Raw genomic sequence first — 62,818 nt, 5'->3', positions numbered from 1 at the left:
CCGAAGACGATGGTGATAATGAAACATATTTAACAAGATATATGTAAGAACTTCTATTAAGCATGACCACAAGTATCTGCTAAATAGCAAGACAAAGCTTAGTTTGACAAATTTCCTTACAGAAAAATCTGGGAGATCAGGACCCCTTGGTGAAGTTCAGGCCTACGGATTTACTCAGTAAGCTGCTGTCTCCAGAAAAAAAGTAAAATGCAGGAGAAAAAAACTATAAATAGAACTGAGCTGCTCGAAACTGAATTGTTCTGAATTTCTGTCCACAGAGGAATTGAAAGAGTCCTGCTACAGGACGGAGGTAGTCCTGTCACTCTTGTGTCTGCACATCTTCCGCAGTTCGAGGAAGCGGAGCCTGCAGAGGCTCGGAGCAGTTCGTGGAACTGCAAGTTCAGGCTTGAGGGAAGCTGGGCTGTAACAACGCCACATCACAGATATGCAGGATACAGGAAACTCGGCTGGTGTGAAAGCTTTAATTTATTGCCATGTGAGTTTATGTTTAAAAAAAAAATAAACTGAAAAGGCTAAAGGCTTGAATAGATAGTCATATGAAGCTAGCAATGTGGTAGCAATTTTTATGTTGACATTTCGACCAATGACGGGGAATGAATAACTGGATGCAATGTCACAAAACACAAGATTACTTGTACAAAGGATCTGGAGTACTACAGCTGCATCCCAGTTGCTCATCATTCGTAGTCTCATAATCAGTACTTGGCTTAACTATCAGCTAGACAACATAAAGATGAAGCTCCTTAGTTGCACTCTGTGTCTGAAGGAGGGCTTGGTTCCCTTATGAAAGGGAGGGGAGGTACATGCCAGCATATTCTAAAAGCACTTTTACTAAACCAGCATTGCCTACCACTGACTTCTTGAGTATGTCTATATTCTTCTCAAAACCATACTATTTTTGTCTGTGCACGCTGTATATGAATAGCATAGAAATCTTTAATTTATAAGATAACAGTCTGAAGAGTTACATTAGTCTTCTTCCTAGTTTGTGCTAACAATGTTGCTCCTATGTTCCAGAAGAAGTTGATGAAAAATGCAAAAACTTTCAGTCAATTTTATTTTTGTTTCTTCAGATTAATCTATTTTAAATTGAACACCACACAAACTAATATATCAGAAGTAGACATCAGTTAATACTGGAAACTTGGGTGTGACTCAGAACATTACTGCTTATTTATTTATTTATTTAATTGCTCAACTGAATATATGATCTATGAAGTCAAATAGCTCAAGCTACGGGTCATGTGGCTTCAGGTCATGTGAAGTTTTCTATTCAGAACAATCAGTTCATCTATTTACAAGAATTGTCTAAACTCAAATGCAAAATCACATCCTTCCCCCCCCCCCCCCCCAAAAAAAAAAAGGAAAAAAGAAGTGAGGGGAGGACTAGAGGACTAGAACTATTAGTTGAATTCAAAAAATATTACCAGGTCTCCCTAAACTACAAAATTTTGTCGTGATTTGTCCAAAAAACTCTCCTTTTGCTTCAATTTGTGGCATGCATTTAAAGCTGTTTTTTTTGCTATAATGAATAAGATACAGTCTAAAACTGTAGCAAAAAAATGTTTAAATTTTTACTCCTTCTGTTTTGCACTTTTTTTTTTCTTAAGGGGAGAGAGCAGTTGATGATTTGACCATTTCACATGGCTAAGGGAGTGTAAGGATAACTTGCCTATAAATTTAACCATTATAGCACTGAACTCTGGAGAACGGGTGTATCTAGGTACGGGATCTAATAGCGCTACTCAACACACCTATCTTGGGTATCAAACCACATGGAAGCTGAACTACAGCTGAACTATAGGTGATAGTGGTGACTGATTGTGAGGTTTGTTTTGAATTCTGTTTCTCAGAAGAAGAAAAAAAACACACCTATTTCTTTAACTTTTGAGAGTTAAAGTTGATGCTTTAATCTTTAATCCTACACTACCATCCTGTGGCCACTCTGAGGATCTTCCCAAGTAATCAAATTTAAAGCTGATTATTCCGAGCTATGAATGAAGCAATGCAGTGCATGCTTACAGGATAAAGTCCATATATGCCTTTCCAGAGGCTTTGTTTTGCTTAATTGCAATAGTCAGACACTCCACCCTTCACAAAAAAATCCTAAAACTCGTGGCTTTGTGCCACTCTAAGCATTTAACTACAATATATATATTTATTTGTACTGGTGGACAGAGATCTCCAGGTAAAATATAAGTCAATGATGGAACAGAAAATTTTATTAAATGCTCTTGTATATTCTATATTCTTAATATTCTTATAATATTCTATATTCTTAATGCATTAAGTGTAGGACTAAACAATTTCCTTATTTACAGTTTGGTTTGTACATCATAGCTCACACATAGTGAAGGTTAAAGAAGGCGTGATGGACGGGATTCATTTTTGAAGCATAGATGATTGCATAGATTGTTGTGTGACATCATGATGGCAATCATATGATGATCACTAGAAAGCTGACACATATCAGTCTGAAACTGCAGTGATTCACTGGCAAGGCAAGGACTTCCATTTCTTTCACTTATGCTCAGTATTATACTCTGACTCACAGAGAATTTTGCTCTTTCACCAGGTTCTTCAGTAATTTCTGGTTTTGGCTATGCTGAGGAGTGAAAAAATATTAAGGAAGTAAATCAGTGATGTTCTTCCTCTGCTTTTCTAGATTTCTTAGTTAATTCAGGCATATCATATCTTAATGTGTACTGTTTAGTAAAGCTTTTCATTAGAATAGAGATATTTTCAGAAGTACTTCACTGATTGATCAGATATAGGAGACTTTTTTTCTGTGGAAATTAAATTTGGGGAGCTGGTGAAATCTCTTCCAATATTTTTAATATGACACATGGTGATGGCATTGTGCTCTGCAGTACCTGGATACTTGTTTTCTGTAGGATGTAATTGGTCAGGGATTCTCTCCTATGCTTTCAACCTTGACAATTCCATCTTCAAATCACAGAATCACAGAATGCTTAGGGTTGGAAGGGACCTCTAGAGATCATCTAGTCCAAACCTCTGCTCCATCAGGGACACCTAGAGCACGGGGCACAGGGTGGCATCCAGGCGGGTTTGGAAGATCTCCAGAGAAGGAGACTCCACAACCTCTCTGAGTGCTCTGTCACCCTCACAGGAAAGAAATTCTTCCTCATATGGAGATGGAACTTCCTGTGTTTCAACTTACACCCATTGCCTCTCGTCCTGTCACTGGTCACCATGGAGAAGAGCCTGGCCCCATCCTCCCTACAATCACCCTTCAGATACCTGAACATGTTGATCAAATCTCCTCTCAGCCTTCTCCAGACTAAACAGGCCCAGCTCAGTCTTTCCTCATATGACAGATGCTCCAGTCCCTTAATCATCTTCATGGCTGGACAGTCTCTGGAAACTCAATGTCCTTCTTGTACTGAGGAGCCCAGAACTGCACACAATAGTCCAGGTGCAGTCGCACCTGAGCTGAGGAGAGGGGAAAGATCACCTCCCTCGACCTGGCAACGCTCCCCCTGATGCAGGCCAGGACCCCATTGGCCTTCTTGGCCACGAGGGCACATTGCTGACTCATGCTTAACCTGTTGTTAACCAAGACTCCCAAATCCCTCTCCACAAAGCTGGTTTCCAGCAGGTCAACCCCTAATCTGTGCTGATGCTTGGGGTTATTCCTCCCCAGGTGCAGGACCCTGCACTTCTCCTTGTAGCTTTTGTATGTAGCTTTTTTTGTAGTGATCATGCTCATTTAGCCCAATCACATTCAAAAATTACTTGAAAAATGCTTAGAGGTCTTTATCAGGCCCTGTCACCCTGGTATACTGCTTGACTTAGTCTCTATAGAAAATGCGTGTGAATGTAACACTTCTGAATAGCAAAACTGAAAAGGCCAGTAAAAGTCAAATGACAAATGGTGACAACACGTTAGGTTACAACCATACAACACTAATGTGTTTTTCATCATCTTGTCATAAAGTCTGCAGTATTACTTATATTATTACATATTCTCAGACTGCTTTTGAATAGACCAGATTTTTCTCGTTTGTACTGAAATTAGCATGAGTGAATTAAATTGAATGAGAACTCATCTATATACAAATGTTCCAAGAAAAAACTCTGTATGCAGGGATGTTTCTTACTCCTTAATTCAGATACTAAATTCATCAAAAACAATGACCCAGTTTAGAGAGGTAACTACCTAGTTCAGGAGAATCTGCAGTGTTGTACAGCTTTCATGTAATGCACCCCAAACAAGCATTAATTTAAGTATGGGGCTATCCCCAAGGCTTATCACGAGGTTGATTCTTTCTTGAAAAGTCATTCCAAATCCACAAAGGATAGATGCAACTATTCTAACGTTAACCATATAAAAATTATATCCAAGTGTGAAAGAGAGTCTCCCCCAAGTGGCCTTTTAGACCGAAGAAGCATCTCCTTTGCTCCATTAATTTGATAATTAATTTGATCTGCATTATAAACCCTAGAATAAGCATCTAGTTAATGATGTTAATGTCTCTTCATTCCCTATGAGAGGAAGCCAGGGTGACGAGCTCAGACTTAGTGATATTAGATAGATATCTAAGTAAGGGCAGAAGGATCTATTTCTCCTGATAGGAAGAGTGCACCATGCCACAAATACCTATTTAGCTGATGGAGGTACTAACAGGCATGCTTTACTCTTCAGTTACGTGAAACTGAACATGTTTCCACAAGGTAGTCTACTACAAATATTACCTAGCTCTACCATGTTTGCAGAGTTTACTTCACCTTCCTCTTAGTCCTTTCTGGCTATTGGAACACTTGTAGTGATTCTTCACAAAATGTTGTTAAGCTATGCAATCACTACATTAAAGCAAGAAAAGCATTTAGTCACACACACTTAGCAGAAAAAAAAAATGGAAGTGGATAAATTACCATGATTCAGCATAACCCAGGGAATGACTAAAAACCTTATTCATCCGGGCAACATTTTAGTCCACTTGCGTCAGGAGAGTTAGTATTTCTCATACGGTCAAGTGCACGAGGAAGGGAAGGAAAACGAAATAGTGCCTGTTACTGATAAAGGATTCAACTAATCACTAAGAGCTGGTCTGGTTGCACACAGAGAGCTGAGTAAGTTGATCTATATAAAATCACATTTGACTGTATGCAGGAGAGGATTTGGAAACATTAGGCATGCAGTAGAAGCTGAACAAGAAGAATTTGACATGTCATATTGGGACTCTGACATGCCAAATAGGGAGTTAGCTAAGCCTGGCAGTAGAAAATAGCACAGTAAATAGCTGTAGCCTTTCATCCTCCCCAGTAGAAAAAAATATGTGCCCTCCTTAGGAGACTGAAATCCTTTGAACCTGGCTAACTATCCCTTTGCAGTGATACATTTCATTTTCAATGATCCAAATCTTTGAAACTTCATTTTCACTTCAGTGCAAAGTCAAATATGTGATTTTCTCCTCTTTCTCTATTGACATGAGCATAGATGGAAGTAAAGAGCACTCAAAATGTCCCAGCACATTGATCATAGACAGTGATTGTGCTGAGACGGAAAAAAAAAAAAAAAAAAAAAACCCAGAGAACAAAAATACCCACAGCCTTCTAGGGAATTTTCGTGAAGGAAAACACCATGCCCTTTAGGCAGATGTCAGATGCATGAGTTTGCTGGAAATAACTCGCAGCCCAGTTTACATGCCCACAAAAGAAATAATTGTTAAGTACTGAATTTTGCTCATTGGGCTGACATTGTGGATAATTAGCAGGCACTCATTTTTGTGGTCAGCCAAAACAGGGGTGATGTTCTGCTCTGTGTGTTGTCTTTATAGATATATTAAATTATATAAAATGTAATTCTGGGAAAGGCTAATGGTCACCCCAAATCCATACGTAATACTTTGATAAACCTGAACTGTCAGTCTAAGAGCCTATTAAAGATTTTTTTTAAAGTTGAAATCCTATCATTCTTGCTTTTCTCAATAAGTTATCATTGTGTGAATAGTTAAAAATATCCCTAGAGGAATCTGATTCTAAAATACTTTATGTTAAAGAAGCTAAAGATGCAAAGATAGAAAAGCTCCAGAAAACATACCATGGTTTAATGGGTTTTCCCTGAAGTCAGCAATTGTAGTACTTTATTGATAACAATAAACAAACAGGAGGAGAAGTGCCACAATTACTACTGTGCAGTCACCAATTCAATATATAAATAAGACTTAAACCCAACAAAATTTTAAAGCATTTCTAAAAAAGCATAAGACACAATAGCAAAATGTTTTTATACACGTGAAAAATAAAGTACTGAGTCTGTGGTTATATCTCCTACTATTATCATGAGGATTGATATTCTAAGCCACATGCTTCTCTGTCAAGTGTGTACAGCAATATACCTCTAAATTTAGTGGAATTTCTCAAGAATCATTTACTTTCATTCATTCAGTCTGTTGCTAGAAAGAAGTTGCTTTTTTTATACATGTCCACCTTGAGCCCATTTTTGTGCACTAACTGGATTCAAGGCATTATAGGTAAAGGCTCTAATTTCAGCTTTCCGTTGTATAATTGCCTTATTTAACATTAATGATAAAAATAATACATGGATCTAAACACACTCTTTCTAGTATGATGAACTCACTTTATCTATGTAAGGCAAAGCTGGGACATAGTCATATTATTCACAGCAAAAGTAAAAACCTTGCTTAAAACTTCAGATTTGTTTGTTGTTTTTCCTCTATTAGTTCCGCGATTTTTGGTTGTCTGCTTAGATTTTTGTTTTGTGCATAGTAAAAGAGATATGATAGCCACAGTAAAACAGTAGAACAATGGCAAGTTTGGCATGATTTCTGGGGCACACACTTTAATTTCATAGTCACTGCTTTCTCTATGTGACTTGATTTCAACCGGAATCTAGCATTTTCTTAGAAAAACCATCATAATGCACAAAGGATTTGAAATCTTTCTCCTCAATATGAAAAAAAAATCCAAACACTTCTGACTACTGCATTAGTCATCATAAACTGAGATTCTTTCAAAGTATTTAAAAGTATTTAGCTAAGCACACATGTATTACCGAGTATGTTTTAGACCCACATCAGGAGGTGCCAGTGACAACAGGCTTTCCTGGGAGGTGCCTTGAGAAAAGGGAAGTCTCCTGAATCAATTTTTCACAATAGCCTTCAATCAAGACTCTCTTGAGTTTTGACCTCTCCTGCTTCTGAGGCTAAATCATACATAGCCATCCAGGATTTAACATGCATGAAAAAGTAAGGTAAGTTTCGAAAAACAAAGGTAAATAGTATTTCTATTTTAACTCCTAATTTACCCACGACTTTAAAATGTATTTGACCTACACTGCTTATTTCATCAGTCCTCAATGAATAACAACATTGTATACTATCGCATATAGGGACTTTGAAAGATTTGAATCTACACTTTTAACTGCGGCATAAGTATTAAATTAGTGATACCCTTGTGATAAAAGTGCTTTGTAAATTGACTGGAGTCATGAACAGAAGATTTAGTTGTTTTATGATCCAGTTTACATCAGGCACAATGTAATTGCCAAGAGAACTTGAAATTGTTATTTTAATCTTTACTATTGCTTATAAACAAATATTAAAAGATGTTGTTTTGTAAAATGTTATCTTTACTTCCTAAAATATTAGTCAAATAGTCAGATAACCAACCCCACAAACTTTTGAAAAACGTCTGTTTTCAGATACTGGTACAGGGAACATATCTACATTTTAAGAAACATTTAGGTCTCTTGATTTTTTTAGTTTAAACAATTCATTTCCCCATACTCACAGTAACTTTTATAAGTTTTGGAAAGATTTTTTTTTGCTACTTTCATTTTTCTTACCCTAAATTTCAACTTCCCTGATTCATCAGGTGGATTTTGTGCACAGCCTTATAATCTCTACAGCTGTTCTGCTGTAGGTCCTGGCAGATCTGTGGCAAGGACTTGTAATATATAATACCTTTATGTTTCATTTCTAACTCTCCTTGAGTAATTCTAGCAACCCACTATTGTAAAACAAACACTTTGTTAGGCTGTAATCAGTAGGCATCAGCTGTAGCAGAAATTCAGTAATGAAAGCAAGGGGATTAGTGAAAGACAGAAGATGATTGCAAAATATAAAGGAAGTACCATTTTTATTTTTAGGAATATTTTTATACTGAAATATAGTTTTTTGACATTTCACTTCTATCCCATTAAACAAACTCTTATATGTGTAATTACATATGTCTAGAGGGCTTTTCTTCAGAGACTGAAGGATTGGAGGACGTTTTTTCCCACAAACAATTGTTAGGCAATGAATTTTATTTAGGACCTCATAGACTTTCTGCACTGTATGCTAACACAAAACAAGTTTATAAACTGCTTTAGATACACACTGCTTACCTTTTATAAAAAAAATACATTCTTTGACAAGTTATGGATTATTTATGGATGTCACACTATTTCCTCTTGATTGGCTTGAGTATTCTTATGTTGCACTGTTTTTGCTTTGCTATGTTCTGTGGACCAATTAACTGTGTATAAACGTAAGAAATTCCCCACAGGGTCAAGCCAGCCATGCACTTTTAGCATTCTACCTGTTGCAGTAACAATAGGATGAGCCTACTTAGCTATAATTCACTAGTCTAGCTGCCTCCTTCAACTCATTCTCCCTGTGTTCTCCAGCATTTGCAATTGCTGAATTAAGAATGTTAGATCCACCTCTAATGCTTTATAGTCCCTGTTTATAGACCTGATGCCCTGAACTGGATAATCCCAATATCTTAATACCTTCCCAGCCTGCTGATATTATCTGTGTTTGTACCTGTGAGGGCAAGACACAAGAATTCATTACCTGCTGAGAAGAGAATTACGTTTCAGTGCTGTATGAAAGGTATTCCTGGGAAAAAGGCATGACCTACTGAACTCCCTGTCTTTGACTCAAGTTGGTGAATTTTTCTTTCGTAAATTTATGCAGACTTACTTTTTAAATCTTCCCTCTCTGCCACTGTCAGTGTAAGGACGGGTGAGAGCATCTGCTGTATTAAACTTAGCAAATCATGGACCTTTTCAGTTCGAAGGAACCCATAAGTAACGGGGAAGATGATAGACAAGACACAAACCTGACAGACAAAGGATAATGGGCAATGACAAAGACCACAAGTCCCTGGTTATCTCCATCAGGACATTAGGACACATTGCAGGCATAACTTTAGAGAAGGCTGACTTGGACTTTATAATTCAGCCTTCTCTAAGCGGTGGCCCTTATGAAATCTCTTAATGCTCATTTTCCTTTCTCTATGAATGAAGCCAGTTATATTTCCTCACAGATGATTTCTAATTTTATTTCTAGTACGAAATGCTTAGCTTGCTACTTTAGGGTTGATTTTGTTCCTTTTCTTACGTCAAGTCACTTTTGACTTGGGTTTTCCACAAATGTTTCTATGTTACTAACGGCCATGAGTATATTATATTTAACTTGCTTAGTCTTACTCTTTTATCTCATCATTTTTTTTCCTTCTTCATAATTTAAACAAAGTATCTACATATTCCCAGGACTATTCTTGATTGCTTCATTTCATTTCTACAGCCAATACATGTTGAATTACAAACCCATAAAAGACTGTTGTTTCCGTTTTATGTTTTCCCGGTTTTTTACCCAAAACTAACCGTTCCATGATCATCATTAGTGAGAAATGAGGGTATGCTTAGCTCACCCAGTCCCTCACCGGACAACCAGAACTTACTTCTTTCTCTAGCACATCAAGCAGGTGAATTTACCCACTTCTTTGTTTGCTCTCTGTGGGATGAGTCCCTCTTCCTGGTGCTTGGTGCACCGCACATACCGCAGGTGCTGCTGCTTCCACAGTCGAGCCTAGTACAAGAGTGAACCAAGCTGGGGAATCTGCCTGAAAGATTTTTGTTAGGTCTTAGCATAGCACTTTTAAAAAGCATTTACAACATGAGAGCTCTACAATTCATTATATGATTGCTGTTCACTGCATTGTTCCAAAATAGAATTACATATGTGTATGCATATACATGCATATGTATGCATATGTATATATGCATATATTTCTTTTTTTTTTTTTCAGGTAATCATAAATCATGGATGTGCTGAACCTACTTCCCACTTTATGATCTGTGCCTCTGGTTATTTAGCATACTATGAACCCATTGAGAGTCAGTGGTCCTTTTGCTGAGCCCTGGACAACATAGCTGGAATAAATGTAGGAGTTTGGTACTCAAAATATTCAGAGTCAAGATAAAGCATTTAGTTGGTGAGTAAAAGACCCAGACTATAGAGGCAAAATCATTCTGTGGAGAACAGTGTCAGAGGTTGTCTCATGTCAAGATATCTATCTCTGAATACTCAGCCATCAGAGGATCACAAATATATATGTCTTTCTAATAACCAGCTTTGGCAAATGTGCAATCTATTTGCTCAGCATGTTCCCAAGTTAGCAAATACATGAAATACTGATGCTGACATCGACTTCTGCAAATGGCAACATCCATCTGCAGTCTTCAGATATTAGCAGTTCATATCCTCCTAACGTAGATATCTAAAATGAATAAAATGGATAACACTTCTCACAACCTAGAAGTACCTGTTGATCTTACTCTCAGTGCAGATCTGATAACTCTTGCAGATACAGATACTATTTGTATGTTTGTCCAAAGTTAGATCACATATTTCCATTCAAATTGCTTTCTGTATCAGTAGTGTAATTTATGTAGTCTTACCTTGTGACCTGAGGAGTCTTATTATCCAAGATCAACTCAGCAGGGCACCTTTTAGCCCTAGCAAATAGTCTTAAACTTGATTTAAATATAAACATCCTGGGGAGAAGACACTGATCAGCAAGGCTGTATGTTATTTCGTATTTACTTATCGTATTTGATATCACTTAAGTGGCTGTGTGTCTGTCTCATATTATTTCACAGATGCAAAATGAACACATCATGTTCTAAAGGCTTTTTCAGCTAAACTTGGAAATAGAGTCTCAGTTTCTGCTGATCTGAAGCCCAAAGCACTTGCTATGGCATATATGACAATCGTTCCTGTTATGCTGATACTAAGTCTTTTCCAGTGCAAAATATTGTTTTCCGCTAGCCTGGCAAGCAGCCAACCAAATGTAGTGGGTAAGTAAAAAATTGTCAGAATTTATTGTATGCTAGCCATCTCTCATGTGTAATGAAAGCTTGTCTTTAGGACTGTAAATGTGTTTTAAAGTCAATGGAAAGACATAGAGACTTGCACTGGGAGAGGTGTCCAAGGTAGATAAAAGTGAATCATTTAACATTTGGGGAGCTGCAGATTGGTGACATGAATCTCACTGCTCATAGCAGATATTGAACAGAGGCAGATACTCAGCAGAGCTCAGCAACCACCTACTTTGTGCAATAACAAAGCTGCTGGGGAGCTCCTTGGTATGCAGGCATTACTGAGAAGCAACTCCACAACTCGATATGCAGCGTGGGGTCTGTTTTCTTCTGTGTATGTCACTATATTTGCAGATGGACTTGGGTTACACAATGATCTGCGCATTGCTAAGCATGAGTCTAAAGTCACTCTGTCCTGGAACAATAACCTCACAGAAGAAGAAATGGACATGTACAATGTGAAGTATGTTTTGAGTTATAAATTCTTCAATTCTGCTCAAGAAAGGAAAGTAAGTTTCCTTTACAATGGTTGCACATAGTTTAAAATGAAATCATATATTACTTCATTTGATAGATGTATTTGTATATTTCTCTTTTAATGCCTAGTGCTATCTACATGCAACTCTTTCTTCCTCCTTTTAGGAAAGACTGCAGGAGAAGGAAAAGATAATACATCTTGGCTTACATTCTGGTTTTAGAGCCAAAGTTAAAACACAACTTTTTAAAAAAGGAACAGGAGACCTAATTAAGGAGAGTAGCTGGACTGAATATACTTACAAGGCACCTCCAGGTCAGCTATTTTCTGCCTACTGTTAAGACATCAAGCATTCACTATAATGTTCACCATCATTTCTAAAAGCTGATCGTTCACTTATGCCATTTTTTGGTACGCATTTATTAAAAAGATGACAGATGGCATCTTAGAATATCAATACGAAAGGATGTGGAAACATTACAGAAATTTTATTAGACTTACTCAGATTCAGAAATCTCTAGCTTCACTGAGACAGCAGAATGACCCAACCACTCTCCATAGCAACTGGTGTCTCATGAACATTGTCTTCTGTGTCATAAAGGTGCAGGATGTCTTAAAAGGGGTGGAGACCTTGAGCTACTACTCCAGACTTTTTTGTTTTATTTTCTGCAAGAGGTCAGTAAGACTTTTGGTACAGAAGTACTTCTCAGTTGTCACTGTCCAAAAAGCTAAAAGGATTTCAAACACACTACTTAAGTGCTCTTCTAGAAATAATGATATCTAAAGGATTTGTACTGGCATTTATCACTTCACTATTGGAAAAATAAATGTAAAATAAACAACATTTTCCTTCCCTCTCCCATATTTTTTTGTTGCAGTTTATGTTCAGAATCTTTCATGCATCATATACAACATTTCTTTTTTCAATTGCACTTGGCATATTAAAGCAGAGGCTCCTAAAGATCTGCAAGTGTTTTTTTCGTTCAGGTAAGGATCTTGCACAAAATAAGTATGAAATCATGTTAGTTTGTATCTAAGTCTTAGATTTACAAGACTCTTATTTCTTTCCCACAGACATGTAAGAAAAGATTTTGAATGTCAGGAATATATACAAAATGCAAGGAAGAAGAATACTGGATGCCACATGAAAGAAATATATTTCCAATCATCAAGAAAAATCAGTTTAAACATATCTGTAAGAGATCTGAAAAATGATTCAAGAAGACAGTCTTATTACAAAACCTTTACACCTCAGACAATAGGTAAGTATTGCCTATTTTTGCTTATAACTTTTTTTTTGTTATTTTGAATGAGCAGATAAGTTTGTTTTTCTGTCTTTTCCATTTCATTGTCAGCACCGGTGCGCTCCAATCACAGATGATTCAACCTTCAGTTCTCCCTTCTTTTTGAGTGCCAGGTCAGACTCTCATTCTAAATTTGAAAAGTGATACAGAGATGAGAGCTGTACACTTCTGCTACAAGGCATTGGCCAAACAGTAAATTGCTTTAACTCTTTGGTTAAAGAACTCTATTTCACTATAATTCTTACACTGAGCTAAAAGATTTTTAATACTCCCGCAGACATTACATGGATTAGTAAATTGAAAAGCTGATTCATCCTACGACTCAACTGACAGGCACAGACCTGTTAGTTTTTTTTACTCCTAAGATCCATTACAAAACTTTGTTAGTGTACACATAAATCTGGGCATGCCTGCAGGGGGCATTTTTCATGCTACAAGTAGTGTAATGATCTTGGAAGCCTCTAACATTGCAAGCCAGGACTGTATTCTCCTCACCGAAATGATAACTATGGCCTCTACCTCATGCACATCAGAAAAGTTTGTTCTTATCCAGGCTCTCATCAAGGCTCTCATTCTTATCCAGGCTCTCTGGCTGGATTTTATCCATCCTGCCCCTTACGCTGTGAGTTGCCATGCCCTGAAACAATTTCATTCAGTAACAAGGAGTACTGTCTGAAAAAATAGGACTGAGATATATAGTCTGCATTATACAGAGTCCCAAAGTAACTCAAGTATTTTGGGCTAAAAAAGTCTCTGATTTTATATCTTCAGACAATAGGTGACAAAAGGGACAAAAAAAAAGCAGCTTTCTACCCTTGGCATACTCACAAAAAAACCAAGATGCTCTAGGAACAGTATATCAGAAGTTTAGGGTGAAAAATATGTCTTTGCTACTGCAGAAACTGGGCAATGAAGCTACTGCTTGCTTTCCTTATGGCCAGAGCCCTCAAAGACAGATTTTGATCCCTATCAAGCTTGGTGAGTTTCAGGGAGAGGCAGAGGAGGAGGCCAAGGAAGCACAGAGAGAAATGCTTTTGCTAAGTTTTTGGAACAGAACAAGGGATCTGTACTCAAAAGGGAGGAGACTTTTCAATGACGATCAGGAAAAGGAAAAGTGAAAAAGGAAACCTCATTGCGTCACACCTGTAGAAAGAAACAGGGTCCTATAGCAAGTGCCGATAGAAACAAAGAACAAACACAACTGCCACATGGACTAGCAATGCTGCCAGTTGTCCTCTCTCCTTTCTCTCTTTTCTCTCTGGTACCACCTTGCAATCACATAGGGCCCAAACTTAACCAGCTTTGCTCCACTGACTTGTGATGAGCTTCTGCCTCTTCTGGGAGGACTTTTTTGGAGAACTCCAACTGCATGTCTTTGCTTCACAGAAACACACTAATACCTTGAGATGCTTCAGGTTTTCTGCACACTCCTAACATCAATGTCCTAACAATAACCCTGCTAGGGAGCAATTGGAAACTTTCTTGACTATAATCAGGAGATAAAGTCAGTCTTCAACTGAAATGTCCCTTTTTTCCAATCCTGTACTCCTTTCCTCCCCACACTACTCACACTTCATGTCTGCAGGATAGTGGTGGAGACAGGACTTTTTGCTGTTCCTTACATCACTTAAGCATATCTTGTTCCAAAAGAAAATCATTCATCTGTAATGAGTGCTCATTCACTCACTTACAGAAGAAATAAAGATATTTCTTAAACATGTGTAGCAAACTTCATATACCAAAAAAGACTTGCAAGAAGCGCTATTCCTTCAGTAATTCCTCAGTGAGAACTGAGGAATTACCTTTTTTCAAGGTTACAGCACCAGGCATGGACACAGATTCAGAGTTTGGTTTATACTAACTAACTTGGATATTGAGAGCAGGGTACGTGTAGGAACAGGAAACAGGAAAACAGGAAACAGAATCCAAATATTTTATGCTGAGTGGATTCTTCAACCTGAGTTTAAGTTCATGAGGCTATTGCTGTCTTTTAATGTTATGTTAAATCTTTCTACGTTAAACTATTACATATTCTATCCTCATAACAGAATTCACTAGTTTATCTACACAAGCTGTAGTCACAGCAGTGTGCTACAGATCTACAAACATATCCAAAGATTTCAGTCAGACCTTACTGAGTGATAAGGGATATGGAAGAGGATAATACCTGACTTTTCCAGATAGTCTACTGAAAATGCAAGGGTGTTCACCAGAAATCCAACAAGTACCTAAAAGGCTGTAATCAGACTTTGGTCTGATTCAAGTGTTTAATAAGAGACTTTATTTGTGTTGTTATTTAGGATAGGCAACCTTTTCCAGAATTAACTGAGCAATGGGCATACTATTCACAGCACCATGGACCATGGGACTGTTCTGCTGCCTTTTTTTTTTTCCTTTAAGAAAAGAGAAAAGAGTTCCTGAAAATTCTGAACTTTCCAGGTCTGTCCATGTTAATGCTGTTAAATCTAGTGCAATCAGACAGTTTGTGAAGCATAGCAGAAAATGCTTTTCTTCCTGACAAATTCCAAAGCCAGATTTGGGAAAAATATTAGGAATATGACTTTGCTTGATTATCCCAGTGCAATCAGAGGCATAAACTTGCAAATCCACCCATAAGCCCTGAAGGTCAGACCAGCACTTGCAACACGCTGTGACAGTTCCGCTTTTACACCAGTGCAATTTTTTGTTCCTGCAGCCCCTTGATACTAACCACACAGTTAACCAAGGAGCTACTGCCAGGAAACTATGTAAGAGAAGGGACAGGGGAAGATTTTTTGATGTGAAGCTGCTTTCTTTGGTGAGAAGTGAGCTCTGGGTGACGAGCTGGCATGGTGGCTCAGCAGCCACTGTCTCCTATTAGTGATAAATGAGGGACAAGCCTGGGAATGGGGCTGCTGCATAGGATCATCCGCATGGTCTTGTCAGCATTGTGGCTAAAGCTAGGGAGAACTATAACTGCTCTGGATCAAGCAGAGGTTGAGGCTGCTGGGGATGTGTGTGTATGTTGGACTGCAAAGCTGCCACTGTCTAACAGCAGCACGGCCAATATGCTATATGTGTTGTCAGTAGTGTGGCAAAGTAGCTCTACACAGATCACACGCGTGCCTGCATGGATCATAATTCTACCTACACATAGCCAGCTTCAGAAATAGAGCAGGACCAGAGGTTATAAGGAGGTTTCAGAGCGCAGCCCTCCCACCCCCACATGACTAGCTAGTATGACTAGCATCGTCCAGGCACACCACAAGACACCATGGAAATAGTCCTGCTTGGAGGGCACATTTGTCCTGCCCCTGGAAATGCCCATGAGAGAAAAAAAAAATCCTCTCTTGAGGCACTCTTGAGCCACTTTGTGAGCAGCATTTTTAAAGAAAACATCGGAGTGCGCCTTTTTGAGGTATGACAAACCCCTTTTTTGTGGTATCATAAACTCCAGAGTAGTCAGCTGTGTATTTTAAGGATTGACACATTGCTTGGTTTGCATGAGCGTAAACCTGCGTAACCGCATGAGGTACAGAATCTTGTGCTCATTTTCAGAGAAACTGAATCCCCCGGTCAACGTCTCAATTTTTCTTGAAAACAGAAGTATTAAAATTCACTGGAACCCCCCGCCTACTATTGGTTCTGCAAGAAACAGGTGCTTTATGTATCAAGTGAAAATTACAGATCGCAAGGTAAACAATGCTGCTGTAACACAACTAATTTGCCTAATGTAACTTCCATAACAACTAGGCACCTCTTGAATTTAACAGGATCAAAACAGAATCAAAATTCTAAGAAAGCTAAATGTCTTTCGTGAATAATCCAATCTTTTTTTTTTTTTTTTTCTTTCTGGTAAAAAAAAAGAGATACTGAGTCACTTTATGAAGTTTATGGATTCATTTTGGCATTGAAGTGGACTGATTGTTTTGCTTTTTCTTGCTGAATTTGAATTGTACTTTAATTTCACATAGGCTATTGATATTTTGTTTGTTTATTGAAAAATACATATCTATAAAATAGCCAGTATAATAATATTATTTTTAAGACGAAAATTCTAAGGCAACTATTTGTGAAAACTGAGAAAAAGAAGAAATGATGGGAAGCTTTTATTCAGAAGGGCTATTTTCAGCCTAAAAAATATATTATGAAATATGTATTTGAAAAACGTATATTATGAAAAATGTTAACCACTACTAATTAATTTCTATTCAAGGATATGACTGCCAAATTTGATAGTCTTTAATAGAAAAAAAAGCAGCACAGCTGCAGTTACATTTTTAAAATATTACCACAGGTTTGCAGGAAGTTAGATGATATGGATCAATCAGACAGTAATACTGTTTAATCTACAGTTTATTTTCTAAGACAAAAAAAAAATAGTTCATAATTTTACTCTCCATCACTAGCTCTCTTTCTTGTATCTGAAGGATGTTAAACATTTTAATCACTATCACAGCTGTATTATTTACCTGATATTATGAAGTGTTACTCAAAATACATGACTATTCTTTGTGAATTTTCACTAACATGTTCTTAGTGAGTCAACTGAAAATTTTGGATCAAAGTCACGATTTGCTTCAAAACAAAGGACACTAGAGGTAAAGAGTGGAGAATGGTTTTACAAAATGCCTTTTTTAAAGAAGAGTGTAAATAAGATTCTATCATATACTGAGAATTTTGAATTCTGTTTCTGCCTGGATAGTACCTCTGCCTTCTTGATGTTGCCCCTGAATCTTCAGATAACGCATCAAAAGCATCTCTGCTAGAAAAATGCTCATAGATATTTTCAAGTACTTCACTTTCTAGAGAGAAACTTAAACATGTGCTTGGTGACCCCTTGATTTGAAGTCTTGCTTCATAATGATGCATTTTACAAGAAATTAATTAATCTTAAAAATATCGTATCAATTAAAAAAAATCATCCCATCAGAGTGGAATTATGCTCTCAATGTAGTACTCAAAACTCAAACATATTTGATAAATTGAGTTGCAATTATAATTTGTTCCTGAAATTTTTAATTAGGTTTCAGCCTTGTGGAGTTTTCTCTTGTATTTAATTCATGTTGTATTCAGTGAATAATTCATGTGAAATATATGCATGTATCCTTGCAGGATTATACTCATAATTTACATGTCAATGTTGTTTGTTCTAAATATTTTCAGTGAAAGAAATCAATTTTGCTGTTTGCATATCTTGTATATATTTGAAAAATATTAATACTGTAAAAGAAGTTCCACTTAGTTTTAACAGAAAAAAAAATAGTGTGTATAGAGTGTTCTAATTTGTGTTATACAGCAAAGCAGCATTCAGTTCATTTCCATTTAAATTTCCTGGCACTAACAGTTGAAAAATTTTTATTTTTCATTTGGCAGGTATATTTGTATTTCTCAACATTCAGAACAGAAAGAGAGGCACTTAGTTCAGACTATGATAGTTACGAAATTCAGATGTTCCTATGAATAGGAAATTTCAGGATGGTTGATGCTATCATTCAATGTTTCCTTTAACCTTTAATTTTTTTCTTTTTTTTTCTTTCTTTTTTCTTCTAAGAAATTAAATCTTAGCTAACACTTCATAATACTCTAACAATAAGAGACTTTTCTAAACTGACTGCAAAAGCCTAACAGGAAATTAGAGTGTGTGAAAATGTATGACTAGGTCGATAATGTACCACTCTTTCTTAGACAGATTAGGAACCAGAAATGCAATGAGATAGACACATTACTGGTCATGTCTGATAACCCCACCCATAACTGATAAACCACAAAAGAGTTTATTAATTCAGAGACAGTGCAAAATTAATACTACCAGGCAGATTCCAGAGAAGCTTTGGCTCATGCTTCCCCTGCATGTGGAAAAGGAGTTTAGGTCTCTCTGTGGATGTGCCAAGCTTCTCAGCCCTTTGGGCTTTCCCAGAAGGAAGACAGGTAGCTTTCTTCTAGGTCATGTCTTCAACTAGTTATAAACTCCTTAACTAAGTCTAATTCAAAACCCCATCCTGAGACATCTCAGAGGTTGTCTCAGTCCATTTCCCAAAGTTTCTAATCACCAGTAGCCATGAATAAAGTGGGCACTTCACTCTTCAGCCTGCAGCGTCCACGCAGCCATCACAGCCCATGTTTCCAGCTTCCTATTGCCTTCCCTTCTTCCTTGACTGAGTATCCATATGCAGGCTTGTAGATACTTGTTTAAGAACAGGTAAAAAAGGGAATGATAAAAATATGCAAGGTTAATATTTATTTATTCTGAAGGTCAGAAGAGATGCTGAACATTTACATGTATAAATAATAATACCGTGATATGAACTGATCAGATAAAAAGCGAGAAAGTAAAGCCTATACATCACAGGAAGCTAGAAAGAGTTGGCGAGTATAGTGGGAAACAATGAAAATTCAGGCTATTTGATAAGTCTGAAATTAACAAGTCAAAATTCAGTAATAAGTAAAATCCTTAAATTAGAAAGTACAGGTCAAATGTGTAAACACAAAATAAGGAATTAATATGTAGGCAGCAATGCAGAAGAAGAAGAAGAAGAACAACAACAAAAAACTGTGGATTATATTGAGCCACAAAATGAGTCAATAATTCCATGCTATTACACAAACCTCAAATGTTATTCAAAAAATGTCATTCAAAAAATGTCAAATGTTATTCAAGTGCATGCACATTTAAGACGTAAGTTGTGACTAATTTAGTTTTCCTGGTACTGAGCTCCATCTGAAGTTCCAAATTTTGCTTTTGTACCACCCCTTAGGAAATACAAACATATTGCAAGGAAGTTGAGAAAATACCAGAAAGAGTTCTCAGAATGACCAGAAATTTTGAAAATATGGTCTAAGAAAGAAAGACAGAAGAAAATAGTCTACAGAAAAATATAAATAACTTGTATTAATCCCTTCTCATGTATAAAAGAATATTGAGAAGACCATTGGTATTATATTTATCCATGTCAATTTATGAGTAGGATAAAAAGCGAGTGATTTCACAAATTGTGAAAAGTATTCTAATTCCAGGGAAAGTTTAACAAAGGAACTGGCCCCTTAGGAATCCTAGGGTGGCTATATATAAAGAATCAGAGGAGATCAAACAAGCACCCTTCAAGAATGGTCTAGGGAGATATCACTTAGGGTACACGCATATCGTTATTGCCAGAAGATGACCTATGTAATTTTTCAGTCTGTGCTTTGGTAATTTCTTATGATGACTTAAGCTAATCGTTTGTTCCTTAGTGAGAGATTTTTCTGGCACAGAGCTTAGTTAGCATTTAACCCTCTAGTTACTTGTAATGTGCTTTTCAAAGTCCTCATATCCCACCTTTTTACTTACTTTGAAAAAACTTAATATATGAACTTTTGGATCTGTTTCTGACACCAAGTCTGGAAGAAAAGTCTCAAAGGATTTGAAGGAGGAGAGACAAATAGCACAGTAAGCAAAGTCAAAACCACACTGTGGTCAAATCCAAACTAGACTGTGTGTAAGTGCTAGGGGAACAGGAGGTGGCCTCTTCTTAAATGTGTGATGTAGTAGTATCTCATCATGCTTCCCTGTCATCAAAGACGCACAGACATAAGATGCAAAAATTCTGGGCCCCTCTCTGTCATAGATGTATAAATCTACTCCCTCACAACTTCTTAAAATTATTGATAATTTTTATGAGCAGTAGTCTTCCATTCTTTTTTTTTTCTCCTTCTTAAACTCTTAGCATTATTTATTTGCAATAATCACTTCAGTTTTCCAAAGTGGCCAAAGGTGTAAAAATCCCTGATATTAACTATGACAGTCCTGGTCTGGGCTTTATTTTTTAAAATGATATGCTTTGATTTATAAGCACAATTTAAGTTATTGCAAGATAGGCATTAAATACCATTAGTAGCTAATGGTGATTAGTAGCTGAAAAAAACAACAACTTTTATTCTGACAGAAGGCCAGGTACAACACACCTTCTAAACCAAAACCCTCAAAACTTGATTTCATAATTACTGTGTTCACCATACATTCAGTGTGATATAAAATGAAAGAGGAATCAGTGCTTTCAGGTTCTTAATATTCTATTATAGCTGATACCTTCTTCCATCTTCTCAATTCTGGTCTATTCTTTATTTTCACACCATACTTTTAGAACATGTCAGGTAGAAATCAGATTGTGTCTGGACATAAACACTAATTCTGAAAATATTTTTGCTGGATTTGAGATACAAACAATGGTAAATGAAATCACTAGATTTATATGTGTCTGAATTGCAATGTAAAATCACCTAAATGTATCTTGCTAGCCTGTAAATGTATCTGAAGAGAAATATGAGTATCCATTCCATAAACCTCCATACAAATGTGCAGCACAAGTGAGGGCAAAGAAAGAAAAATGCATAACAAACAAGATTTGGAGTGAATGGAGTGAACCAGTGTTTATTGATGATGGTAAGTTATCATGTGTTTACTATTTGTAACTCTTAGAATTATATATTTTGTTTTGATTTAGTATATTTATTTCTAATCCTTTTCTTCTCCTTGCTGTGTATTTTACCATGGCAGGACCTCTGCCCGTGCCATGTACCAGACCCTAACAGCTCTAGGCTCTGTAGACAAAGGCTGTCCTTGATTTAATGAGCTGTATTTCATTTATCTACAGCAGTTTTGCACCTGGGCAGTTTTGCACAGGGCTGTGGCCCTGAGGTAAATTTCACCTGAATCCTGACAGCCTTTAGAAAACAAAATTTGTCAGCAGCTTAAAATCATGTATGAGTCACTAGTCCCTCCTGTCTGCTTTGCAATGGACAGCCAAACAGTCAATTTACAACTGCTTTGAATTGGAGTTACTAACCCTCAGAAAACACAATAACACCATATGCATCACATAATCTTTAAGGACTAAGTTAAGGACTAAGTTTTAGGCCTCATACTGTATCACCAAGACAATTTCTTATCTCACAGAGCCAGGAAGCACTTTAGCTGTCATTTTTATAAATGTGTATTTGCCCCCCACAATCTATTTTAGCACCAACTAAACAGAAGCACCATAATACTTTTTTTTTTTTTCCCCACATCCTAAAACTATTTTTTAACATTCATACTCTAACAAGGAGAGCTCCTGTGTTTTCCATGATAAGAAAACCACCTCCACATGAAACCTCATATGTCAGGTTGGGCAAAGGGGAAGTAAACTAATGGAATGAGTAACACCACATATTTATGCAGAAAAACTGGTGCATAGACCGTTTCTGTTAGTCAACACACAGAACTGTACAATACTGTTGTTAATACAACAAAACCAGGTTAATATACATTTTATGCAACAGACTATGTATTTTGGCATGTATCTTTCTGATCTGTGCAGCTTCAGTGACATTTTTATCTGCAGATACCAGAAATATGAGACAAGACATTGCTATTTTTGCAATTTATTGAGCTAAAATTCAGTTACCGGGTTTATAGGAGTCATCCACCCTCTCAGATGAATCACCACATCTCACTTTTCTGTTGGCAGTTTCCACCTACTACCTCTTTTGGTCCAGATTCATTCAACCTAACTGGAAGCATTTCATTAGGTTTGGGAGAAAGAAACCTAGGTGCTCCATCCCTGTGTTGAAGGAAAGAGAGCACATTTCAGCCCATCAAAGCTTTGAATTTACCTTTGGAGATGATTCTTTCTTCCCCCTGAAGACAGAGGGAAGCTAGTAGGGTGGCACAGCCAGCAGAAAGGTCTGCCCATTGCCTAGTGGTAGGTTGAATGCCTCTGACCACTGCATATGCAAGAGAAGGAGGGAAAAATAGTGCTTTTTATAGCAGGAGAAGGTTTACTCACTGCCTGCCAACATGTCACAAGAGAAAGAAGAAGTAAATGGAGCTGATTCGCCACCCATCCTGACTCAGGCGGCCAACCCTGCTTTTGGCAGCTGCAGCTGCCCTTCAACTGTTTTCGACGCCGCTGCCTTCCCAACTTCCTCTACAGCTGCTGTTGAGGCTTAACAATCACAGCTCGTTTCCTTCACACCACCAAAGCTTAAAACGGACTGCACCGCCATTGCCTATAAACTATAACAGCTCCATGTGTTCAGCGTAGTGCGTTGATTTACCTCTGGAGCATTCTGCACATATACCCGAGTTCATGTAATACAGGCAATTTCCTTTTTCCTTCCTGTACTTAGAGAGGATCAGTGACTTTTGTAATACAAATCTATGAACTATATTACACTGAGGGCTCACAGGCTGAGGCAATCCTGCTTAAACATCTCCTTTGATGCCCAGAGAAAGCTCCACACTCCTTTGGGCTTTGGGGGCATTTTGATTTGGGCTGCTTCTACTTATGAACATGTATAACTGGACATTACAAAGTACATTTTAATACTGCCTAGATTTTAAGAAGTTATTATCAGCAGTATCATTCATGTTAACTAATGCAAACCACATACCTATTTTCATAGACACAGTGGATTTCCTGGAGTAACCTGGATGGAAAATATCCATTTAGGATTTTTATTTTTAAATGTGTTGTTTTTTTTCTGCTGGAAATTATAAAACAGCATGAAGTGACCTGCTGTTTGTTTGCTTCTACGGGACATTCCAGTGTTTCATCTGGAAAAGATGTTGCATTTCTTTAAACATGCGTTTTTTAAGAGACATTTCACCTTCAATTTAAGAAAGCTGAAACATCAAAATGAAGTAACATAATTCAAAGCAAAACTAAAATATTTATTCCGAAGTGTTCCTTTGATTTGAAAAGAATTTGTTAATTTTCCCGTGGGAAATAGATTCATTTTCCATTGGAATTAATATATGCCCTTGAAAACATTCAAACTAAACTGAACTGATTTTTTCAGCATGGAAACTCTATTAAGAAATGTTTATAAGTTTTACTTATATATAGAAACTTGAAATAATTAATCTGATTCTTAGAGCTCCTGAGCATTCATAGAACACTTTGAAGGTAGTAGAAATTTAGAGGTGCTCTGCATTTTGGCAAGCCAAGACACTTATTTTGGTATCCAAACTTTTTTTTTGGTGGCTAAAGTGAAACATTGCATTTGAAAGAAAAAAATCATAAAATGTTCTGTTCAAAGGAATACAGGTCGCTCTTTTCCCCCTATTTTCCAAAATTCATGAGGTAAGAAAATGAGAGAACCAAATGCCCCCATGGTTTGGCTGACTGAAGGACCACCGTTTCCTCTTTTCTGGAGTGTGTACGTGACACATGGCTAGCATAACAAAGCAGAACAAACACCTCAAACACTGCCCAGAGATCATTCAGGACATATTTTTTGAACACTCATCTCAAAAGAGGACAAGGCAAATAAAATCCCCTCTCATCTCTAAACAAATAAAGAGTAGTTTTGTATTGTAGTAAAACATTAAGGTTATTCTTAGAGGTAGTTTTGCCCCGAAGTTTGTGATTTTTTTTCTGGTTTAATATGAGCTTTGTGTAAATTTATAATACCATTGGTTTAAACTACTGGTTAAAACTAGAAATTGTTATTCAACTCTTTTTTTCTTTGAATTTGATCTAGATTGATCCTAAAACCATAGTTTAACTGGCCTAACGTTGTTAACATTTTAAGAGCTGTTCCTGCCTGCTTTTCTTCAAAGTGCTTAGCTCAAAGAAATCCAAATCCTACTTTTGATTCTGAAGCTGGATATTAAACAAAAAATAAATTTGACAAGAAATAAGGTTTTGGGTCAACCAATGACTTTGTTATTTTTGATGTGGCGGAAAGAATGGAAGGCACGGAGTAGTTATATCTGTTGAAGAGTAAAAACATATATTTTTAGAATGTTTTGTTCACACATTTTTAGGACTTTGCCTAACAGGGTTAAAAAAGGTAAATATAATGAAAACCAAATGTTGCTTCTTTGGTCAAAGAGAGTATTTTGTTTGACAGAAACCTTTTATTTTCATTTTGCCTTAAATGAGTTCCAGCTGTGAAGTGGTGAGGAGGCAGTTGCAAGGGGCTCATGGTGTTGGAGATGGGATGTGGCAACAGCAGGAATCCAGAAGCAGCTGGGACAGGAGAATGGGTGTCAACAGCAGGCAGATGGAGGAGTCACATATCTAGAGGAATCAAGGGTGAATGGAAGTGTCTAGTCAAAGTACAGGCAATGCCCGGCTTGAGAGAGTAGAAATCTACTGAGTCTGAGAAGAAATGAAGTCAGAAATCCCTGTTTTTCCTAAAAAGGCCAGGGAACTGCTTCTTTAATCTGAAGTGGTTCAGGAATTATGCAATATTTATGAGTCATTAATAAGAGTTCATCCATTTATGAACTACCGTTCCCTGAAACCCTGTCCCGCATTACTAACATTGTCCTTACCTCTTCTTTTTAAGAAAAAACAGTGGATATCACATTGCTTACCCTCACCTTGATTTGCCTCCTGGTTTTCCTTGGATGTTTGCTGACATGCGCATGTCGAAGGTAATATACATTTCTAGAAGGTGGTATAAATTTCTACTGGAAGAGAGATGGGGAGGAAATAATTGCCTTTTCTGAAGGAAAACAAACCATGTAATGGATTAATAAGTAAGTCAAACACAGATTTGTTTGCAAGAAGCATCTAAATATGTGTTAATGGCTATTGTTTCAACAGAGGTGTGATTCAGAGACAAGACAAAGCTACTGCTGAGCACAGTTACTATCATCTCCCAGCTTCCCTCCCAGTTCCAGGACATCCAGGACATCCAAACTCCCTGCTCTCTCTCCCACCAGAAATGGCATTTTGTACCTCAGTGCGACTTTTTGCACACAGTGTGACTTTCCTCCATGCTTTGTAGGTTCTGTTCAGTGACATCAATGTCAATCATACTAAAGATGCGTTCTTTCAGCCATATAGCCCAATTTCTTTTCATAATTGATGGGTATCTACAATATTCTTTTCTTCTAAGTTTCACAGCATGCACAAAACAATTTAAAAAAAAAGAAAAAAAAAGAAAAAAAAAAAGAAAAAATGGGAAAAGTAATTTGTTCTGCTGTGTCATCAGAGGACTTGCACTTGCTACCATTTCATGCAAGCTACTGAGTGATCCATACCAACACCCAACACTGCTTGGCTGCATAACTTTCCCATTCAGGTTGTAGGAAAGTTTTTTTTTTTGTACTGAACAGCATTATGTTCAGGATAGCATGGTAACTTGAGGTGTCTTCATATTTGGAAGGTACAGCATGTAAATTCAAAACTTTTACTCTCTAAAGTTAATGAATTAATTAACTACAAAATTGTTTTCCCTAGGGAAACAATCACAACCATGTAATTGAAAGCTATCTGTATCTAAACACAAAACAATGTGGTCATCAAATAGTAAGAAGTGCCTCTGGTCTCAGGAGAGCAATTCAGCTGCTTTAGTTTTTTTTTTTTTTCCTGTGGAAAACCCATAATATTCAAAGACAATGTATAATCCCTTGTGATGGTACAAAATGTACAGACACCACTTGCTTTTAACTCGAATTCTACTAGATTTGAACAAACTATTTAAAAGACTTTTCTGATACTATATCTGCCTTGACTTCAGGCATGTTTTTCTTTCTTTAATTATCACACTTTATGGATGATATTTTTAATTATAAAAAGCTTCTGGAGAGCAGCTCTACAGAGAAGGACCTGGGTATCATGGTGGACGACACGTTGACCATGAGGCAGCAGTGTGTCCTTGTGGCCAAGCAGGCCAGTGGGATCCTGGGGTGCATTAAGAAGAGCATCTCCAGCAGATCCAGGGAGGTGATCCTCGTCCCCTACTCAGCCCTGGTGAGGCAGCATCTGGAGTATTGTGTCCAGTTCTGGGCTCCCAGTACAAGACGGACGTGGAACTACTGGAGAAAGTTCAGCGCAGGGCTATGAGGATGATCAGGAGCCTGGAACATCTGCCCTATGAGGAAAGGCTGAGAGAGCTGGGCCTGTTCAGCCTGGAAAAGGGAAGGGGGCCTGAGAAGAAGAGACGGGACCTGATCAGTGTATATAAATACCTTAAGAGAGGGAGTGAGGAGGATGGTGCTGGCCTTTTTTCAGTGACAGCCACTGATAGGACAAGAGGAAATGGCCACAAACTGAAGCACCAAACATTCCACAGGAACTTAAGGAAAAATTTCTTAACAGTGAGGGTGACAGAGCACTGGAACAGGTTGCCAAGAAAGGTTGTGGAGTCTCCTTCTCTGGAGATCTTCAAAACCTGCTTGGACACAATCCTGTGTAACATGCTCTAGGTGACTTTGCATGTGCAGGGGGTTTGGACTAGAAGATCTCTAAAGGTCCCTTCCAATCTTAATGATTCTATGATTCTATAATATATAGAAGTAAATTTACAGCAATAGGTTGTAATGATAGCATACTGCAGGCTCACACTCTCCTAAAAAGTTAAGTGTGTGTGCATATGCATACTACTCCTTCAAAGCTCTTGCTAGCTAATAAACAATCAGGTTGCTAAAGATTTGGGGAAAAAAATGAGCAAAATGTCTGCAATGAAACCAACAAGGGTAGAATAGTTTTAGCAATTATAGCAGACTAATTTGGACATCTAAATCATGCATTTTTTTTTGATACACATTGAGATATGTTCCCAAAGCGTCCAAGTTTGTTTTTCTAGTCAGTAGAAAAGAGGTCAATGTTTCCGAAGGCTCTTAGGTTGCTTCTGTCAATCTAAATTTAGTCATTTTCTTTGGTTTGTTTAGATGCTATTTTTGACTCAGAACATACAGCATGCTAAGTCTGCACTGGTGTTTCCTCTTTTTATACAGGTTTTTGACTTAGTCAAAATGTTGCTATTACTATTACAGTTAAGTATTACTGAATGATCTGCAGACAGTCATGTTTCTGTATCATTCTCTTGCAGGTACAGATGTCTGGAAGCTCTAACTGTGCCTGTCCCACAGGCTGCAGATAGTATCAAAACTTGGTTAGATGCAGAAGAGACTCACCACCAGGTAGAGTATATATATATATTTGTTTGTTTGTTTTTCTCTTACAGTATTAGCATATATAATATTTTTGAGTTCAGAATGGTACAAGTTTAGATTGGAGCAGCAAGCCAGTTTTTAAGGAAAAAAAATGGAAAAATGGCAGACAAAATGTTTGTACTGAAGCCAAAAGAGAACAGAAGAACTGTGGATATTACAGGACAATGATCTCAGTAGAAAGGAGGAAGAAAATCCACAGGAGAGTAATATTTCAAGAACACCTCAAAGAGAAAGCGTTTCAGCATATTCACACTCAGCTGGGCCATATTTCAAGGAGCAATCCCCATGAATCCCTGCAGAGGAGTGAGGTGCTGGGACACTGCAGGTAGGGGCATGTGCACAAGCTATAAAGGGGAAGTCTGCACAGAGATGTGCGCAGCATTAGCTATTTTGAAATAAAAGTCCATGTGCACATTTTTATTGAAAATAAGAGGAGGATCTGCTGTGCACAAAATATAAGCTACCACAACAGTACATATACTACAATACAAATCATGCAGAGGGGTATTTTGGAAGAGTACACATGCTAATTTACCTCATTGTAACTTACTGGTCCTTAAGTCAACTGGACAAAAGGGAAAATACATACTTGCATTATCGATGTAGGTGTAAATTACACAGTGCTTGTAAATGTAGATTACAAGCTTGTGTTTTTAGTGCTTCTTTCCATTGTCTATGATCATATGTGTTACAAGAAAAAAAAAATCACCAGTTATCTAAATCCCTTGCTGTAGTGCTCTAGTGAAGCTCTGCAAAGTGCTGTGCTCCAGGAGGTATGGAAAGATTATTTCTTACCATGTTCACTTGTAGAACATGATGAAAAGGTGCAGGTGTATCCAAACAATTGTGCTTTTTTTTTTTTTGAGACATTACTGAAATAACAAATTGTTATGAGGGTTTTCTCCATCCTTTCTATGCAAAACATTTGTTTAAGAATTTCTTCAGGATTTTCATGAATTCTACGCTGTCCTACTCAATTCTGTTTACAATGTGTAAACATCTTCTAGTCATGCATTCAGCAATATAACTAACATCTGCCAGTGCTAGCAGTTATGCCATCTTCTCTCCCAGAGGAAAAAACTTGTATTCTTTGTAATGTTCTGTTTTGTTTTTCATGCAAATATGCAAACGTAATCACAGAACGTATGGCAGAAACCACAGCCCATCTCAATTTGTAAATCACAATTGTAATTGTGAGACAAGAGAGGAGTAAATTGTTTTGTTTTCTTTTACTCTACAGTCTAAAAGATAATTTATGGAAAAAAAATAGTGTGCATATGCCATATGATTGCATTGCAAAAGGCAAGATTGATGGCATGTGTTTTGAACTTGCACTTGGTGTTCATTGCACAAGCTTTGGGCAGTTTACCAAGAAAGATCTATGGTCCTCTTTATCTTTAGTCATCTTTTCAGAAAAGAAAAGCCCAACACCTTCAGACTGGATTGAAGCCAAGCCTCTTATTCCCAAGAATCAGTGTCACTTCTGGGACACCTCAGGCCAAAAGTATTTGACCAAATTTTGTGAAAAGATGTTGTATTTGACACCTTCTCTGTGCTAAATCCCGTCACCACTGTCATCAGTAATGGTGTGCAAATTAACGAATAATACCTATTGGGGACATCACATTTGGACTGCCAGAACGTAAGGACAAACTCATGACTGCCGAATATATATTCTCTATCTTCCCCCACCCTCAAAGTATATGATCTGTTATTTAGGGGTCTCTTTGGTTCATTATATAAATCAAAAACCACAACAAACAAAAATCACAACAATAAAGATATTTGACATCACTAACAGATAAGACAGACATCTCTGTCCCCAAACTATTGCAAATGCTAAACACATCTTTGATAGAAAGCTCTCTGCATAGCTGTGCAGTTGCTGCCTATATGATTACAAGAAGTGGCTGAGGTGACTGCTGATGGCAATCTAGGAAAGATAAATTGAATAACACATATGGAACATATCATATCTTAGATACTCAGAAACCCGAAATAGCAGAGACATTTGCTTTGGACATACTGTAAGAGTTAAGACTACTGTGAAGCATGGTGGTGATATTACTTGTTTTATCCAACAAATGAATATACTCCCTGGAACTGGATATATTGTTCACTGCAACAGGCTGCCCAGAGAGGTTGTGGAGTCTCCTTCTCTGGAGATCTTCCAAACCCGCCTGGATGCCACCCTGTGCCACGTGCTCTAGGTATCCCTGCTTGAGCGGGGGAGGATTGGACTGGGTGATCTCTAGAGGTCCCTTCCAACTTTAACCATTTTGTGATTCAGTGATTCTGTGACACAGTCTTATCATTTCAGAGCTTAACTAGTGACCAAAATTACAGCTCAAAACAATTAAGCAAATAAGCTTATGAGCCGTTTGTAGAGTGAGATTCTAACCAATCTGATATCTGTATTTCATTTAGCATAACAATCCCAGATATGCAAAATAAGTAGCACACTTGTAACAAAATTCAGAATTTGTAGTATCATTGAATTCTTTTTTTTTTTTTTTTTTTACATAATGTAATTTTTATCCAACAGAAACATATTTCAATGCCAATGGAAATGCACTCAGAGAATGGACTGGAAATTACAGATGTGAACTGAGACAGGGACATTCAGAAGCAAAGATACTTGATGAGATCAGTATCAGAAGACCTGTAACATCGCTATGATTTATTTTCTTCATGGCAAGAGTTGTGTCTTTTCAATATTTTAAACAAGACTGGAGTTTGTCTGAGCCCAACGATTTGATATTGCTGAAAACTTTTGAACTCTGACATTTTATAACTCTTAGGATGTGCATTGAAACGCAGAAGAAATAGCAGCACCTTACAGATTGTCTTTAACTACTACAGATCTTCAGTCCAGTGATATTTCAGCAACTCATATATATGCAGCAAAACATACAGTAGGATATTCAGCCACACTTGGGTCAAGAATTAGAATTCATAATATTGTTTCATAATGCTGCATTTTTTTCCAAAAAATGTGTACTACAGTATGCCTTTGAAAACTGACTGTTCTTACAAATGCCATTAACAACTACTCAATATCTGATTGAAGTGTTCAGAAGAAATAATGGAAGCAACTCCTGTTCATAGAAATAGTAGAAGAAGCTCTAAAGGAGTCTCAAGAGCTCTGCAGAAATCATCTTCTGAGATACTGCAATGCACAAAGAAAAAAAAAAAAAACCAACCAGAAAGAAAAGTCTTGTGTAACGACACAGAGTTTTTTAATGTGATGGATGTATTCCTGTGCACCTAGCAAAAGGAGAAAGCTTTAGACAGGGTGAAGAACATACATAGAGAATATTTTCTGTTTTATCCCAACACTTTTTTTAAAAACAGACAATAAATACAATATGCATCTGAGCATAGTTTTGATCCACATAAATATGGTGACTGTTGGCAAAATACCTCCTTTATCTCAGTGAAGAAGATTGCGCTGTTCCTTCTTTCGTATGAAAAATGAATGATAAGGTCTTAGATGCCAGAATGGACAATGGAAGGACTATCATTGACTTTGTTTGCCATATGGTCAAGTTCATGGCCTGAGGTAAAAAAAAAAAAAAAAAAAGCTTCACTAGATTTTGCTTTATTTCCTATCAATTTTATGTTTTATAGGAGGTGAGGATGGCCTTGCTTATGAACATCAGTGTTCTTCCCCTTGTATCAATCACCTTGATGCCTACACAGCTCAGCAAGAAGATTATAGATGGTAGATACCATTTATTAAGTCAGGTTTCGTTTTCCATCTTGAGAAAAACACAGTTACCAGCATGTTCATTCCTCACCTGCATAGGCAGACTTTGTCTCTGTGGCAGACAAGGTAGTTTACATCCTAGCCATAGTAGCTGCCAGTTTTCAGCAGAAGGACAGGAAGAATTGCTACTTCAACTAAAAATCATCACAGGAGGCATTTGGGAAATAAGCGTCACGAACTTAAAGATTCCTTTGCAGGTAAGGATATAGAACTGATAAACTGAAAGAATTCAAACACATGTGAGCTAAGTAGAGTGGATAAGTACCATGCATTAGCCAAACACATCTGGAATCCAGACTTTAAATCCTGAAATCAGGCTTCAGTGAACATTATATTGTTCCTTAAAATATATTTTATATACATACATTTTATATAGTTTTGGCTTGAGCTTGAAGCTCGTAAACAGTGCCATGATTTAAAATAACATAGAGCCTATAGATTAAAGTCATTTTACCATTTAACCTGAAAATAGAATAATTCTTTTAAATCAAAATTGCTTTGCCTACAAGAGGCTTCAGTTTAGATCCATACACACAGTTCACCCCAGCACACATGGCAACTTTCAAACGCATACCATAAAAAAAGAAAAAAATGTAATATCAGTTGTACAAAAAGTTAGTTCTAAAGTGCAAACTTGTAATAAAAAATCAGTGTCTAGACCTTTTTGAAAAACACTTGAATATTTTCTTTAGAAAATAGTATATCATTTTCTTAAAATAAGAATATTATTTTAGCTATTCTAAACCTATATTCCAAACATGGATTAATGTGCAATATATACATGATGGCAGATTATTATCTGAAAGCAAAATTGTAAAGTCCTCCATATGGTAGTGAGCACTTAGGTATATATAAAATCTCACTCAGCTCAGCTGGATCTTTCCTGTGAATGAAGTATTTACTTTCAGAAAGCTTCATCTTCTAGTACTCGTGGCACAACTTGATGAGTCTCTTTATAGTGCAGCATACAGAATGATTGCTATTCTCCTCCACTTATGCATACATCAAAGTCTCATTTGTTTCTACTGGTATTGGAGTCAATATCCTTCTGATTGGGCTATAAAGCCTTGTAAAATATTGTGACTGGCTATTTTTATGCTTTCAAGGCATAAAATCCCCTTCAGCCAGGTCCATATAGCATATGGAGCCGTAGGGCAAGGAGTATTATCCTATAACCTGTTTTCCTCCTGTACATAAGTGACTGATAGTGACCTTACTTATTTTATTTTATTTTATTTTTTTCTGAGGGCTTCCTTTTGGTATGGGGGGAAGGTAATTGCAAGAGCAGAAGGGAATTAGTAAAGCAACCCTCTGATTTAGGACAGAAGAGTGGGATTGACTGTGCATGAAGCCTGGTCAGATTGTCCATTGCTGCCACCTACTGTACATGCAACCTGTTTTTAATGAAAAATATTCTTGAAACTTTCAATCTGGCTTTGTTCCAAGCAGTTCTGCTGTTATGCTGCTTTAACTACAGTGATAGAAATACAATAGTCCACTCAACTCCATCTTGCAGTCCTGGTATATTTTAGGAACAGGATCTCTTTCATCAAATTCAGCTTCTTCAGAATTAGTTATTAAATCGAACATTTCTGTCCAGGGCCTGGGATACTGCGAAAAAAAAAAAAAAAAAAAAAAAGTTATCCCCTTCAGAGAACACTTTGTTCCATTCCAAAATAGATATCTATATCTAAAACAGGATGAATTTTCCCTCACTTTAAACACTAAATGATCAGATTCAGATTCGATGTCTATACTGGCAAAATATGCTTTTCTTCACCTAGTTTATTATAGTTTGGTAGGTGTTGCTTTAATTTGGGGATTTTTTTCCGGCAAAGTGATATCTGTCAAAGTTCACAACTCATCATATTTTAAACCAATATTATTGTGCCAGCAACAGTAAGTTTGATCAAAAACAGCTCTGACTGATAGAGATAAAGGGCAGAGAATCTTGAGCCACAGGATTTTGGTCAAAGTCTGAATCCACATATTTATTCTTCTCACTGTCAAGTGTAAAGACTCCATCCCACTGCATTTTCAATTTCACCAAAGTTAAACACATCAAATTGATAAGGAGTGTGCAGTTGTGAGGTGTGCATGAATTTGGAAGATGATCAAAGGAATACTTGGTAAATTGAAAAAGGTGACAGTATTCATCAGGACTAAGTGTAACATTGTGTTCTTAGCAGACTACCTCTATTTCTCCATTTAGCCCATGCTAGATAACTGGTGCAACTTGAACTACTTGTATCAAGAAGAACTAGGTATCTCCTACAAAATAAGCAACAATATACATAAAGAAGACATTAATAAGATTAAAAACCTTTGTGTGGAAAACTGGTGCAACATCGGACTGCACTGCATGATGTATCACTGAATCTCAACAGAATATAGTCACGTTGCCACTCATAGTAATTGCCTCAGAAAAACCCAGGCCACATCTTTTGATACAAGTTGCTTATAAAGCCTATAGCCATGCCTATAGTTCTCTTAAAACCTGGTAGATGATCAGCGATACACTCCAACTATTGGACAAATAATTAGAGAATATGATTCTGACTATAGCTGTTTTTCAGTTCAGGAACCCTCCAATCTTGTAACACCTTCCGAAAAAGTACAGGCAAGTTTATCTAGTTGCAGTAAATCCCATGTAAAGTTCATAGGAAAACCAAAACATTAACAAACTAGGGAAAAATAGGTGGGATTGGAAGGGAGAAAGAGTTGGTACCCCCGATCATATAGCAATGTTTTTATGGTTTCATTATTTCACAAAGATTTGCTTCGGTATAGTGATACAGAGACAATTCTTCTGTCTTAGGTAGTTGTTGAGTCATAAACTGCAGGACACTGCCATCCTCTTATTTTCTTCCCTAGCCATCCACTGGTGGCACTGTCAGAGCCTTAGTGGCCCATGTGTCTAGATCAACCTTTGGACTGATCCATTGTAACAACGTTTATATCCTTAGAGCAGTTGGAGAAACTGCTGAAGCTTCATAGATGTTACCCAATTATTCAGTGACTAATGTTGTTATTACTAATGTTGAAACTAAATCTATGACTTCTGTATTCGGAAGAATGACAAAGCATGGTACTAAACTGACATATAAACCCAGACACCTTCAGATTACCACAGGGAACTTTGAAAATGCTTCATAAAGTTGCAGAATTCAGGCACTCTATGTTAATTTAGGGAATTCCTGTGGCGATATGGAGAAGAGATTTATCTACTTACAGAATCTCAGTAGTTTTCTTGGATCACCTGATGTTCTTTATATAATAATATATTTTATTTAAAATATACAGGGGTCAGTCCTTGGTCCAGTCCTGTTCAATTTATTCATCAATGACCTGGATGAAGGCACAGAGTGCTCCCTCAGCAAGTTTGCTGATGACACGAAACTGGGAGGAGTAGCCGATACCCCAGAGGGCTGTGCTGCCATCCAGAGGGACCTGGACAGACTGGACAACTGGGCGGTGAAAAACCTCATGCAATTCAACAAGGCCAAGTGCAAGGTCCTGCACCTGGGGAGGAATAACCCTAGACACCAGTACAGGCTGGGGACTGACCTTGTGGAGAGCAGCTCTGAGGAGAAAGACCTGGGTGTCATGGTGGATGATAAGTTGACCATGAGGCAGCAGTGTGCCCTCGTGGCCAAGAAGGCCAATGGAATCCTGGGCTGCATTAAGAAGAGCATCTCTAGCAGGTCGAGGGAGGTGATCCTGCCCCTCTACTCAGCCCTGGTGAGGCCGCATCTGGAGTATTGTGTCCAGTTCTGGGCTCCACAGTACAAGAGGGATGTGGAGCTGCTGGAGAGAGTCCAGCGCAGGGCTACAAGGATGATCAGGGGCCTGGAACATCTGCCCTATGAGGAGAGGCTGAGGGAGCTGGGCCTGTTCAGCCTGGAGAAGAGAAGGCTGAGAGGGGATCTAATCAGTGTATATAAATACCTCAAGGGAGGGAGTGCAGAGGACGGTCATGGTCTCTTTTCAGTGGTGGCCACTGATAGGACTAGAGGAAATGGCCGGAAACTGAAACATCAAAAATTCCATAGAAACTTAAGGAAAAATTTCTTAACAGTGAGGGTGACAGAGCACTGGAACAGGCTGCCCAGAGAGGTTGTAGAGTCTCCTTCTCTGGAGATCTTCAAAACCCGCTTGGATGCAGTCCTGTGCCACGTGCTCTAGGTGTCCCTGCGTATGCAGGGGGGTTGGACTAGATGATCTCTAGAGGTCCCTTCCAACCCTAAGCATTCTATGATTCTATGATTCTATGATTCTACAGAATAGCTTTATACTTGATTCCTTTTGAAGATTTAGTAAAGGAAACTGCCATGCATAAACCATGGGCTGATGTTTCAACATCCGGCAGCAATAGAAAGATATGGACACAAGCAAAACTGTGTTTACCTTCAAGAGATTGACCAGAATCTGCAATAACATATATTCACTATATTGTGAATGTAGTCAGCTTTGATGCACTGCTACATTGCACCACTTGACTGGAGAGTCTGTGAAGTATGAGGTATTCAGGAGTATATAAAGACTGTAAATTATTTGCATCCTTACATTTCTCAATGTATTTCTTCATGAAAACCAATAAAAATAAAATAACAGAATACTTGTCCCATATGTAGCATATCTTTTGGATTCCTTTCAATTGAAGACAGCACATGCTCAGAGAATAGCTTTTGCATGCCTGTTCAACAGTTGTTAGTCCTAGTTATGTTGAAATTAGAGACTTCCAGATACCTGTTTGGGGAATTTATGCTGTGCAGCTCCTGCAGACTTGTGTTAAATGTGATGAGGAACCACTTCTTCAGCAATGGGAAGTGAGGAAGTATTGGGCTTCACAGAAGCACTTTGGGGCTCACCAGGATAGATGCGTGCCAGGGCCACCCCATGGATGACAGGTAGCTTTCTTCCTGGCTCTAGAACCATGAGTTAGTTTAGGGCATAGGAATGTTTGGGTTAAGTACAACACACCTCAGAAGATTCAGTTAGCAAAACAGTGGACATCTTGTCTTGATTTAGTAACTGAGGATATTCCATGATCGGCTTTCTAGGGCACCTCAGTGCTCCACTTGGAGCACTGCCAATGTGGTGCTATTTTGTGAAAACTGGAACCTCTTTCTTCTCCTTTAGAAAAAAAAATCTTTAGAAAAAAATCTTTTTTTTTCCCCATTCCTGTGAATAGACTTTAAACACTAGGTGTCAGTCAGTCACCTCACAAAACAGATTCTCAAGCCAAAGCCCGTGGCTTTAGAAGCAAAATTTGTTAAAAGAAACGTGTACAATAATGTACACACCAAACGATAATTGCAGTAATGCCAGACTTTCTTCCAGCAGTTATTACAGTGCCAGTTCCACAGACCTATTTAGCAGCCACAAAGATCCTAAGAGCTGTGGAATGCAGAGAAATTCCATTTGTGCGAAGATGATTTCACACATGTTGGTGAGTATTCACACTATCTGTCTAAAATCTCTCTTAAGATTCTTCCTAATGCTACAAATGCCTGGTAACAAACCACCCATGGTACTCAGTTTCTGGAGTATTTGCACAAACCTAGTTTTCCAAAGAAAGACATCTCATAACTGAGTGGAAAATCTGGAGCTCAAACAGGTCTATAATCTTCTGAATTTCCGAATAGCTAAGATAGGACACCACTGGGAGTTGTGCTACCATGTTTCAAAAAATTATGCATCTCTTGTTTGTTTTGACCTTTAGTGGATGCTTCCCACAGATCACCACTGGAATATAGGAACTTACGTCTGAAGCCAATCTACATCACTTATAGTTTTGACAACTGAGAGCTGGTGTTGACAACAGAGAGCTTGAAGTGCCCTCCTTTTGCCAGATCTCCAGTGGCGAGGCAGTGCAGTTCTCTGGAGTTCTGGACTTCATGTGTGAGATCCTTCAGATAGCTTGCACTGAGGTTCTTCATTTTTATGAATTTGATTTTTAGGGTTCTTCCACCACAATAGATGCAGAGATATGCAAACTAGCCTCATAGAAAATGATATATAAGAGGAGTTGTTTTTCCAAAGCCCACTGCATGACTATGGGAACACTGCCTTAAGACCCACACTAATATGCCCTCATTGAGCTCCCAGTCAGGATATATAGAGTGGGATCACTCTGCCTCTCTACTGCGTAACATGGGCCAGTTCTGGCTACTCAGTTTTCTCTACATAATTTTTTTGTCATGGACCTGACTTAAATGTTTATACCTCCACTAAATGTCAGGGCATATGCTTCCTCCATGGGCATGTAGCCATTGTCTAAAATTTGGTTTTGTTGCTTCAGAACTTTTTATTATTATTATGTTCTTCAGTTACATTTTGATTCTGAAATCCCGATAAGCTTTCAAGAATCTGTTGCATATTATTGAAATATATTCAGATTGCCTTTCTTTCCTGGAAGAATACACGCACATGAGTATCATTTCAGCTACTCAGCTAATTTTAAGACAATGTCACTGCATATATCCAGTGGTAATTTACTTTAGAGTGTATAAAATGAGGTATATCATAATTCTGGTCTTTTTTTGAATACATATATTTAAAATTAGTGCAGCTCTACTGTGAGACTCTGGGGAAAAATGTCTTTTATGACATGCTGGTCCCGCAATATACACTTTTTTTCATCCTATATGCTAGAATGCTAGGCTTATGCTGCCTGTGACTATCCAATCTTGGGGACCAGCCGGAGTAGTTCAGCTCTCTCCATGTGTCAGTCCATATGATGAAGGTCCATCTAGGACAGGTTCTTAGAGGAGGCAGGTAACAGTTTCAGGCTAAAAAACAGAGCTGGGTTTTTCATTACTGTGAGGCAGAATACAACTATGTGCAGTGGTACCCCATGAGAGTAGTTGCATTTCCACCCACTCCACACTCATCTTGCCTGAGCATAGGTCACTGCACAAGGCGAGGGGACTGGAGAACCATTTCCTTTGATCTCCAGACAATCACTGCATTTGAGTCTTTTTTATATTACTTAGTTCGTTTGATCTCACATCATGGCTTCAGTACTTTTTTTTTTTTCTGGTGATGGGAAAAAAAACAGCAGTGAATTAGTTCCTCATCTTTGTACCTGTCTTCCTGCTGTGATCATTTGGCCATCCTTTCTTGTTCCCCTTCTTTCAGACCGTTTTTGCACCTGCATATCATCATGATGGCAATGACAGCCCTTTCAAATCAATAAAACCTAGCCATATTTGTATGGCAAGCCTTCTACCAAGACAAAGGCTGCCTTGTGTGGAGCAAGACGCAAACACCTATACCAAAATTCATCTTGTTTAAGTGAGGTGCCTCTTTTAGAAAACCAGAAGCCCCTTGCAGACAATTGGGAAAGAAAGACACCTCCAGAGCCTGTTTGATTCCACCTGGGGATGCCTGTTTCCATCTACTTCTCACTTGATTATAGAGGGAAAACTGTTAACACAAGAGACCCAGTTCAGCATATGAGGTTTGTTGAGAACAAAAAGGGGAAAGACATTAGTTATATCAAAGATGGAACAGGGAAAATAGTAGAAACAGTCGTTAAAAGGTAGAAAATGGAAAGTTAGGAAAAGTAGTGCAGTCATGAAAAAGAAATGGCTCTCAGGTTTCCGGTCTCCTCATACCTGTCACCAGAAGGTACTCTGTTCTGGTCAAATTTTCCTAATTAGAAATTTCTATACGGCTTTCATAATTCTTTTCTTCTTTTCAGTAGTCAAAAGGCATTGATAAGTCTAACTGAAAATGTCCTTCTGCTGGCTTAAAATACCCATTTGTGAATTTATCTGATTCAGAAAAGTGAGATGAATTTTACATTCGTCATCTGCTTGGGATCTGAAATTGATCTGGTGTCATAGATACTGTCTTTGCTTTATTCAGAACTAGAACTCAGAAAATGAATTATGGGATACGAAGCTGATATAATCTGTAAGATACAGAAAAAAGGAAAAAAATCCTTAAGAATTATCATACTGGTCTTTTGTTCAAAATCAAGAAGTTGAATTTAGCATTTTACTGCTGAAGTAAAACAAATGAGCATTGTAACAAAACAATCCTGAATTTCTTTCTTTCTTTCTTTCTTTCTTTCTTTCTTTCTTTCTTTCTTTCTTTCTTTCTTTCTTTCTTTCTTTCTTTCTTTCTTTCTTTCTTTCTTTCTTTCTTTCTTTCTTTCTTTCTTTCTTTCTTTCTTTCTTTCTTTCTTTCTTTCTTTCTTTCTTTCTTTCTTTCTTTCTTTCTTTCTTTTTCTTTCTTTCTTTCTTTCTTTCTTTCTTTCTTCTCTTCTTTCTTTCTTTCTTTCTTTCTTTCTTTCTTTCTTTCTTTCTTTCTTTCTTCTTTCTTTCTCTCTCTCTCTTTCTCTCTTTCTCTCTCTTTCTCTCTTTCTTTCTCTCTTTCTCTCATTTCTTTCTCTCTTTCTCTCTTTCTTTCTCTCTCGCTTTCTCTCTCTCTTTCTTTCTTTCTTTCTTTTCTTTCTTTCTTTCTTTCTTTCTTTCTTTCTTTCTTTCTTTCTTTCTTTCTTTCTTTCTTTCTTTCTTTCTTTCTTTCTTTCTTTCTTTCTTTCTTTCTTTCTTTCTTTCTTTCTTTCTTTCTTTCTCTCTTTCTTTTAAAAAAAAACCTATAAGGGATTCTTTGACAGATATGAAAGTTGAATGTATTGGCCTGACACAGACCACCCTTCTCCTTACTGACCACTTCTTTAATATCTGTGAGCCCTGAATATTCTCAATTTTTTGCCTTCTATCAAAGCCTGGCTGAAATAAACTAGCAGGACTAAAAGTAAGAAAGAGATGATTGAAAGAGCTTATGTCCATGTTTAATGCCAATGGCAGAAGTACCGCCATGCAAACATATCATGTAATTAGTCAAGCCTCATTTCCTTTATAAATCAGACTTAAGTTTTTTCAAGACACACTACTATACTGAACAATTATTTTGAAATTATTAAATTACTAATATATTATGCATATTATATGAGCTCTGCTGAGATTAGATAATTTACTGAAGTCAGATAAGTCATTGCTTCCTTAAGACAGTCTCACACAGTTAGAAAACTTCAACAAATTGGCTAATTGGTATGTTCATGCTTAATGCTAACTTTGAAGGGTAAGTTCTACTTTTGTAATCAGTAAAGACTAAAAGAATTCAGAGATTCAAATACTGAAGCTTTTCTGGGGCTTCACAAAAAAAAAAAAAAAAAAGGGCATGTAAAAGCATAATGTTATTTGTCAAAGAAACAAAGCAAGAAAAATATCAAGTTGCTCGGAAATAATGTGGGTTTAGTAAATGTCTGATTTCAAAAGCGCATAACTTATTATTGTGGTTACACATGTGCTAGAGGTGTGTTCAGCTCTCCGCAACACTAAAATGTAGTGTTTGTACTTGTAGTGCATGCAAGCAAAACTATCATGTACATTTTATAAAGGTACACCACTGTTGCTTCCATTGAGATTATACAGAAAAGCTTTCACTGAATATATGAAATTTTAAAATTCTGTTGAAACACTGAGAAATATGTGATGTTATGGAGTGAAGCCTGGCTTTAGCACAGAAAGGCAGTTTGATTACCACCTCGATCCATGGAAGAAAAGGATATAGATAGCACCGATGTGTCACCTTAGGATGAACCTAGGCTAAAAGAGCCAGTATAACTGTGCAAGCATAAATTGTTTTATAAGAAATCTGAGGCTCCTGAAACAAATGTTATTTCAATACTATAAACGCCTTGAAGGAGACAAGATTAAAAGATATTTAGTTTGGTTGGCTGGTTGAAGTTGGTTTGGTGGGGTTTGTTTTATATATATGTATATATATAAATATATATACATATACATAAATATATTTTTGGCAAAGCTACATGAAGCTAGATGACACTTGATATGAAGCAGCAACTTGATCTGTTGGATCATATCACAAACATCCTGTCAAACAGACTGATGGTCTATTTTTTTTTTCCTGTGTAGTGTGGCGATGTGGTTTTTAATCATTTATTTGTTTCAAGAAGGTTGGAATTAATAGGAAAGCAATAAAGAGCAAACCAGAAAATATCATAATGACATTGTGAAAATTCAGAGAGTATCTGTGACTCAAAAGCAGTACATAGTTCTGGTCTTCCCACATCAAAAGGATATAATAAATCTAGGTAGAGAAAGACAACAGTCGCCAAAGGTATGAAATGCCTTGCATGTGAGAAATGACTAAGTAGGAAAGGATTCTTCAACTTGGAACAGGGACAGCTAAGGGGTGAATGATGTTAGTGGGCAGTACTCTAAACAAATCAGATACATCTTGTCCCCCAGCAAGCATAGCTAAATTGTAGAAATACTTTCCAAAGAATGTTGGTGAATGTCAGCATGAGTTAGAAGCGCCTCATCTACATCTTGGGGGCACATTTCATATTTTGAATCCCCACCTCCATTCTTCTCCATTGCAAAGCAAAATACTTGCCCAAAGATGCAGTTTGAACATTGACGTGGGGCTGAGAGAATCCATTTTGTAGAAAACAAAGCTTTAAACTTGTTCAATGTGTTCCGCTTTCTCTATTTTGTTACTTGATGAAGGAGATAATGAAACTGGAGATAAGAGAAGAAGGAAAAAAGGCCTATCTTGATCTGTTTGTTTCTTCTCCCTGTAAGCATTGCACTTTAGGTGTCACCAAACTTTGTTTCTCTTGCCTAATGTGACACTGACTGCCTCAGAAATTGCTGATCCTTTTTGTCATTTGTTACAGTTTAAGCTTGCCTAAATGTGGAGTGAATTTATTAAACTGCATATATTCATTCCTAATTGGAGCTTACATGTTTACAGAGCATGGAGGCAGAGTGCGAGCCTGACTGGCCCTGCTTTTTGCTTCTCACACAGAGGGAACTTCACTTCACAGACTTGTACTCAAGACTTGTCATTTGCATCTGCAGACAAACGGGATAAAATTAAGGCATTCTACTGTAGCCTTGTTCTGCGCTCACGCAGAAGGGCTATATACTGATGCAAGTGTAATAGGACATGGAGCACTCAGGCTGGCCCTTCCTTAACTTAGTGATGCTGCCCAAGTTTGAGTCTGTTATCAAACAAGTGAGCTAAGTAAGTTTCTGCTCTGATAGCTACTCCGTAAAAAATAACGTAAATGTGTTTATGTGGGTGGGAGGGAAGTGCAAACAGGGAATAACAAAGTCATGGAGCTTGTGCTTATTTCTTCTAAATTGCTTAAAGATAGAAGCAACTAACTCTAAAAGTGAAATGGTGAATTTTCTATTGACCAGCAATGTAAATTGTTAGAGATGTGACATAGCTATCTTCTGTGTGTATATTTGTGATTCCAGCAAGCCTTTTTCACTCTGCCTCTGGAATACTATTTTTCTGACTACTGTGTATCATCTCAAGATCCTCCGAGTGTAGGTAAGTAACTGGGACTAGGCAAGAGGTTGGAACAAAAATATTCTGTTTTAGTTATCCAGAGAATGCTAGAATACTCCACTATAGCTGAAAAGATTTCAGAAAAAAAAAAAAGCATGAAATCTACTTATCTCACACTGCTTGAGATGTCAAGATAGCCTGGTTTGCTTGCATTCACATGCACCAGGGTTCTCTTCTACACAAACACCAAGAAAAGAGAAAAAAAAATCAGAAAAGGAAGATACAATTTTTCAGCATGATTTATCATGTCAGCACAACTTATTCTAAACTTCTATAAAAGAACATCTTGGAAGTATGAACCTATAACGAAAGCAGAGACCTCTTTTACACACCAAAAACAATATGATCTTTCCATAAGCCCTCGCAGCATTTACTTGTCCTTTCCAGATTGCTTTCTAAAAATCACTAAGCAAAAAAAGACCCTGAATAAACGTTCTTTCCCATTTAGATCTAATTTGATAAAAGCTGCCACCCTCCATTCTCCATATGCCTGCTGGTCATGGACATCACAAAGTTAATAGAGTTACCAGAAATGAACTAAGCTTAACTAAAAACATGTGTTTGCCTGCACAGAGGCATTTTAGAAAACACTGCTTATACTTCCCCATCCTCAACTTTTCTATATTTTGTTTGTTTGAAAACGTTTGAAATTCAGTTATATTTACTGCAATTCAAAAAGGGCCTCTGCTTCCTTTTTAAAACAACTCACAAGAGAAAACAAAATGGGGACTTGCTCGTTCAAGAAACTTTCTTTAGAGGCTGAATTTTCTCCCTCCTTCCTTTAAGTAAATTTTATTATTTGAGTATAGAATTATTTTGTGAATACCTCACTTTCTGTTAGTCTTGTATGAGTGCAAAACCATGTCATTCTTTCCAGATAAAAAAACGTCTTTCTAATAACCAGACCAGTGCAAATGTTAGGCTAGCTTCCTCTTCCATGCATTGTTTTCTCAATCTGGCGATATTCCTTCTTCCAAGGAGTCTACCAGGGTGAGTTCTCAGAAGTCCCAAATTTGGAAGGTCCCAGGCCTAGTTCAGGAAAGGCTGACAGGGATGGTAGGAGAAAAGTGTATTAAAATTATATATGAAAAAAGGCAAAAAATCAAACTATACTTGACAAGACTAAGATATAATGCTACTTTGACAGTACAATCTTTTTAATATACGTTCACATAATTGTCTTTTCTAGATACAAGGAATCTTCACTGTAGTTAGTCACTGAAAAGTGCAGGAACACTTCATTATTAAAATCTCAGATAGCAAAAGATGAACTACAAGAACAACATTGGAGTCTAGAACTGCATCTTTACTTCTAGATAGATGTAGTAAAGATGGACTCATAGATGGAGTAAACAAACTCTAATCTCCATACCTAAACAACTTTCCAATGCTCAAGAACTGTTTTAAAGCTTCTGTATAACTTGGGGCACGAAGAACAGAACAGTAGCAAAGACACTGACTTACAGATTTTCATATTCTTATACAATCTTTCAGAAATGTTCATAACCTGAGCCAAAAGGAGAAAAAGCATCTTTAGCTAGTTGTATGGTGGACATACTTTTGATCAATGTGAAGAACTAACACTATATACCCATCAAATCCCCTTCTTTGCAGTTATGGAGTCCTCCACAAGTATGAAGAGCCTAAACTCTCCAAAAACCCGTATATCCCACCCTGGTATACTTGTCTAAAGCAGGAAGGATCATTAGCTCTATCAAAGCACCTGTTAATGCCTGTTGCATACTCAGAGACCATAGCCCTCAGGGAGATGAAAAGCTTTCAGATGGATAACCATGACAAAGGATTCCCATCCAGAGTTTAAAGCTATTCTTTAAGGCATGCAAAGCTACCTCTTGTAAGTTTAGAGTTGGGTAAAAAAAGAATGAAAATAGGCTGCCATTACTGTCTTAAGTCACATTCATAAATTCTTAGTCAAGCATGGCTGATAGAAATCAAGAATTTCTGCTATACTAAAAATTCTACTTTAATTCACATATAAAATATATCAAAAGATTTATAAATATCTTATTTAAAATATATTGAAAAAAACTCTTTTGGAATAATTAAAATGCTAAGTATAAAGTACAAATACCTGTTTTCTCTATAGAATTAGAAAATGTAGTATTACAATATTTTTTTGAAATAGAAATTAAAAAACATGCATAAGAAAAGCAGGCTATGTTCTTGTTTTTAATTTTCATCTTATTTTTCTTCATCTGAAAAAGCCAAGTTTTGCTATCATGGACTGAAATAGATAGGTTCAAATTACAGCTGTTGGGTTCTTCATGCAAAACTCAAACCAGAAAAAAAATGATTCAATTCAAAAACTGAATCAGTGTAGTTAATTTTTTCCTTCAGGTGTTATTTTCATAAACTTTTACATATATGAATTCACTCCTGAACAAATGAAAGAAGCGGTCAAACACCACAAGACAGACATGAATCAGCAGATTCTGTATGAATTGGTAGCATGGGAAAGAGAAGTTTTGGGTTTGCAAAACCTCACAATATTGAAAAATGATCACTAGGGACGTCAGTACTTTTTACTTTCTCTGTTACTTGAAATATTATTTCTTAACAATTTAGGACTAATTAAAATATATGATTATAAATTAAAGCAAAGCACTAACCAGAACTCTTCATGAAGCAACAGACAGCTGCTTACACCTAATCCTTGCACATCTTCAGATAGGTAGCACTATTGGGTGATCATAGGTGCTTGGACTTCTCCAAAGTCCAGTGTAATAAAAAGATGACAAATGCCAGAAATAAAACGCATGTAATGACTTAGTACAATGGAACTTTAAAAGTGCTCAGAATATTTATCTGAAATTAAGTCCTTAACATTTAAAACCTTTTTTGTGTGCGTGTGTGTGCATGTGTGTGAAATATGCTGCATTGTGTTATTGCAAACAACCAGTTTTAGATGTCATTTATCATTTTTCTAGAAGAAAGGGAAGAAAAATGGTGGTTACTTGCAGAAAAATCACTTCTGTCACATTCTCATTTTAACGTTAATACTTTAGTATTACAAAGGCTCGGCAAGGTCTTTGCAGTAATATATAGTGACACAAATTTGTCAGGAAGGACATTGTCTTTTATGAAGAAAACTCATAGATCTGGAGAAGTGTAGATAAGTTTTAAGCCTACAAAATCTTTGCATGTCTGAAGTGGATGCAGCAAACCTAAGTCTGCACAGATATTTTACACACCAGTATAGGTTTAACCTGACTACACTCACCAGAAAGTTGTAGTGAAAGATTGTTTGGTACATGGAAAATGGAGGGAGATGTATCACAGAAAGAAGTGATCAGGTCTTCAACTTTGTCCTAAAAGGGGCAGGGGGAGGAAGAATACTTGGTGTAAAATGTGAAGTTCAATGAATAAAACAGATTGACCGCTGAAGAAACTCAAAATAAGTCAACTACTCTTTTTTTTTTTTTTTTTTCTGTAACCATAGTAAGCAAGGGTGAGTCATTATTTCCACCAATTTACACACAGATGAAGTTGGGATCTCAGATAATCAGACCCAATGTGTTTTGCTTCGAGGAGCAGGGAGGAGAGTGAAGGGCAAAGAAGAGGTTGAGCGATTTCTTGGATATGTTTTGCTTTGTACTTTTCAAGAGAGAACTAGATTGTTTCCACATCTTTGGGAGCCCACCAATGTTCCAAAGATAATTACAAAATATGAAAACAATGCTTCAGCTTAGCTTTCATCTTGTAAGTACTGTAATTTTTGAGCATATGCTATGAACACCTGCGGCAGAATGGAAGACAGCTCAAGCAATATACTGTAATCCTTCTCTGCTGACCTTTGCATGGGAGCATGAAGAACTGAGGCCTTCTTCTAAACTCCTTCAATCTTGTCAGTCTCAAGTTTTATCCTTTATTGCTAGATATTTCAGGAAGCTAGAATCTACCAAACATATTTTTTTGGTTTTAAAGTATGAAAAATACAAATTTTAATAGCCCAAATACTTCAGTTGTAATCAGTACCTCCGGGCATTTTCCTAAATACATTACTTATCCTCTTGACTTGCACAAATAACCTTATACACGCACATAGTTCCATTATGATGAGTGGTACGTCCTGGGGAAAAAATGGGAAAAAAATGAATTTGTGGGATCAGGTTTGGAAGAGATTTTATGCTAGTTTGGTGGCCTTCAACTGAGTAATGTAAAAGTGCTAAATTCCCAACTTGATCAGCTGAAAAAGTTATGAAACAAATCTGTCTGGACCTTCTCTCAATATTGACATCTCTGCCTGAGACTCAGAGACATGTAGTTAACAGTGGGAACGATAAAAAAGCTACTATCAATAAGAATGATATTCAAGCTTTTGGCTCTTCAAACAGATTATTGTAATTTATTATGTCTTCTTTCACAGCATAGACTTTTAACAGTGTTGAGACACCACTTTGAGACTTAGAAATCACTGATAAGACCACCCAAATGAGTAAGCAGTCAGATCTCTCGGACCTCCAAGGTGCTACAAGGAAAAAGAGAGCAGGAGGAACCAAAGGGATGTGACTGCATCATGGCAGGTAGGACTGGCCCCTCACACGAGGCGCTCTGTCCTCTGAATTACCATGGAACTATCATCACTGCAGGGCAGTTGTGGTCCAGGCCTGACATCACCTGTCAGTTCAGCTGTAAACAGGCAGCCTGGCAATTCACAGTTTCCAAAGGTCCAAAGAAAGAAGGCACCCGCGATCTCCCTGGCAGAATTCCAGCTTGAGTGTGTTCACTCTAACCAGCTTCCTCCTGAGGTTTATCCGAATACGGCGTTCGTCACATCCTGTTTACAGGGCACACTGTGGGGTACTAGATAGACTGCCAGTGGGGCAGCCAAGTTTCAGTAGAAAATGTAGAGATCTGCACAGATCACCTAGTTTCCATATGGTTCTCATACACAACTTGAAGAGGACCAAAGAAATCAAAGTGACCATTCATGCGTTTAAATTAGGCACGTGCCTTATTTAATTGAGCTTGAATCATTTCCTAAAGCACTGTGGGGCACAAGCTAGTATAAACGCAAGAAATTCATATAATAAAAGCAGAATTTTATGCCCAGGAAAAATGCCAAGATTTGTAACCCCAGCTAAATTCTTCTTTGCCTGATTTTCTGAATTAAGTGGTGGTAATTATATGCCTAATATGCATTCCTAGTTAACAAGCTTGTCTCTGGAAATTCAGTAATTGCTTATTCAAGCAATGCAACAGACATAACACATAATTGGCGTGCACAATTATCTAATTTGCATCAGCAATCACTGTAATTTCATGTCATATCGATTATGCATGAAATCATGAGCATATTTTAAAAGACATTTGAAACACAAATGCAAAACACAATCAGAGCATAAGATCAACAATCCTTTTATTTATTCTTTTCTTTTCCCTTTAAACATAGTTTATTTTCACTCTGATATTCGTATGCCTTATGCATTTATTTATGCATCTTTTTTATTTACTTTTCTGGAACATTCACTGTTCTACAATCTTAGACTTGAGCAACTCATTTCCATGGGAGGGATAGAGCCACAGTGCTGCCCAAATCAGCTAAAATGATGCTTATTTTTCACTATGGAACAGACTGCAGGGAAAAAGCAGAGTCTTAAGAATGTATTCAACAAGATGAAATATGGATAACCGCAGCCTTGATGGCAGAGTGGCTCCTGGTAAGGAGTCATGGTTCAGCTACTACTAGCTTGGGTCCAGTACCCTGCAGAGACCTCATAAATGCAAAATAATGGCTCTGGAGGGCGAGAGCTCCAGCACTGGACTGAAGCTTGAAGTTGTCCAGAGGCTTCTATAAGAGGATACAGCCATTTGAATGTACGTACACAAATATTCTAGATAGTAGCTATATGCATTTATTATGCATCTACTTGCATATACATACATGCTCAAGATTATTTTTAAAAAATATCTCTTAAATCTCTTCCCTGTTAGACTTGTTCTCAGTGCCCCACTCCAGTGAGAGTGATATATAATCAATCTTCTTTCTGTTTTTTCGGTTGCAAAGTATGATTCAGAAACTGCCCACTACTGAGTAGCAGCTTTGGCACATTTTATTTACAACAGTGATTCATTTTTACAGTGTGCTTTGCTTTGTCAGCAGCTGACACTTGCCCTGCTCTGTGCTGGAGATGTTCAAAACCAAATAGGTGCCTGACCACAAAAAGGGAGTTTCTTACTATTAGACACAGGAGTTCAGGAGGTTTGAAAATCCTAGAAGAGTTAAACTGTGGTGTCTTCCAATTTATTATGATAGCAAGTGTGCCTCATGTTCTAAAGAACTGGGAGCCCATCTTGTTGGATGACTTTCCGTGATAAATGTGCCAGGAGAAGTCAGATAGTTAGATGCTTGTACTGAAGCTGCTGAAGCAAGCTCAGTAGTCCCACCCCAAGGACACCACCAAGACTGCAATTGCCAGCATTTCAACCTGTTATATTCTCCTTTATGCTTTGTTTTCTCAAGTTCGAAAGTAAGTAATGGAGCACTATGTCTGGATCTGCAACTGGATAGGACAAAGCAGAAGAAAATGCCCACTCCATAAATATAAAAGAGGGAAAGAATAATATTGATAGTAATACATAAATAAAAATATAAATCACAGAATCACAGAATGGTTGAGGCCGGAAGGGGCCTCTAGAGATCATCTAGTCCAAACCCCCTGCTCCAGCAGGGGCACCTAGAGCACGTGGCACAGGGTGGCATCCAGGCGGGTTTGGAAGATCTCCAGAGAAGGAGACTCCACAACCTCTCTGGGCAGCCTGTTCCAGGGCTCTGTCACCCTCACAGGAATGAAGTTCTTCCCCACATGGAGATGGAACCTCCTGTGTTTCTACTTGTACTCATAATATACCAAATTATAATATACCATAATATACCCATAAATAATGTAGAAAAATAGTACCTAGGTGGAATAAACCTTCTGGTTAATGACAGTTAAGTCAGAGTAGAAATACATGTGCTTAAGAAGCATTTAGAAGATTGTTTGGCTACAGCAAGCCAAAAACTAAAGGACATTGACTCTTTACAGGTGTCTTCTTGACCTACAGGATCAGGGATCTTTTCTCCCTGCTTGCCAAACATTGCTGATCATCGTTAATGACATTCCTCAGAGCAAACCCTTTCCTGAAAAAGCACATTCATTTTTTAGGGATAATATATAGCTTTTCTAAATGTTCCCCAAGGCTTCAGTCCAATTCAATTTTCACCTTCCCCAAGTTTAGGGGGCATACTCAAAGAATAATATCCATAGTCCTGAAAAATTAAGGGCTGATGCTATCTCTCAGATGGCTTTGTGAAGTGCAGGTGCCACTTCAGTGAAAGGATCTAGTTTCTCAGGTTCAATGAGAGGTAGAAATCCATCACTATGTTCAAGGTGTATTTTCCTCTTGGTAGCAATATCAACATAAGGAGATTTTGTTTTCTGATGTGTGTTTCCCCTACATAATTCCTTGTACTGACCATAACTGATCTAAACTCATTCTTTGCTTAAATAAACTCAGCACCTAACTTCAAAGTCACAGAAAAACTGTTCAACATGTCTTTGATGTCTTTGTACAAGATTTAAAATATATTTAAATAATAACTGAAAAATATGGAATATTTTTAGACATTGTCAACAACACTGGTAGGATATGTGAGTTTTTAGGAATAGTAAGCTGTCCTCATGAGAGATTTAATCAGTTTAGAAAATTAGAATGAACCATTTAGTCCACAGACCCCACTTCAAGATGCTTATCTTTCTGTGATTCAATTTAGGCATGCTAGGGGTGAAAAAATGTGATTCTCAGTAAAATTCCATGTGGGAAAAGTAATTTAGCAATTTGAGAAAGCAAAAAGAAAAATCTCCAACAGAAAGTACCAACAGAGACTAGTTCTACTTTTGAAAATAAATTCCTAAGTTCCTGGAAGTATCTTTTCGATAGTTTCAGAACTAAATTGTTATTATTAGCTATATTGTAAATTTGGGTCAGTTTAGTCTTCTGAGAATTTAATCTCTTGTTTATGTCTCTTATCTAAGAAGACATAAAAGCAATCGTACCTACATCTTTCAAAATAAATACCTGAGACAAGGAGTAAAATATTTTCTAAAGATAAGACTCATCAGTCATCTTTCTAGTTTGCTGACTACTCTGTCTAGCATTATTTCACACTGATCAGTTGCTTTTTTAAGTAAGTTTGGCTCCAGATATCACAAAAGTTGTTGTTAACTTGTTAACAGTTGCACACAAGACAGTAAAAGCGAAGAGCACTTAAGCTGTTTCAACACACCCTCCACTGGCAAGTTACTGAAACACCACCAGTTTTCTAAAAAGCTATGGACGAAACTCATGTGTTTTTGTGTTTTTTTTTTAAAAAGGAAAGTCAATGCATTTTGTAACTGGCACCCATTTTATCTGAGTGAACTTCTATCTGGAAGGCTATAATAAGCATTGGCTTTTGTATTGCTCTATCTCACAATATAGCAGCCACCGAAATTGCAGTAATCAACATTTGTTCCTTGGCCTTTTCTAATGAAAAACCAAAAAGACTGCTAAGACTGAAACAGATCTATTTCGCTAATATAATTTGACTCAGAATGTTAATTTTGGCATTCAAGTGCATAAAAATCCAACTACTTTGTTTTGTCATAGCACAGGAAAACAACTACATTCATAACAAGTTAAATGTAACATGGAAAAAATAATTCTTAATGTTCTTATCTTAGTTTCAGTATCTCCTATATAACTGCATGTGCAGACGCTTCTCCGGAAAAGCTCTTAAACTGCAATTTATCTTCGCTTCATCAGTATTTCTATCGGTGGAAGGAGCAGGGGGAGGGGAAGATGGCTGGAAATTCCAGGGTACCTTTCATAGTTTCTCAGCCATTACGGACTCACCCCTATGCACACGAGCCTGCAGGTGAGCAATGGCTTTTCAGAGTACCAGTGTGAAATTGAAATTAAGGCATTCCTGTTCTCATGTTCTATGACCATCTTCTTTCTTCCTAGAAACATCTTGCAGGAAAAATTCTCTAGCCTGTCCACCCACTTACCCACTTTTCTAGTGCATTCAGCCCTCACGCAACACGGGAGCAGATGAGTACCTATGCTGTACAAATGCAAATCATGACCAAATCTTATACTTTCCTTGCTTATTTACCTTGCAAGGAAGGGATTAGTAAATTTAATAAAACTTCATTTCCTTCCAGACTACATATGATTATTTAGGTTTCCCATTTAATTCTCCATAATTTCCTCTCTGCAACTGCATATCCATATTCTTTAATAAGTCAGAACCAACTCTCACAGCTGTGTGCTGACATCTAGTTGAAGCTGCATTCCGCTTAGCCTTTTTACTCTGCTTCTAGGGTACATGAATAAAGTCCAATCTTTCCTGCCAGTCACACATAATCGTTACATGGTAGCTGAAGGTCTATCTTTTGCTAGGAAAGAAGAAAACAAACTCTCTGTGTGTTCCCAGGGTCTTCCTGGAAAGGAAGATGCCAGAGGACTGGAAATTTCAAAAAGATATCAGAATACTCAGTGATGGGAGATGAAAAAAAGCAGCTTTCTTCAAACTGGAAGTCATATAAAGCACTATTAGTTTCTAATCTTAAGAATTTTGTAATCAAGAAATCATTTTAATTAAGCTTTCTTATGCAATTTCTCTTCACTGTCCTGTAGATTTCTATAGATTTTACAGTAAAAGTTGTGTTGTCTTTTTAAATTATTAATATTTTAAAGATCGGGACAGGGCAATATATTAATTTGAAGTTGAAATGCCCTAAGCATGATATTAACATAATTTAGACTCAGAGAAAGAAAAGTGTAACTGGCAGTCAGATATGAATTTGATGCAGAACACACACACACAGAACCAGGATATTCCAAAAAAGGAATTAGGTTAATTTTAACTCCTTCCTTTATAACTCTGTTGTTTTCTTCCCTAGAAAATAAAAATATTAAAACCAGAAATGTAGAACTTATTACGTATATTCTATGGATGCACAGGCATGACATTGAACAAAGTGAAAAAAAAAAATAGATTCTTTAAAGGAATTGTTATAAATGAAGCACGTAACTCCAGCTAGTAGACAGATTGTTGAACATGCCCACTTAAAAGACTTTAGCTTTTTTCAGTACTTTATATTTTGAACTATTCTTTTTTTTTAATGTCTGGTGCTTGATTTTATCAGATTTTATTTAGGAGAGATTCACTTTCAGTCTTTTTTTTTTTAAGACCAAAGTTTTTATTTCCTTCCATTCAAATATTCACACCGATCTGTTCTTTGCAATGGCCAAGCATGCTTTTTTTTTTAAGTTGAGAGCTTGACCCAAAATTCTATATGTGAGTCATTTGTATCAGTAATAGACCTTATCAAAATGAGGAACTTTCAGTTCACAGACAATTGTCCTGCATAGCATGTGACTATCCTTATCTGGACATCCTCCTCTTCATTTCTGCAGAACTCACATTCATTCATACTCAGATTCATACACTTCATTCTTTAGGATATTAAACAGAAACCTACAAATAAGAGTCCAAGCCCAGGTCCTTTCACAAAGCAGCTTCTTCCTGCCTGCTAGGTCCATCTGTCTATGGCCAACTAGATAGAAACTGTATTTAGAAGCATGCACACAAACACACGCACACAAAATAAAAGATATAGATTATATATCACCTTTCATTCTGAAATGCCAACTTTGGGATACTCATTTTGCAGCTGTAAATGATCTTCTGAAATAATTTTGCGTGATACAGTTCTACCTACTGATATAGTATGTAGGGAGTCTGGATTAATGCTGCCCTTATTTGTTACAGTCACTGTTGTGTGTGGCAATTAAGTATGAGGCAGGTACAGAGAGGTACTCTATGAGAATGACATTGGTACAAATGACTACAAATCAGGCTTTTACACATGCACAGACTCTCTGCAATCTTTCTGGTGAGTTCATAGCTTTGACTATTTGCTTACTGTGGCTGCTACTTACAAGCAGTGCCTCAGAATGAATGAAAGCTCAAAGTCTCCAATAAATTCAGAGAGCAACGTATTGTTGGGCAGATTGTAATGATATCATGCAAGTCAGTGCAAAGTAGCAGGAAACCTTCAGTGCTCTTCAGTGATAAAGCTTTGTAGTGCAATCATGTACAGGATCTGTAAGTAAGCTGGCTTGCATTTTAAAGCTAGAGAGGCATGTGAGCTAGAGAGGCTAGAGAGGTGCACGCACAATAATAGTTAAACATTTTTTCATACTTCAGATCAAGTTACTGCAGCTGGTGAAGTCACATCTGGAACACTGCATGCAATTCAAGGCTCCCAAATACAAGAGGAATGTGGAACTTCTAGAAAGGGTCCAGCATAGAGTGACAAAGTTGGTTAAGGGATTAAAGCATCTCTCTTATGAGGAAAGACTAAGTGAGCTAGGCCTGTTTACCCTGGAGAAGAGGAGAATTTGGAGTGGGGAGGGGGGATGGGTGGGTCTTAACAACACAGCAAATACAGGGGGTGGGGAGAATATAAAGGGGATGGAGCTAAACTCTTTTCGTGGTGGCCAGCTACAGAACAAGGGGCAATGGGTGGAGTCTCCTCTGGAGATATTCAAAACTCCCCTGGATGCCACCCTGTGCCACGTGCTCTAGGTGTCCCTGCTGGAGCAGGGGGGTTGGACTAGATGATCTCTAGAGGTCCCTTCCAACCTTAACCATTCTGTGATTCTGTGATTTTAAATGACCATATTCAAACCCACCTGGAACTTGGATCTGACTGTTTCAATTCTGTCCAGAGAAAGGAATATGTGATGGTATGTTCATTTTCAGACACTGAAAATGACGACTTTCCAGGGCAGGATTTATAGATAAAATTACCTGGCATTTTTGTACAATAAGAAGTCAGATCTCTTGATCACAGCCTGATATTAATATCTATGACTCAGTCCCCACTTGGTGCAGTTTGTTCCTTATTTGATTATAATTTCAGACTGCCAGCCATCCCCTCTTTGATTATACAAAAGTCCTATTCATTATGAAAGAAAGTGATATTTCTTTCTCCTTCAGTTTCCACCCACTGTCTGCCTACTCTTAGCTCACCCTTACTAGTGTTGTACATATTACCATCTTCAGTCCTATCAACAATATAGTTTCACCTGCCAAGCTTCAGCTTGCTCTCTGCAGAACAAGATCTGCAGTTTGAAGCTATGTTCTCAGAAAAAGTATTTCTTAATTTTTGTTCTAATATTTCTGCCTCATACATAACTTTGTCAGGAAGTCCCAAGTTGTGAGAAAAGCCAGACAGTCACTCTTTAGTCACCACCTCCATATTCATGAACTTTTACACTTTTATTCATTCTCCACTTAGTCATCTCTTTTCCACACTCAAAAAGCCATCACTTCATTCAGTCTTTCCACTTACAAACACCGGTGAGCTTTGCAGCTTTCCTCTCTACCATGCCCTAAAAACGGGAGGTAGGGAAGGACCAGAACTGTTCCAATAAAATGCAAAGTGGTGTGCTGAAATGTCCTGCGTTTTTCTTCATTGCTCTTTTGTCATATGTAAAGGAGCCTGGGACAGGCCAAGCTATAGTGAGGAGAAGAAAGGCCAACCAAGAAGCACTTTTTAAAGAGATTTCACAGAATCTTGAGTTTTAAGAGCACCAGGGAGTCTTGATGATTAATCCTCCCACTGAATTATTTTAGCCAATCTGCTTTTTGCAATGGCTAATCATGCTTATTCTGTGGATGGATTCAAAAAAATACAGTATACTTGCCCTTTGCAGCATAGTAGAATTGGAAATCTGATTCACCTGCTAGGACAACAGATTTCATTGACTCCAATTGGCTCAGCTGATTTGACACATGGTAATGAGCCTACTGTTTTCTATTGATGGATCATCTTCGCTTTGACAGTAAGCACACTGAAATCACTTCCTGTTGATGTAGGGAATCAGCAGTGGGGGGGGGGGGGGGGGGGGAGATTTTTGTTACTTCATTGACTCTTTTTTGGACTCTGTTAACCTGGCCATGAATAAGTAAATAGCATTAAAAGAGATTTACTCACAGGTTATTGTTTGTTTAGATTCTAAATGAAGGAAGACATATACTATGGTGACAGGTGATCAAAGAACCATTTTGCTGGTGACATTATAGAAAGGAGAATAAAAAGCTGAGGAAGTAAGGTAATGAAAGTAACTAAGGATGCTGGAGATCAAAACTGGTAGGTGAACCAGCCTGAGAGCTGCTAACATGGGTGGAGGAGCTGGCAGAGGGCCAACGGTTGTTTGTGTGGTTTGAGCTGAAGTGCAGAAAGAAGTCAAAAGGACTTTTGATTCACTTGCAAAAATTTTAGGTCAAGTCATGGAGGAAAAGTCTCTGTCCTCATTCTTTGGGTGCTGTTCTAAGTTAGTCACAGGTGACAGTCAAAGTTACTCATCTCTGGCTGCTAATTACCAACTTGCTCTTGTTGTTCTTTGCTTTCCCTTTTCCTGAATGAAGCTGCAATTTTAGGATAGAACTTGTTTTCTCAAGATAAACATTCCAGTGACACGTGGGAGCCCTAAAGAGGAGGCACCATGTGACAGAACTCTGGCCATGTGCTCCCATGGGAGCAATGGCCAAGAGGGTGTGGGCAGGTTAATCAATTACGTACACCCACAGAAGCAGAAGATGCCCTTGGGGAATGTGCCTGACTGCACTGAGGGGGTAGAACTCCTGGCTCACAAGCAACTGTTCAGTGTGTGGACCCTGACTATCCATATTTGAAAAAATAAAAAAAACAGGCAATCAGAGGTGGCTTCAAGAAAAGACGAAGCGGACGCCTGTCCAGCAAGGTATGAAGAGGGCAGGAGGAGCGTAAGGCAGGTGGCTGAACAAATAACTCACTGTGCGGCAGTGAGCAGGGACGTGCTCAGGCCTTATGCCTATTTAGTCCCAAGCCTCTCTCAGCAGCTGCAAAAATATCTCAACTGCTGCTACTTCAGCTTTGTGGAGACTGCTTGTTTGTCTGACTTTTTTTTTTCCCTAGGTTCTCAGCGCTAGGTTTTGTTTCAAGAGTAGGAGTACTTTGGTTTGACTTTAAGAGGTCCTCAGTAAAGGTCCTTCCCTTTACAAAGAGAAGAAAAGGAAATTAGAGGTCAGTGGGAGGGACAACTTCTTGAGATACCAAGATATCTTGAAGAAAATGGGCTGTCGTCTCTTGATAATTAGAGTTTGATTTCAGATTTTAGTATGTCAAAATCATCCAGGACTAACTATAAGCCACGAGGGCTTTAAATATCTTCACTTGGTATTTTTCTCTTCCCACAAAGAGTGAACTATGTTAGGAGGTCTGCAGTCCAGTGTGTTTTAGACAAATAAAAAGCAGGATGGGGTAAATCAGGCTTCACCACGCTCCACTGGAGGCAGAAGGCACATGTTCTGGAAGGAAAATGTGCTTTTAGCTCAAATGGGGACATCAGAATCACCCTGTCCCAGAGAATCAGAAGATTCTGTCCCTGTGCCATCATCTGCTTGTCACACTGGCTCTGCACTGCTGACTGTAGGAACAGTGAGAGATTTCAGCTTTCTATTAACTGTAATCTGCAGTTTAGTTCAGCATTTCAGCTCTGTGCTGCTCATTATTTATTTCTAGGAATTAATGTTTCCCCAGAGGAAGTTGGTCAAAATAAGGAATAGACAGGCAGCAGGCTAGTGTGTGCACATCCTGACTCTGATGCAATCATACAGTGCCATGGGGTTTCCAAGACTCACTGAGATCTAAATGTGTTTTTCTGAGACATAAAATGGACATGGCACTGAAGGCAGCCACTCTAAGTAAACTGAATAGACAGATCAAAGCTTATGTCAGCTGTCTGAAGACTGATAAAGACAAGTTGATTGATCTGACAAACAGTGTTGTTGGTTTAAAAAGGACAGTGACCATTTTAGCAGAAGTTATGAAAAAACAAAAACATGTACCATGGAAGCACTTCTGGGTGTATTCCCAAGCACAGCTCAGTTCCCTGTCTTGTGTGACATGTAACAGATAAACTTCCTAAACTGCTTAATTTAATGGAAAATAAACTTGATGTGATAAGGAGTCTAGGAGAACGGATCTCTTATGTACTCCAGCACATTGTACAGTACACATGCACAGGATACTTTAGCAGCATTCCTGAGTGATTTATCTGTAGGAACAGATAATTTATCTCTGCATGAGAAGCATCCTGTACTTTTTAAAATATGACTTTTCTGTTCAAACACACAGAACAACTGGGAAACATAGATAGGAATTAAAGCTTACCATTTGTTTATTTTTTTTTCTGGTGATTTGTAGAGTAGCTTATTTTTCTCTGGCGCTTAAGGTAAGGGGAGTTTGGATATAAAGGAAGCCTGTGTGCCTGCCTGTTTCATGCGTCCCTAGACGTGTGAACTCTAAATCTCTACCAGGACGTCAAGGGAGTAGTCAGTAAGTCCGGGGAAGAGAGTACGTTGGCACTGAGTGTGGTCTCCTGTGGCTCTATCTGGAGAGGGGTGCCAGGCTGGGCCACACTGGCTCCTCAGTTCACATTGCGACAATGCTTGTGAAGTGAATCTCTTGGTTATTCCTATGTTTTTATTTACACAGTGGAGCCGGGGAACTGGGTTCCTCTTGTTGAGCCTAAAACAGAAGATATACTGCAGGTGGGGGCCCCTGACGGACATTGGCTGCTAATGGGCATTCAGCCCATGGGGCTGGACCAGAGCTAGTCTAGGAAACACTCCTGTCTGTACACGCCATGCGGCTCTTCAGTCTTCAGTCCCAACGGTTTCAGCCCACAGTTCGTCTGCTGAGCTGCTCTACTTAGTACATAGACATAGTCTAAGCTCTGCTCAGTTAAAATATGTTTAATCTTGGGCAACACGTTACTCCTCATATCCCTCTTCATATGTATAATGTTCAGTGTATGGATATCTAAAATATGGGTGTAATATAATAATATATAATGCTAAGTATGTCGATGTGGATAGATTTGGAAGTGATAGCAGTAGGTTATAAGTGTGTTTAGGTACTATAGGAGAAAACAGATTGTAGTGCTACCTCTTCCTAAGAACCTGCTTACCCCTGACAGCTCAGCTCCCCCAGATCATCAGACCCCCTATTCCTTCCTCCAGTATGGGAAAGAGGTTGCTCAAGCTATCAAGCACCAGGCACATAGAGTGACAGTATAAACATATGCTAATAAATTGAGTGCCAGCTAATAACAGGGGAAGTAGGCAGCTTATACCTCCCTCAACCTCATGTCATTGGGTACCCTTAGGTCAGTGTGGCTATGCATGGTATGATATGATCACAGCTACCCAGGCATCCCTTTCAGATCAGTGCTGTGATGACCTCTGAAAAATGTTTAAAGATAGAACAAGCAAAGTATTTCCAAGATAGAGACACTGGTATTCTGGGAAATATTTTTCTTTTTTTATATCTATAATATGAAAAAGGTGTGCATATAGAAGTTCTGTATGATTTTTTATAGCTGGAGCTATGTAAATTTTTTTAAAAATTTCCTGTAGTCATTTCCTCTAGTTCCCTCCAGTCTCTTGTATAAAACGATCAAGTGATAAGTCCAGAGTTTACAATTACTCATTTCTTCACAGTCTGTTGTGTCATTCCAACCATGAGACTAACCTTCGAAGTATGTTCAGTGATCTTCACATTGGGCAACCTGGTGGCCTCTCAGTCACAATCATCCGGTAAGTTCAATCTGCAGGTATTTATTTAAGGAATGTAAATATTATCTAGTAGGATTTCTGTGGATACCTCATGTTAGAATGTTCAGTACTTTTCTGATGAAAAGAATCATTCAAACAAAACAGAAAATGATTACAACACATTTTTTGAATGGTCCCCAATTAAAAATGAAGGAAGAAGACAGTAATATCATGTTTAATGTTAAAGAAAGAAATTTTCAAATTTTTAAGCATGGGTGTTTGCTGTCTAAGACATAGATTTTAATGTAAGACTTTTAAAAAGACTACAAGCTTCTCCTTGACCAAAGATGGATAAAACAGATTTCAGGTAAGACTTAAAATTTATTGTTCTGGAAGACTGAGCAAGATGCGAAATACGAATAACATCTTGTATCTGAGAAAATAGTAAGGTAAGAATATTACTAGAGAGGAAAATTCAAAAAGACATTGAAGTCTGGTTACTTGGCTACCTAAATATAAGAACATCTCTATCTCATGTGTTAGTTTGCAGTGCCATTACTTACACTATGTTAAAAATAAGTGGATTCATGCAGAAATCTAATACAGAACCCAAAGTAAGGACTGACAATCTAATCTTCAGGTTTGCCAATTTATCATAAGATGCCTGTCATTCATTAACTTTGTAAGGAGAAAGAAGCACTTTAAAGTACTCATCAGCCTATAAATCAGCTCTCTTTTCTGCTGTATATACAGTAAGTACCATTTTCGGGTATGCACTACTGCCTGGTTCTCCAGTGTTAATTGCTGCTGTGATAACACCTGCACGCCTGTGAGTGGATGCAACTCGTCCCACTGTCCTGAGAGAGCAGCATGCTACAGCCGTGCTGCTGGAGGATGGCAGTTACTGATGGCAAGTACTTCGTGGGATGACAGCTGAAAACTACAGTTGTGGGGGTTACTTAATGCAAAATGTGGTGATGTCTGCTTGTCATTAGCCACATCATTTTCCAGTAAACAAAAAAAAAAGCAACAAAAATTGGATTAGATCTTATATAAGGATTTTGTTATAAGAAATATGCCTTGTTTCAAAATACATCTATATAAATCTATCTTTGGCTGTCTTGTTCCTCTATTTAGTCTCTCCCCCGCATATTCAATTCAGTAATCTTATGCACACAGAGCTGCACTTTCGCCTACATTTGTTCCTGTTACTGAAATGAAACTGTTCTCATCGATGAGTAGTACTAAGTGAATCTAAGACTGTAGACTCAGATCAGTCTTGCTCTCCAGTTGTTTCTGTGCAGTGTGCTGCAACATGTGGAAGTTCAACATGTGGTTACTTATCAGGTTTCATCAATGTAAGGAAATCAAAAGTGGCTTTTCTTCTTTGTAATGTTTCAATGAGGTTACAACAGTTCCAGTACATTTATGTTCCATTCTGTTATCTTTGCAGATTAAGGTTTTTTTTTTCACTCCTTTTTTCTCTCTTTTTTGATCTGTTCCACTACATTCAGACTTTTTATAATGTTCCCGTTTATAGGTTTGTTTTGTTTTGTTTTGTTTTTTAGTAATAATCTTTGAAAGGTGATTTGGAGGTACTTGCCTGTACTCTTTCTCATGCCTCTGACGCAAAATTTATTATGCAAGGAAATCTCCTTTTTTTCCCCTTGTGAAAATACTTTCTACATGTGCAATGGTGATATTTTCCATGCTTTGCTGTCCCAAGAAGAGCTAAGTGCTCAGCACCAGCTGTGAGGTTTAGGTGCTGTGTGGAGCCTTACTGGTTTCCACCAGCTTTACCTGGGATTTAAACATAGAGATTTCTCATGTCCCAAGGCACTGGAAATGTCCTATAGCACTGCAGTGTAGTTCAAGTTGTCACACCAGCAAGGCAGGCTCTGACAGAAAGGAGTTGTCAGTCTTCTTTAGCCCAGAACAACTTCTTCCTTGTACTTTTGATCTTTTCATCTATCCATTATCATAACATTTAAAATAATTAAAGTCAAGAATAATGATAAATGTGTTACTTTGGGCTGCTGTTTAACAATAGGGTCATGAATAGAAACATGCTTTAAATAATTAAAATTGCTATTGATGAACTGCCACATTAGCGAAGAAACATCCAAGGTGTTATGGGTGTAGTCATAAAAGATCCATTATAAAGGGAAGAAATGTGCCCTACTTTTCTCTTTCTCTTTACTATTCTTTATTCTTTTCCATTTTATTCCTATTCTCTTTATTATTTTCCATTAACAAATGATGAAAATATTCTGCCTCCAAAAGTATAGGTGTTTCACAAAAAGAAAAAGAATACTATTCTAGTTAGGATTCGCATCCTTACCTGCTGAAAGAGCGAAAAAATGTGGATGATGCAACATATTTATGCTGTGATTTGAAAAGACACACACACACATGTTTAATGAGAGAATACCTGCACAAAACAGCTCATACTATATTCAAAAGGGCTAGACAATACATGAAATGAGAAAGTATAGCAGAAACTGTGATGACTGGAGCTCTAAAAGGACAAACTTTAATAATAAATGTTATTTTTTAAGCCTTTTAAATTTATTCTGCATAGGCATATGCATTTCAAAGTAATTGATTACATTAACACTGCTTTCTTATGAAGTTCTTAGAAACTAGAGTACATGAAAGAATGTGTATATGTCAACAAAGAATTTATTACAGTCCTGTCCCATTTCTATTAAATGGTTCTATTTATTTTTAGAGTATTTAATAACGTGTGTGCCTAAATAACTGCACTTGCTAGAGGATGAATTTAAATGTCAAAATCCCAGAGTTCCAATTCATAATATGTAGGTTTTTTTTTTTTTTTTTTTTTTTCTTCCCAGAGAAAGGATCTAATTCTAGAAAGATTTATGTGTATGGTTAAGTTTGTGTGCTTTGAGTAATCCTACTGAAGTCAAGCAGACTACTCAGTGTGTGTAAAGTTAAGTCCACCTGTAAATCACTGGAGGACTGGAGCAAAATCAACATGCTTCTATGTCATCCAAAAAACACATACTGCCCAAACCAGGAGTTAGTGTGCATCACAGATGTGCAGCCTTTAATAAATAGCTATCTTACTATAACTCAAACAAATAAACAAACAAATAAATAAATAGTGTTATC

The 62,818-nt window shown here is 37.6% G+C and overlaps 2 protein-coding genes across 2 annotated transcripts in view; both read left to right on the top strand.

Annotated features, from left to right (window-relative positions):
• The first annotated feature begins 11,003 nt into the window (after window positions 1–11,003).
• LOC104570671 (interleukin-5 receptor subunit alpha-like) lies at window positions 11,004–30,468 on the top strand. Its single transcript, XM_088521841.1, has 10 exons — window positions 11,004–11,137; window positions 11,513–11,667; window positions 11,801–11,948; window positions 12,512–12,620; window positions 12,708–12,895; window positions 16,475–16,611; window positions 21,194–21,338; window positions 25,235–25,322; window positions 27,728–27,818; window positions 30,397–30,468. Exons 1-10 carry the CDS (start codon window positions 11,035–11,037, stop codon window positions 30,460–30,462), a joined length of 1,230 nt encoding a protein of 409 aa, XP_088377967.1. The 5' UTR covers window positions 11,004–11,034; the 3' UTR covers window positions 30,463–30,468.
• A 29,181-nt stretch (window positions 30,469–59,649) lies between these two features.
• The window catches only part of CRLF2 (cytokine receptor like factor 2), a 14,844-nt gene continuing 11,675 nt past the window's right edge, over window positions 59,650–62,818 (top strand). The window contains exon 1 of the mRNA XM_088521817.1: window positions 59,650–59,725. Coding sequence (XP_088377943.1) covers window positions 59,650–59,725 — 76 coding nt within the window. The remainder of the gene's footprint in view (window positions 59,726–62,818) is intronic.

Source organism: Tinamus guttatus, unplaced genomic scaffold (genome assembly GCF_059628265.1).
Source record: "Tinamus guttatus ecotype Peru unplaced genomic scaffold, ASM5962826v1 Tinamus_guttatus_pri_ptg000134l, whole genome shotgun sequence".
Taxonomy (NCBI): Eukaryota; Metazoa; Chordata; class Aves; order Tinamiformes; family Tinamidae; genus Tinamus; species Tinamus guttatus.
This window is presented reverse-complemented; position numbering and strand designations above follow the sequence as displayed.

Bases quoted from the DNA above. Each gene is read 5' to 3' on its own strand.
- LOC104570671 (XM_088521841.1), top strand. From the start codon at position 11,035: ATGGCATATATGACAATCGTTCCTGTTATGCTGATACTAAGTCTTTTC. The intron at 11,138-11,512 runs GTAAGTAAAAAA...CTATATTTGCAG, and splicing joins CAGCCAACCAAATGTAGTGG to ATGGACTTGGGTTACACAAT. The intron at 11,949-12,511 runs GTCAGCTATTTT...TTTTTGTTGCAG, and splicing joins TACTTACAAGGCACCTCCAG to TTTATGTTCAGAATCTTTCA.